Genomic DNA, 71753 nt, shown 5'->3' on the forward strand with positions numbered 1-71753 from the left:
TTTTTGTCTCTCTGTCCCAGCTCTGATGCACCTGTACCGTCTCTGTCTGCTAGATGGTAGCAGAGTGAACAGACAGTGGCTCGGGGCCTTGCCAAATTTCTTCAGCAACCCGAGGTTGAAGTGGTGCTGTTGTGCCTTCTTCACCACGCTGTCTGTGTGGTGGGACCATTTCAGGTCATCAGTGATATGTACACCAAGGAACTTTAAGCTTTTGACCTTCTCCACTGTGCCTGTTGATGTGGATGGGGGCGTGCTCCCTCTTGTGTCCCATGTTGTCCACGATCAACTCCTTTGCGTTTTTTTAGGTTGAGTGAGAGGTTATTTTCCTGGCACCAGTCCGCCAGGGTTATAACCTCCTCCCAGTAGGCTGTCTTATCATTGTTGGTAAACAGGCTGTCATCAGCAAACTTGAAAATCGAGATGGTGTCGTGTGTAGCCACGCATTCATGGGTGAACAGGGAGCACAGGAGAGGGGTGATCATACACCCCTGAGTCACCCCCTTGTTGAGGGTCAGTGTGATGGATGTGTTGTTTCCTACTCTCACCACCTGGGTTTGGCCTTCAGGAAATCTAGGACCCAGTTGCACAGGGAGCAAGCATTCTCACATAGGTATTCCTCTTGTCCAGGTGTGATAGGGCGGTGTGCAGTGCAACAGCGATTGTGTCATCCGTGGATCTGTTGGTAAGGTATGCAAATTGTAGTGGGTCTTTGGTGTTAGGCAAGGTGGAGGTAATATGGTCCTTGACTACCCTCTCAAAGCACTTTATGATGACAGAGGTGAGTGCTACGGGGCGATAGTCATTCAGTTCCAATACCTTAGCTTGCTTGGGTACAGGACCAATGGTAGACATCTTGAAGCAAGTGGGGACAGCAGACTGGGATAGGGAGAGATTGAGTATGTCCGTAAACACCCCAGCCAGCTGGTCTGCACATGCCAAAAGGCCCATTGCAGCTATTTTTATATCATTTCTGGGTAACAATTAAGTACATAACTGTAATAGATTTTCATTAAAATGGACAAAAATAACTTCATAAGCAAAAAAAATAATCTCAAGCAAGTATTTTGTTGAGACTGTCTGGGAGTGGTCTGAGTAAGGAGGGAAAAACGGAAAACAAGTTGTTATTGGTTTAGGTTTGTAACTCTCTTTGTTATTTGTCAATTAACCAATTTACTGCACGGTGATGTCACCATGGAAAGCTGAAACTCCCGCCCATGCAAACCGGCTGATTACAAGGTCCTGTGTAGATTGTATTTCCCTGTATTATCAGGAAATAACACTGATCAATTTTCACACTTTTACGGTGTTAGTTTCATCAGCTGTTGTACAATATATATATATTATGATATGATAAATCTAATAAATATTATAAAAAATATTTTTAAAGAGGCATTAGAAGACAAAAAGGATCCATCAAACGCATTTGGTGTGTCATCACTTGTGGTCATAAAATTGCTTAGATGAAACAAACTTAAACTTGGCCCTTTTTCAATGATAAATTGAATGTCATTGAGAAAACAGAAAGGTGTCAATGTATTTTTTTCCCACAAACATTTCTGAATTGAAAAGTAATCCAATAAGTAATCATCTAGTTTTTCAAAAGTATCTAATGTGATAACAATATTTTTGCTGGTAACGTAACTGATTAGTTAGTAAAAAAAGAAAATATCAGATTACATGTAACTGATACATGTAATCAGTTACTCCCCAACCCAGTCTGCAATTGTAACATTGATAGCTACTGAATGTGTCTTACCTAGTTAAATCCCGTATTTATGGTAAATACTAAAATGTCTCTCGGACCCATTATCCTAGACTACATCATGTATTTGTTCGTCGCCACTTCAAATAGTGCTTGTTTTAGTCTTGCTGTAGGGATTACGCAATGTTCAAGGAATGAATCACTGTAGATAAGACTAAATCAGTGGGTCTGCTGTGCTACTATTGCCCAGATATCTCCATCATATTCCCTCTTTTCAAACAAGACAAGCTTTAACCTTTCACTGACTGTCTACTATCTCAATATTGACCTTCTAATCTATTCAACTGGGGACATAGAACCTTACCTCTCAGGAGAAAAATATGGATTATGAGACCACTTGGATTATTTTAACACATTTTCACATTCATTTCAAAACAATGACATTTGTATTGAAAATACATTTTATTACACTGAGTAATAAATACATACAAAGATGCAAGTGTAACAGAGGTCAGTGTGCTGCTAACAGTTTAGCTTCCTCCACTGTCCGACTGCCCCATACTGGGCTAGAACCAGTGATCCTTCTGCTTCTCAACGCACGTGACCGCCCTCCTTGTAAACGTGCAAACCGATTATTGAGCCATACAAAAAGGTACACCTTGGATGGCTCCATCGGCGACAATTCCAGCTAGCTGTGGAGTGAGTTTACGGCATGTTCTTAACTCCTACATAAGTAAGAGTATTTATCATTAATATCAAAAAAGAAACTCAACATGAATAAACCAACGTATTTGGCACTTTTATGTCCTTCACTTGCTCACCCATGTGTGTTAAAAGGGTCTGGAATTCAGACCAAAGTCTATCAAAAAGAGTTAATCTCCTAGTCTAACCCTGTACAAGCCATGCAATGTCTACAATTAAACAAAGGCCATGGTTGACCTGTACATTTGCATGCAAAAATCACTGTTTGTTATAAATATGAAGACAGGAAACTGTGACCCCAAAATGGGGCATGAAGAAAAACCAAATCCTTCTCATTCTGATTTCTATTCTGGTGTCCCCTCTCCCTCCCTTTCTCAAATCTTAACCTTTCAGAAGCATTTTCTTGACCTTTTTAACCATCCCTTGTTTTTTATTTGTATTCCTATTTTTAGAGGATGTGCCATGCAGCAGTCTTTTACATGGTGAGTGAGAGTGTTGGGTGTTGGTTCTTCTGCAGGAGAGGGTAATATTTCTGTAGCTAGGACCTAGCATTTCTCTCAGTCTCTGCCAAGCACTCCCGCACCAGTCCCCTGGCATGGATGATACCTTTGGGGAAGAGGACACACCAAAATGAACAGTCTGACTGATAATTCTCTAACCAAGTTAGGAAGAGGACTATTGTATAGTCTAGAATATGCAGTTTGTTTCAACACACAATAGAAGTATTGTATTAGTACAGAGGTTTCCACATTACCTCGTTTTAGTCTCTCCATGGCGCTCTTGCTGCCGGCGTAGGTGGGCCGGATCTCCTTCCCCAGCTCCTCGATGATGGCCAGCAGCTCTGAATACTTACTCTGGGGCACCTGGCTGCCACTGGATCCCTGCACACACAGGGACAGGAGAGAAACACTTTACCAAAGGAGATACATATGTAACAATTCATTTCTAATAACATGGCAACTTTATTTCCTGCATTGTAGAAGTAGCAGACGCAATGTTGGTGTCTGTCTGTCGTTCTTTCAGTCTATGAATTCCTGTACCTGTGAGAAGCCCAAGGAGGGTGGTGCGTAAACGTCATTCACCAGCGGCCTGTAGGACTGCAAAGTGGCCAAGTTGGCTGCAGACGGAGACTGGATGTTTCCTTTGATGTTTCCAACTGTTGGGAGACAAATACAAACACATCTAGGGTCAAATATGATATTACAGTTAAGCAGATAGTATAAAACAGGAGGAAAATAAGTTAATACAAATTCTACATATTGCATGTTCACATCGCCAACAATGCTCACAGTTGTTGTGGGCATGTTCTTCCCAATGCAATAAGCGTTGTCAAACACTAGATGTCCTCGAAGGGTCATAAAATAATACTCTAGCAGATCAATCAACAGCTCCGCGAGAGAATATCATGGAGGAAGCGGAAAAGGGCTGACTTAAGAAGCCAAAGTGATACATTTTTGTCACAATGTAACGATACCCTCCAGGACAGAATAGGACACAGAACGGGGATTATTTTTTCGAAACATAAGGAATTTCACACCTCTGCCCTTGTTTAGCCGATGTATATGAGGATGGGGCTTTTTTTACATTAGTAATAATGGCGGATATGAATTAGCCTAGCTCTCAGGATCTGACCCTATATATATAACTGGACAAAAACTACAGTCTTTCTGCAGGTATTCTCCGAAACCCCGATTTTAACACTCGATTTAACGGTTGGATGGTTGGATTTTTACCGATATTTTTCCCTTACCCTGGTTCCCGGAAGTTCCTGGAATGTGCTGGTGGACATTGGGTTTGTAAGACATTCCCAGAGACATAGTAAATTAAAGAAATAAATTTGACCCGAAATTCGGTGAAGCGTCTGTCTCTCACTTTTTGTTTACAGCAACGGCACCCGGCAAATATGGCCGTCACTTTATATTGACACCCACAATGCACATATTCTATCACCACAATAGTCCATTTGGGATAATCTGACCTAAAATGCTTCAAACAGATTTCAGTACATTTTAAAATATTCCTACATTTTATATTTAAAATTACATTAAGTAATAATTCTGATTTTTCCCCCCCTTCCTTTTATTGAAATACACGGTAAATCCTCCTGCTCCACAGAACACATGAGGAACTTTGTTGCCATATCTCTGGACCACGTGGAACTTTAATTTTAGTCGAATTTCAAGCGTAATGGACCATGCAACTATTTCATGAACTTCTTGAACATTTATTAGTTCGTCTCAATTCCATTACTCCGAAATAACAAATAGTCAAAAGTTTAAAACAATATAATTTGCCTATAAAAGCTCCTACAACATGTGATACTAGTGTGTGTAAAGACTAGCCTATATAGACCCAGCCAGTTAAACTGTTCCTCGGATGGTGACTCACGCAACAGTATTGCTTTTGCTCGGCAACACTTATTGGTAGCAGACCACCACAGCAGAACGGAAGAGGATATGAAACAGAAAACTACATTTAAGACAACCCCTCTTTGTCTGGGGAATGCATCCATTGTTCACACTCTCCCCTCCCAGAATGTCCCTCTGCTCTAATTATTAACTGCAGAAATCTCCACTACAAGGCATGTGCACTGGAAGCCCCTCTTCTGCACTTTCTCTGGTCCTTTTGACCAAGCTGTTATTTGGCCCGTGCTGATACGATGTAACTCCTCTCCAATTCGAGATGACGTGGTCAGTCGCTTGACCATTGGTGGACCGGCAGCGGCCACGTTCTATGCCCCAATCATAACGTTCAGCATCATTATCCATAGGAAGTTGTGGGAAAGTACAGACCCCCAAGTGATGGCCTGAGCTCTAAATACAAAAAAAGTAGTGGGGGACATCATTGGCACAGAGTGATGATGCTTTAACAAACATGTCTTAGGCATTTATAATATGCTTCTTTCATTAATAGCTCTAAATCCTGTTATGACTAGAGTACATACAGCACATAATAAAAGTTTAACAATAAGTATACACAAATATCAGGAATAAAAAATAAAAAGTGAAACTGGATTCAAACTTTCTCCTTGGATTTATTGGTCATATGCAAGAGGTAGAAATCTTGCACTCAGTTAAATCATTTAATACAGATTATTTGTACAAATCAGTCCGAAGTGCAACTCGTGCAAGGATGAAACACTGTCCAAGTGTTTAACAAACGACTATTTAAGCAAAAAACATTTATTTCCAGATATGACAATATACACATTGGTATACCAAAAGGAGTATCCTAAACTCAACAGGCTGACCGTCATAACTTCTTACAGCACTCTAAACCAAGAAAAGCTTTTAGAAAGTCTTCAGCCCCCCCCTGTGCATCATGTCTCAAGTGATGGAAAACTGAAATCAGATGTAAAATTACCAGAGGCCAAGCAGTAATGTTGCTGACTGTGGGAGAATGGAGGTTAGGTTCCTGTTCAGAATCAGTGAGGGAACAAGTGCCCAACCCCAAAAACCCAATGCCGCTGACCCCTAGGTACTTCATGGATATCTAAAGGATCAGATAGATATGAGTGAATATGCTAATGAGATCCACCTCACCCGCCAAGGTGCTATCGTTACCACATTGGATACACCTATCCAATCCACACCAGCACATACAGGAGGTAGAAGCAAGTGGTCGGTTTGGAATTCAGCAACAAACTCTTTCTTGAATACTAACTTTTACTGTAGCAGTATTAAACAGCTTGTATCGACAAACAAGATCTATGACCTTCCAAGTACAGTTGTATAATACCACTCCAGGATTGTTATCTGCTGTAGTTTGCCATAGAGTTTGATAGTACAAGATGTTGAATCTGATGCCACAAAAACAACCCGTTCCCGAAAATCTTTTGAATGCAGAGGAATTAATGTAGGAAAATAAAACAGGTATTTTATACCATGCACGGTCACAGTTCTTAATAGTCAAGTTGTAAAAACAACTGCAGATTTACGGGATACACCCATGTTTGATACACTTTTGTTAGTCAATGAAATTACACCCTATTAGCTATATGGTGCACAACGTACAGGTAGTGCGCCATCTAGGGAATAGGGTGGCATTTTATGATTCAGCAACGATGAGAGTAGTTGTCATGCCTGAGACTTGAGTCATGAGAGTAATTACTAAAATGAGGCAAGAAAGCAGTTGGTTTGTGTGTGTAGTCATGCATCTCAGGTAAACAGATTAGAAAATATCAGTTTGCTTGAAAAACCAAAAAAAAAGGGTCACTAAAGCTTAACGAACCCCTGAGCACTGACCTGTCACCAGTAGAAAACAAAAACCTAGATGACGCCCACCCCAGCTTTCAGTACAGAAGGCAGTGGTAGGAACAAGTCACCGACAGAAAGCACAGGGCACGTTTACACAGAGCTTAGAGGGGGAGGAAAGAAAACAGAAAAACAGTCAGGCGTTATAATTATGCCTCTCTTCTCCACTGACATGCGTCCTCTCCCCCCTTTATCACCACAGCCTCTTCTAAATCTTCAGCTCTGAATCTCAGAGGAATAATAGTAGTCAAGCCAACTCCTCGAGCGAGACAGTCTCTTCTTTGGACATAAACCCTGAAATCTTAACACTGCCACCGCGGTTAAGCTACAGGGAGAACCACAACTCAGCGCTCGCAGCACCTCAGGTTCCTCAGGAGGAACGGAGAAGGAGCTAGGGAGAAGGGTGGGGGTGGTGCTGCTGCTGTCGTGCCACAGTGCGGAGGTGGAGATCCAGATAGAAATATGGTCGTATCCCATCAGGTCGGGTCAAGAACCCAGGGCTTAGAGGCAGAGATGGGGTCGGAGCCCATCAGGTCGGACTGGGTGATGAACCCATGCTATGTGTTGTGTACATGGCTGAGGCTCTGAGGGTGCAGCTGCTGCCACTTCTGCTGCTGCTGAACAGCCAGTTGCTGTGACTGGTCAGATGACGACAGGATGTTGGTCAGAGGAGAGACGCAGTTCGCTGGAATGATCAGGCCTGGAAACAAGAGACGGAAAGAGATAGGAAATAACCACATTTGCTAGCGTCCACGTAGTCCAACCTCATTTTAACAACTTAATTTAAAATGTCACTTGTTGGGGAGGAGAGGGAGCAGCTTCTACTTTGCTCCTCCGGTAAAATACATTAAAGGGAACATTTTCAAAAGCGTAAAAGAAAATATTCTGCCCAAAACTCTTCAAAGACTTCCAGCATCAACTTACCCACAATCCTCTGCCCGTCCTCTGTCCTGAGACGGACGATTTGCATCTTGACATTGGTTCCGCTGACTGAGGCCAGGACCCCCTCCACCTTGGTCCACACGCTGAGCACAGAGCCACACAGCACATAGTACGTCCTGCAGCGCAGACCCACCTCACACTGCAGACCCACTGACGCCTTCTTACAGTTACCACGCCTAGAGGGAGGAGACGGGGTTTATAAACACACGCTTCACCTCTTTCCTGACTAGTTCATACAACTATACTAGTAAAGCTTAAGACCGGATAGTGAACTTGACTCCGCCAAACCCACCACTACAAATTCAGTCATAGGAGAAACAGCACCTACCAGTAAGCATGAGCGCAGATCTCAGCTGAAGACTTGTACTGGTCGATCCAGTGCTGTTTGGCATCATCTGACAACACCTTTTTACACTTCTTCTTGATGTCAGCGTAGGCTTCCAGTTTAAGTTGTTTTCCCGTGTTAGGTCTATAGACCAGGAACAGCCTCTTCTTGCTGTTCACTTCCTGCACCAAGATGGCCGTCTTCTTGTTGTTCCTTATCTAGGAATCAGCAAAATACAGCAGTGTTACAACAAGTTTTTTTGTTTTACAATGTTCTTAGATACATTTTATGGCACAAAAGACATACAAACGTAAGCAAGGTTTGAAATGATTGTTTTAGTCAAATATTACACGTTTGGGCTTCTTGCGTCCAATTCGCAGTCTACAATTTGTATTTATTTTTTATAATTCTTACCCCCTTTTTTCTCTCCAATTTCGTGATTACAATCTTGTCTCATTGCTGCAACTCCCCAACATGCTCGCTAAAGGCGAAGGTCAAGTCATGCGTCCTCCGAAACATGACCTGCCAAGCTGCGCTTCTTAACACCGGCTCGCTTAACACAAAAGCCAGCTGCACCAATGTGTTGGAGTAAACACAGTTCATCTGACTACCGATGTCAGCCTGCAGGCGCTCGGCACGCCACAAGGAGTCGCTAGAGCACAATGAGCCAAGTAAAGCCCCCCCCGGCCAAACCCTCGCCTAAACCGGACAATGCTGGGCCAATTGTGCGCCGCCCTATGGGACTCCCGGTCACGGCCGGTTGTGTGGGATCGGACCCCAGGCTGTGGTGATGCCACAACACTGCGATGCAGTGCCTTAGACTGCTGCGACACTCAGGAAGCCCTACAAGTTTCGAATTACGTTCCGGCCACCCGACCAGCAGTTCAATAAAAAGAGAAAAATCTTCCCGTGGCTGAATCTAGTTGATGATCCCCGATGTAGAGTTCGCCAAACTCAGTTGAGAAGACAAGAAAACATCTTGTTGGTCTTTTGGTACCTGTACATAGAAGCCATCGTCTGGTCCACTCTGCTCGGCCCAGGCGTGGGTGGCATCCTCCCAGGACATGCCTCTCTCCACACTCACCTGACAGACAACAGAGACAGTATTTAAAACATGGAAAATGGCTACCAGTCCATTGGAGATGTAAGATAAGAATTCCAGGTTAAACCAGTTTCTGTTGTCGCCTAGTGGGAAAAACAACAGTCGTACCGTGTAGAGCTCCACATGTCCTGAGGTGGAGTAGCCTGGGGTCAGGAACTTCTTGGCTTCCATCTTCTTTACCTTCTCATCCCCAGAACCCAGGTCTACAAGACAAGATAAACACCGTTCTAATCAGTTGTATAATACTGCAGGTTTCATTCCCAGTATAGTCCCTCATTCCCAGTAGTTGTCATTAATCTGATTTAACAGAAAAAAAAAAAAGTTTCTCTCCAGTCTTACCCAGGATGCCCATGTCGTAGCGTCCGTTCTTCTTGGCATTCTGTATGACAGCTGCCAGAGTGTCAGAGAAGTACTGGAACAGAGCGTTCTGCTCCTGCACTGCCATCCCTAGGATACGGTTCAGGAACTTCCCTATGTTGTTGTAGTCTGGGAAGGAGAGAGGAAAAGTGTTATGTACAGCAAGAACCGTACACTCTTAGACTTCCTATTGTAATCTGACAAGGCTTAAAGTTCGAGCCAGTCTCACCTTTGTCCAGAGACAGAATCCCTGATTGGTCCTCCACATTGATCAGACCCACTCCAATCAACCCATGACGGATCTCTGCCAGAGAACAGGATGAAGACAGGATCACGTCAGATGAAAGTAAGACCACAGCCACGCACCAGATAGGTTAACTCAGTTTTTGGGCTGAATCACTCAAGTGTGAATAATAGACACTATGAAAGAATCCCCAGTATCAAGCAGGAGGATGCAATTTCCCCTGGCTCAAAATATGGATGGGCAATTCCACAATAACAGAATGATGCCGAGACTCAGCATCAAGGACTTACCTTCAACAATTTCCACTGAAAAACATACAAAAAGAAATGTACTTTAAGTAGTGTTGTTACGATGCCAACATTTTACTATTGATATGATACCAGGCCAAGTATCACAATACCGAGTAGTATTGCGATCCCCCGGACACCTGTTCATTTCTTCAACATTATGTGAATTTGCCACACAAAAATCCTGTCACTGATAGTGACACTTCTACTCAATACAACACATATTGAATTAACTTCACACTGTATAAAAGAATACTGCAAAGAATCACTGATTTGCTCATATTTGCAAAAGCCTACCTGTGATTTGGCTGGAGGATTATACATAACGATCTGCATGTCCTTGTGGCAATAAGGGGAAAACGCTGCATGAACCCTTCTTTACTCTTCAGTTGACAGACACACTCAGTCTCCCTCTCTCCCACACACACACAGCTCTCGCCCAAATGTCAAAAGTCCCCAAAACAGAATTTAAGGCGCACCAGAAATACACAGAACAAAAATAAAAAACGCAACATGCAACAATTTCCAAGATTTTAGTGAGTTACAGCGCATATTCGGAAAATCAGTCAATTGAAATAACTTTATTAGGCCCTAATCTATGGATTTCACATGACTGGGAATACAGTTATGCATCTGTTGCTCACAGATACATAAAAGTAGTGGCGTGGATCAGAAAAATCAGTCAGTATCTGGTGTGACCACCATTTGCCTCAAGTAACACGACATTTCCTTCACATAGTTGATTAGGGTGTTGATTGTGTCCTATGGAATGTCCCACTTCAATAGCTGTGCCAAGTTGCTGGATATTGGTGGGAACTGGAACATGCAGTCATAGACATTGATCCAGAGCATCCAAAACATGCTCAATGGGTGACATATTTGGTGAGTATGCAGGCCATGGAAGAACTGGGACATTTCCAGCTTCCAGGAATTGTGTTCAGATCCTTTGCGATATGGGGCCGTGCATTATGTGGCAACATGGTGATTACAACGGCACGACAATGGGCCTCAGGATCTCATCATGGTATCTCCGTGCATTCAAATTGCCATCAATAAAATGTAATTGTGTTCATTATCTGTAGCTTATGCCTTGCCCCATGGTGGCAGTGGACCTCTCAGTTCACAACGTTGACGTCAGCAAACCACTCGCCCACACGACGCAGTACATGCTGTCTGCCATCTGACTGGAATAGTTGAAACCGGGACTCATCCTTAAAGAGCACAACATGGAGAAGGTGAGCATTTTCCCTCTGAAGTCGGTTACTACGCCAAACTGCAGTCAGACGAGCACACAGATGAGCTTCCCTGATTTGGTTTGACAGTTTTTGCATAAATTTTATCAGTTGTGCAAACTGACAGTTTCATCATCTGTCTGGGTGGCTGGTCTCAGAAAATCCAGCAGGTGAAGAAGCCAGATGTGGAGCTCCTGGGCTGGTGTGGTTACACGTGGTCTACAGTTGTGAGGCCGGTTGGACGCACTGCCAATTTCTCTAAAACAACGTTGGAAGCAGCTGATGGTAGAGAAAAATTGGCAATAAATGATCTGGCAACAGTTCCGGTGGACATTCCTGCCAATTGTACGTTCCCTCAAAACTGGAGACCTCTGTAGCATTGCGTTGTGTGACAAAACCGCACATTTTAGAGTGGCTTTTTATTGTCCAACACTGGTACACCTGTGTAATGACTATACTGTTTAATCAGCTTCTTGGATAGATTATTTTGGCAAAGGAAAAATCCTCACTAAACAAAATTGGGATCTTTTAATTCAGTTAATGAAAAAACACTTTACATGGTGCATTTATTTTTTTTGGTCAGTATAGTTGAGGCTTACATTAGGCCTATACTAATCCTACCTTTGGTATACATCTCATGACTTGCAGACCCTTTTCCTTTATTCCTGTGCAAATCAAATTTGCCTAGACATATTGTCAAGTTAGCAGGTTGCTTGCTAGCTAGCCAACATGACTGAATTGTATATCAAACCAATAATTAATGACCTGGGATTCGTTAACCTGTTATGGATAGGGGGCAGTATTTTCACGGCCGGATAAAAAAACGTACCCGATTTAATCTGATTATTACTCCTGCCCAGAAACTAGAATATGCATATAATTATTAGCTTTGGATAGAAAACACTCTAAAGTTTCTAAAACTGTTTGAATGGTGTCTGTGAGTATAACAGAACTCATTTGGCAGGCCAAAACCTGAGAAGATTCCAAACTGGAAGCGCCCTCTCTGACCATTTCTTGGCCTTCTTGATCATCTCTAACCAAAACAGGGGATCTCTGCTGTAACGTGACACTTCCTACGGCTCCCATGGGCTCTCAGAAGGCGGCAAAAAGCTGAATGGTGGCTTTGCAGGCCCTGGCTGAAAAACATTAGCGCATTTTGATAGTGGTCGATCAGAGACTGGAGGCGCGTGCACGAGGCGACCCCATGTTTTTATTCTTTCGTCTTTGAACGTAAACAACGACTCCCGGTCGGAATATTATCGCTTTTTTTTTTACGAGAAAAATAGCATAAAAATTGATTTTAAACAGCGGTTGACATGCTTCGAAGTACGGTAATGGAATATTTAGACATTTTTTGTCACGAAACGCGTCGGGCGCGTAACCCTTCGTCTTGAACGCACGAACAAAACGCCGCTATTTGGATATAACTATGGATTATTTTGAACCAAACCAACATTTGTTATTGAAGTAGCAGTCCTGGGAGTGCATTCTGACGAAGAACAGGAAAGGTAATCAAACTTCTCTAATAGTAAATCGGAGTTTGGTGAGGGTCAAACTTGGTGGGTGTCAAAATAGCTAGCCGTGATGGCTGGGCTATCTACTCAGAATATTGCAAAATGTGCTTTCACCGAAAAGCTATTTTAAAATCGGACATAGCGAGTGCATAAAGGAGTTCTGTATCTATAATTCTTAAAATAATTGTTATGTTTTTTGTGAACGTTTATCGTGAGTAATTTAGTAAATTCACCGGAAGTGTTCGGTGGGAATGCTAGTTCTGAACGTCACATGCTAATGTAAAAAGCTGGTTGTTGATATAAATATGAACTTGATTGAACAAAACATGCATGTATTGTATAACATAATGTCCTAGGCGTGTCATCTGATGAAGATCATCAAAGGTTAGTGCTGCATTTAGCTGTGGTTTTGTTTTTTGTGACATATGCTAGCTTGAAAAATGGGTGTCTGATTATTTCTGGCTGGGTACTCTGCTGACATAATCTAATGTTTTTCTTTCGCTGTAAAGCCTTTTTGAAATCGGACAGTGTGGTTAGACAAAGGAGAGTCTTGTCTTTAAAAATGGTGTAAAATAGTCATATGTTTGAAAAATGGAAGTTTTGGGATTTTTGAGGAATTTGTAATTCGCGCCACGCCTATCATTGGATATTGGAGCAGGTGTTCCGCTAGCGGAACGTCTAAATGTAAGAGGTTAAACTGCCCGCGATATAAATGCAGGCGAAATCACGTAGGAAGAACAAAAACGGTAGGTGCGGTAATAATGGGTCATATTTCTTCTACAGACATGCTTGCATGTCTGTCGCGAACCTGTGCTCTATTTTTCCTCTCAGTCACTCAGGCTGCGTGACAGCAAACTTGCAAAGCATACTCAGACTGGCCTATGCGATTGGTTATACCAGGTGATGAAATTATACAAATGTATCAACTTTGATCACTGCGCCCTGCACCAATCTATCAAATGCACATGTATCCCCACCCGCCATCACGGCCAAATTACAGTACCAGTCAAACGTTTGGACACACCTACTCATTCAAGGGTTTCTCCTTATCTTTACTATTTTCTACATTGTAGAATAATAAAGACATCAAAACTTTGAAATAACACATGGAATATGGAAGCGCAAACCAGAAGGGAGGGCATATCGCTGTGGTAGCCATACTGGTTAAGTGTGCCTTGAATTCTAAATCAGTGTCACCAGCATAGCACCTCCCCAGCATCATACCTCCTCCATGCTTCACAGTTGGAAACACACATGCGGAGATCCGTTCACCTTCTCTGGGTCTCACAAAGACATAGCGGTTGGAAACAAAAATCTCAAATTTGGACTTATCAGACCAAAGGCCAGATTTACACTGGTCTAATGTCCATTGCTCGTGTTTCTTAGCCCAAGCAAGTCTTGTTATTGGCATCCTTTAGTAGTGGTTTCTTTGCAGCAATTCGACCATGAAGGTCTCCTCTGAACAGTTGATGTTGAGATGGGTCTTGTTACTTGAACTCTGTGAAACATTTATTTGGGATGCAATCTGAGGTGCAGTTTACTCTAATGAACTTATCCTCTGCAGCAGAGGTAACTCTGGGTCTTCCTTTCTTGTGGCGGTCCTCATGAGAGCCAGTTTCATCATAGTGCTTGATGCTTTTTGCGACTGCACGTGAAGAAAGTTGTTGACATTTCCGGATTGACTGACCTGTCTTAAAGTAATGATGGACTGTCGTTTCTCTTTGCTTATTTGTTCTTGTCATAATATGGACTTGGTATTTTACCAAATAGGGCTATCTTCTGTTTACCACCCATACCTTGTCACAACACAACTGATTGGCTCAAATGCATTAAGGAAAGAAATTCTACCAATTTAACCTTTAACAAGGCAAACCTGTTAACCTGTTAGGGTATAGGGGGCAGTATTTTCACGGCTGGATAAAAAAAATGTACCCGATTTAATCTGGTTACTAATCCTACCCAGTAACTACAATATGCATATACTTATTATATATGGATAGAAAACACCCTAAAGTTTCAAAAACTGTTTGAATGGTGTCTGTGAGTATAACAGAACTCATTTGGCAGGCAAAACCCTGAGACAGATTCTGACAGGAAGTGGATACCTGATGTGTTGAATTGACTTTAAGCCTATACCATTGAAAAACAAAGGGGGTGAGGAATGTTTTGGCACTTCCTATTGCTTCCACAAGATGTCCCCAGCCTTTACAAAGTGTTTTGAGTCTTCTACAGAGCCTTGGAACGGTGATGGCCCATTAGACACCTTGCGCGCGAGTTGATGGTGGGTACTCTCATTCCGAAAAGTTTTAAAAGAGAACCCAATGGTCCGCCTTGAATTTTATTAATGTTCTGGTTAAAAAAGGCCCTAATGATTTATGCGATACAACGTTTGACATGTTTGAACGAACGTAAATATATTTTTTCCGTTCGTGAAGTGAAGTCCGGCTGGCTTAGATCATGTGCTAACAACACGGAGGTTTTTGGACATAAATTATGAGCTTTTTTGAACAAAACTACATTCGTTATGGACCTGGGATTCTTTGGAAGTGACATCTGATGAAGAGAATCAAAGGTAATGGATTATTTACATAGTATTTTCGATTTTAGATCTCTCCAACATGGCGGTTAGTCTGTATCGCAATGCGTATTTTTCTGGGCGCAGTGCTCAGATTATTGCAAAGTGTGATTTCCCAGTAATGTTAATTTTAAATCTGGCAAGTCCATTGCGTTCAAGAGATGTAAATCTATAATTCTTTGAATGACAATATAATATTTTACCAATGTTCTCTAATATTAATTAATTATTTTGTTGTCATGACTTGACTGCCGGTATTGGAGGGAAACGATTTCCTGAACATCAACGCCATAGTAAAACGCTGTTTTTAGATATAAATATGAACTTGATAGACAATGCATGCATTTTTAGTTCTAACATAATGTCCTAGGAGTGTCATCTGATGGAGATTGTAAAAGGTTAGTGCATAATTTTAGCTGATTTTATGGTTTTGGTGACGCCTGTCTTTGAATCGACAATGCATTACACACAGCTATTATCAATGTACTCTCCTAACATAACCTAACTTTATGCTTTCCCCGTAAAACCTTTTTGAAATCGGACAACGTGGTTAGATTAAGAAGATGTTTATCTTTCAAAGGCTGTAAGTTAGTTGTATGTTTGAGAAATTTGAATTTTGACATTTATTTGGTTTCAAATTTGCCGCTCTTGAAATGCACCTGCTGTTGATAGGGTGCGCCACGGGTGGCACGCTAACGTCCCACATAGCCCCAAGAAGTTAGTTACCTGGAATGCATTTCAATTACCTCATGAAGCTGGTTGAGAGAATGCCAAGAGTGTGCAAAGCTGACATCAAGGCAAAGGGTGGCTACTTTGAAGAACCTTAAGTATAAAATAATAAGTTTGTTGAACACTTCTTTGGTTACTACATGATTTCATGTGTTATTTCATAGTTTTGTTGTCTTCACTATTATTCTACAACGTAGAAAATAGTACAAATACAGAAAAAACCTAGAATGAGTAGGTGTGTACTGTATATTTTAAAGACTGATGGAGGAATAGATGCACAAGAAGTGCAGACGAAGAGAAACAGGTGAGTGATGGCTGGTAGGGGATGTGGCTGGCTCATTACACGGGAGATGTGCATGAACTTGAAATACATTATTGGACTGGCGCATACAAGAGACTGGATGCTGTTGCTTAAAATGTATAAATAAAAAAACTGGATTAGATAAACCTTATAACCGGCACTAGCCGGTTCTTTATATCAGTAGGGCTGAAAAATGTGGTAGTATCATGAAACGGTACTACGGTTTTCTAAAATGTTATCATAACGTTTTGGTACCGTGATGTGGCATCTATAGACTAAGGTCTCAATGCAATATTTTCCAGACTAGGTAGCTATTGTCCAATAAACATTCATGTGGGCGTGTTCTGGCAAATAAATGCATATAAAACAGTCAAGGATATTCGTATTGTAACAAAACTTGGTAAACATGTTGCAAACACTGTCAAGACTACATATGCAAGAACATTCATATCGACCAGAGTGGCACTATAATGGGCACATGTTTGTCTCGTGATCTGTGACTCAGAGTGATGAAATTTGGCACACATGCTCAGGGATGAGTCTAGCTAACCCACGCAATCTCGGACAACACTGGCCTGATTTTGACAAACTTGGGTGAATGACCCGTCTTGCCATAGAGATCCTTCAATTACAAAATTATTCTGATTGCCCCATGGCTGCATCATTAGTGGGGGACAGCATTTTTACTATAGCCTTGTTTAACATGGCAATTATTGGGTTTTGTTTGGTATACATTTTAAAGTTAACATCTGAGTCTTAGCATCATTCTGTTACCAAGGAATTGCCCGGACATAAATCCTATGACTGTATTACAAGATCTGTCCAGACACACCTTTGTAGAAATCCCCTTCGAAGTCCGAAGGAGGATTCACTAACGGAGAGTCCAGGTTGACAATAGACTTCATCACGATCTCCAGTGCATTTCTGCCATACTGTGGAGTGGAGCAGAAAGTTAGAAACTGAACCCCACACACACACACACACACACACACACACACACACACACACACACACACACACACACGCTGTGTATCTACTTACTTTGTTGTCGAAGTTGAACCTGCTGAGATCTCTTGTCTCTGTTGCTCTTCTGTCTCCATGCGTGAGGGCACCCTGTGGAATACACAGATCACATATAGCATCAGCAGCCAAACTTCAAGAACTCAAACATGGGGGATAATATCCATATTTTCAACTGGTCAGCTCAATTGAACCACTGACAGGACAGGTTCTTACCAGGCTCTCCAGTCTCTTGGCCACAATGGAGGCAAACCTCTGTTCCCCAGCCAGCTCAGAGATGAGGAACACGTACTCTGGAGCCGTCACCTGGTTAGACCTGTGGGTCCTCCCTGAGAGAGATGGAACGAGATGTCAGACAATGGTAGTATTGCGCAGAACACACATTTCATTATTCTAAAATACCTCATACCTACTATTCCCATTGTAACAGAGTGGAAACCCCCAGAGATATGCCAGGTAAATTAAGTACAATGAGCCACATTATTGAGAGACAAGTAAATCTCACAAGACTAGAGTGAAGACAGATTTGATTTCTATAGCATTTTTCACAAAAGTCTCAGTGCTTGAGATGGTATGGGAGTAATGAAACCACAGCCAGAGAGAAATTTCTCACCAAACTGCTGTATGGCTCTGTCTGCGCTCCAGGGCAGCTCCAGGGTCATGTGGACCCTCCTCCTCTGGTTCTTCACCCGCCGGTCAGCCTGCAGGGAGATACCGGAGCTAGCCGCCTCCGAGATGATGGCTATGTTCTGGAGAGGGAGGAGAACAAGGTTAGGAATGGTTCTGTGCTATGGTTTGTGACCAATATATTCAACTGATGCTATAATTTGTGACTCAAACAAGGAGACCGCGCCACAACCTACATTTCTCCAAGTCATTGTGCTTGTACGCCCCGCCTAAGACAGAATCATGGTGTATTACTTTTCCCTCCTCCCATGTCCTTCTCTCAGGTAGCATAGCATATAGAGAAGTTGGCTCGGGGCTCTACCTCTCATAGTAGTACGGCATCCCTGGAGCAAATTAGGGTTAAGTGCCTTGCCCAAGGGCACAGACAGATTGTTCACCAGTAATTGAAAGGTCAATGGTTAAAAAAACCCCAGAGCAGACAAGGTTAAAAAAATAAAATCTTTCAATGTGCCCTTGAGCAAGGAAAATAACCCTAATTTGCTACAGGGGCACCATACTACTATTGCTGACCCTGTAAAACACCACATTTCACTGCACCTACACAGTGTGTGACAATAAAACATTTGTTTCTCTTATTTATCTCCCAGTCCTCCCTTACCTTCTCTCCGTCCATGAACCTCTGTTTCTCTGTGAGGTTGAGGATCTCCACAGGAACATCCAATTCAGAGCGGGACTCGTAAGAGATGCTGCCGTCGTCGTTACTGACCACCCGACCTTTACGGCCCGTCATCTGGAATACAGCAGAGACAATGAGGGAACAAAACAAAAAGGATAAAAAGAGCCGTAAAGACAGTGAAAAAGGTCCAAATGTTGCTACCTACATTCCGGTTAGCGTTGTGAAGCATAAACAAAATAAACACGGAACGCGTTGACACACCAAATGCTGGGACTCAGATCTTGAGGATATATTATTTGCCTGCCTGTGACCTACTGTTATTCATCACCAGCCCCAAGCGTCAACATTTCTATTTTACACAACATTTACACCAAACATCTTACAAGGTAAGCTTCCATTTGGTCTGTGTTGGAGCTATAGCTACATGGGGGGTATCAAATTAATCCTTACTAGCCTATTGCCAATGTCATCTGATGTAGGACTTAGTCACTCGATGTTGCCATTATTTTTGCGCATCAAAAATATGACGTCGCCTGCTTACGCGCTGTAGGCATCCATTACACAGGGGATTGGCTACTATGGCACCTTGACAGTCTTGTAGCCAATGATAAACTTTCCAGGGATATGCCGTTGACCTGGGTGGGACAAAGCAAGGCCTAGAACCTTTTACACGCAATGCAAACTATTGCTACCTGGCTCAGAGACCAGACGCACCGAGCACGCTACATTGTAAACATATTTCATCTCTTTAGCATACTGGATCCACTTTAAGACTTTTTATAGCTTTGGATTTAGTTTACATAGGCCTATGTAACAAGACATTTTAATGTTAGACTACTTTGGGATGATATATTTTTCATATTAGTTCACTGTTCTAACTTTAATCCTTGTAACTTGAGAGGCCACTTAACTCATGGCCATTTGTGGTTCTCACCTCTGCCTTGGTCTTCAAAGTGTTACTGCTTGCATCGTGTGTGTGTGTGTGTGTGTGTGTGCTTCACACCTATGTGAGTCACTTGGTGTTTTAGTTTAACGTAGTCATTTTGTAAATTTAGTCAACTGTAATTCTGTGTGTCTTACAACAATACATCCCTTTATTGTATTCACCACAGAGTGGAGGATGCAGAGGATCTGGATGACGACGTTTTGGAGCCCCCCCTGCCCAGCAAGCACCCCCGCCGGTCAAGGTCTTCACCCCCACCGCCACGTCAATCACCCTGTCTGATGGTTCTACATCCACTTTTCATAGACCTCTTAAAAGGAAATAGGATGAATGCTGCCACAAGCCCCTAACAGAATCGATTTCCCAAAGACCAAGGTAAACAACATGACAAAGACATCGGAGAGAGGGACCATATGTTGAATCAAGACTAACAAACTGCTTTTTGTGAAATGGAAGGACACTAGGGAAGTAACCATGCTCCCCACACAGCATAAGGCATTCAATAACGACCATGTCTCAAGGAGGGTGAAAATTGCCAATGGGGCACAGGTGAGGACAAATGTCCCTATTCCTGTGAAGGACTACAATACCAGCATGGGGGGGTGTCGACCTATCTGATAGAGGACCTGGTAGTAGCCTACAAGACCAGGAAGTGGGTTAAGACGCTTTTTACCACAAGAGTGTGCAAAGCTATCATGAAGGCAAAGGCTGGCTACTTTGAAGAAACTGAAATATATTTTGATTTGTTTAACACATAATTACATGTGTGTTATTTCATAGTTTTGATGTCTTCACTATTATTCTACAATGTAGAAAATAGGACAAATAAAGAAAAACCCTTGAATGAGTAGGTGTGTCCAAACTTTTGACTGGTACTGTCCATCTGTTTTTTTATATTGTTTTTGTAAACAGTTCATTTGTATGTGAGACCAATACATTGGATGTGCCTAGGCTAAACGTTCAGGCACTGGAGAGTTAAAAAAAAAAAAAAGATTTAAAAAAAAACGCATGATATGCCCCCTGACACGACCAATGTTTTAGAGTTGGTGTTGTTGAAATTACATTTTTATAGTGAACAATAACATTTAGGCACATCCAGTGTGCAATAACAGTGCAGTTACCACATTGACACTTTGGAGAGGTTGAAAGGACACTTGAATGTACCCTGGACACCTCATAACACCACCACGTTTGAATGAGGTTCATACGGTATAAATTGTGTTTTTATACTGAACAAATTAGGGATTGCAAATATGTAATAGCACTGGAATGATATAATTTACAGACATATGCCACTTTGGAGAGGTTTAGGGACACTTGGAAATGTCCCATGACCACACCTGACTTAATAAAACATCTGTCCATTTCTAGTTAGGTTTATCGATCCCATTTGTTTTTCCTGCCATTGTTCACATGTTGTGGAAGCCATCTGATATGTATCCAGCTCTAGTCATCAATAATTCACTTAAAACTTGTCAATGAAAGATGAAATAAGTTATTTTGTGTGTGCTTGATCTTGTGAACTATGTAACTCCCATCTTCTGATCATTTACTCATAAGCTCCCAGATGTCTTCCTTCCATATATACCAAGTTTTTGCATGTCAGAATCATGTAATTACACACGAATAGCAGTTACTTTTGGGTATGTCTATTTAGGCGGAAATCTACATTTTGCCATCACATCTAAGAGGTTAACCCGTTACCTCAGCCACATTGTCCGGTCCTCCCAGCTCGTCTATGAGTTCATCCAGAGTGTTGGGGGGTAGATCCTGAGCCAGCTTTTCCAGCTGGTCCAACAGATCTCTCTTCATCTGCTGAGCATCTTCCACAGCATCCTGACTGGTCATACAGCTGTCATCTGCCTCTACCTTGGCTTATGGAGGGATTAGAGGAAGGTAAATATAAATAAATAAATATATAAGCTAATCTTGACTGGTTATACAACCCTAACTCATGCTTTAGAAAATACATAGATGGCAAAAGGGGATTTGCACAACAGTTCGACACGACACTCACCTATGGCAGGTGCGTTGTTGCTACTAACTCACCTATGGCAGGTGTGCTGGAGGTCTTGACTATGGGGGTGGTGAAAGCAGGCCTGATGGAGCCCAGACCAGAGGCTAACAAGGCACTGTGGATAGAGTCTGGGTCAATGCTCTTCTTTTTCTTCTTTTTCTTCATCTTCTCCTTGCCTTTCTTCACCTCTTTCCTCTTTCCAGACAGCCAGGGGTCTAAAAGAGGAAGAAAGTATAAGACAATGTTCGGTAGTAATCAAACATCTTAAATATCATTATCAATCTCCCTCGCTCACCATCCTCCTCATCCTCGCTGGAATCATCCTTGAAGGGGTTGAAGTCATCATCATCTTCTCCAGAGCTAACCGACTTGAAGCTGTCGTCACTCTCCGCATCATCCTTATCAGACTCCTCCGATTCGCTGTCATCAGAGCTGCTCCCCGACAGACCACCAGACTTTCTCTTCCGCTTCTCAGGTTTCTTTATCTCAGCACCTGCTGGGAGAGAGGGAACATTATAATTGGTAAACAGCCAAAACACTTAGTCTCCCACAATAAGGCCTTTTTAAAGATTCACGTGGAACAGTAAGCCAGAATATTACATAAAACACCTAGGATGAGTCACAGGTTCACACAAAAAGAACACTGGATAGGCGGGCCTCCCGAGTTGCGCAGCGGTCGAAGGCACTGCATCGCAGTGCTAGAGGCGTCACTACAGATCCGGGTTCAGTCCTTGTGACAGCCGGGCACATGTACGCTGACTTCGGTCGCCAGCTGTACAGTGTTTCCTCCGACACATTGGTGTGGTTAGCTTCCGGGTTAAGCGAGCAGTGTGTCAAAAATCAGTGCGGCTTGGCTGGGTCAAGTTTCGGTGGATGCATGGCTCTTGACCTTTGCCTCTCCCGAGTCCGTATGGGACAAGACTAACTACCAATTGGATATCACGAAATGGGGGAGAAAGGGTTAAAAAAAAATACAAAAGAAAAATGTAAAAAGAACACCGGATAGGCAAGTAGAGATGTTGTTGCTGAAGTAACCAACTGAACAAAAGCAAAGATCAAACTCTTCGCTGTCCCATCAGATCCATCACCTGCTAGGGATGGGCATCTTCCCTTTTCAAGACGATTCGATACGCATCTAGATAGATGGCCTCCAATACATTTAGTTTGAAGTGATTCGGTTTGATTAGAGGAAGGAAACTGATTTAATACGGTGCTATACACTAACATTTATTACATAAAAACATGAAATTAAAATCTGCTGCTGATGGAGCTCATGAGCTGTGCCTCTGAGCTGGATTGGTCTGAGCTGACTTCTGTGAGTGTAAATGATGTATGTTGGCATCTGAGCTGAGCCATAAGGGAAACTGGGCATCTACCAACCGACACACACTTTTACACACTTTTGTACTGAAAACACTCCAAATGAGCTTCTCTTCACCCGCGTCAACCATGCAATGCGGGCAGCAAAAGTGATTGCTGTCCTCGTCATGACATTATCAACTATACCCTGTATATCTAAAAATGACTATATACAATGATTGTTAAGCAAAACTTCCAAAACTATTGTTGATGAACTTGAACAATTGAAATTAAGTCTAATGTAAGCCCTGATCAGCATGTAACCTACCTATAGCCAGATGAGAGTTGACTAGGCTACTTTTACTCTGGTAAAACGCATTTTTCAACAGCGCATTTCATAAAAATAACCTAGCAAATTACATTGTTAGTTGAGTGACAACCAAAGCCTTATATTGCACAAGCCATTTTACAAACATTTCAATGCTGAAGGTGACACGCAGATGTGTCAGATCAGGAATAGGCCTACCTCTTGTTGGACAGCGCACAACTGCGCACAATTTGACAAGGCTACTGGGGTTGTTCGGCATGCAAAATGACTTGTTGATCAATGACTGTCGACCTAATTCCAGTGCCTTCAGAAAGTATTCACACCCCTCAACTATTTCCACATTTAGTTTTGTTAGACGGAATTTAAATTAGTTTACATTTAGATTTTGTCGTTACTGGCCTACACAGAAAACCCCATAACGTCAAAGCGGAATCACGTTACTCATAAAAAATGTAAAGCTGAAATGTCTTGAGTCAATAAGTATTCAACCCCTTTATTATGGCAAGTCTAAATAAGTTCAGGAGTAAAAATGTGCTTCACAAGTCACATGGACTCAGTGTCTGCATTAATAGTGTTTAACAGGATTTTTGAATGACCTTCTCTGTACCCTACACATACAATTATCTTTAAGGTCCCTCAGTCGAGCAGTGAATTCAAACAGATTCAACCACAAAGACCAGGGATGTTTTCCAACGCCTCAGAGAAGGGCGCCTATTGGTAGATAAAAAATAAAACAGACATTGGATATCCAGATTTTCAAGCAGTGGTGGCTGAATCATGTTATGGGTATGCTTGTAATCATTAGGGACTGGGGAGCTTTTCCAGGATACATTTTTTTTTACAAAATGGAGCTAAGCACAGGCAAAATCGTAGAGGAAAACCTGGTTCAGTCTGCTTTCCACCAGACACTGGGCGATGATTTCACCTTTCAACAGGACAATAACCTAAAAGTTCCTGAGCGGCCGAGCTACTTAAATCTACAGCAAGACCTGAAAATGATTGTCTAGCTATGATCAACAACCAATTTGACAGAGCTTGAAGAATTTTGAAAGTAATAAAAATGGGCAAATGCGGCACAAACCAGGTGAGGAAAGCTCTTAAACTTACCCAGAAAGACTCACAGCTGTAATAACTGCCAAAGGTGGTTCTACAAAATATTGACTCAAGGGGGTGTGTATACTTACCTAAATTAGATATTTCTGTATTTAATACATCTGCAAAAAATTCTAAAAACATGTTTTCACTTAGTCATTATGGGCTATTGTGAATAGATGGGTAAGAAGGCATTTTGAATTCAGGCTGTAACAAAATGTGGAATAAGTCAAGGGGTATGAATACTTTCTGAAGGCATGGTACAAATTTTGTGAACCCGCGATTCGTAACGTTTGAGTCGATTTTCAGTCCCGCGGACCAATGCACTCATTTCTTAAACATTTGAAACCGGGACCAATGAGTATCGGTGAATCATTACAACCCTACTGCCTGCCCTCCAGTACCTTTCCTCTTCTTGCCCTTTTGCTCTGCGGCGGCCTCGCTGGGCGATGGCGTCTTCTTGGCCGACAGGTCGATGCCCAGCAGACTGAACAGCTTCTGTCTGTCTGGAGCAGGGAAGTGCTTCTCTATCAAGGACTGCAGAACACCTCTGGGAGGGGAGAGGGCAAACACCTTGTTAAAGATAGTACCAGCATACAGCTAGCTAGCATTACAGCTGTACAATACTAGCCCCAATAAGACAAAAGTATCACAATCCATGTTAAATATAATGTCCTAATAGATTCCAAGTTGTTTCTCAATATGTTCTCTTCATACAGGGCATCTGCAGGCTCCATGAAGTTTAACTTGGACTGCAATTTAATAAAATGTTGAAGTCAGCACGCACCACACACACAATAATATCCCACACCAGAAACTAGCTGAGGAGCGGTCAAAGCCGTTCTCATATATTAGTCAGAGTTGAGTATTGATTACTAGTCGCGCAATTTGCTCGCAACATTGAGGCGCCATCAGTCAATACTTGTAAAAATGTAAATTCCAAAAACTCTTTCATGTAGCTCTTTGTCCTGTACAACTGCGCTCCTTCCGTGGGGTGATGACATTTTATTGAACACAACTGACTTTTCCCTCATTTGTGTTGCTCAACTGGAGACGTAGTGGCCTTGACGTACTATGTAATCTGAGATTCAATTGACACAAGCGCATTCGTGCTGAGTGAGCATCACAAATGAGGAAAAGGTCTGTGGTTGTATTCGATAAAAGTTTATTTAAAGTATGAATTTCAGCACCGCAGTTGAGCAAACAGTTACAGGTAAGCGTTTTCAGAATAGATATTTGTATAATTATCGACTGCTGGTGACTTAATGTTGCTGCTAGGAAATCATACAACCAGCTATCAATTCCAGCTATAATGATACCACTGGGGGGGAAAGTCAAACATAACCCCGTTTTACACAGTAAAAATTGGGGTAAGTCTCCATCTGGAGGGCTAGGCCACTGGGTGTGCAGGCTTTTGATCCAGCACCGCTCAAAACACACCGAGTCAGCTTAACAAGGTCATGAGCAGTTGATTTGTAGAATCTGGTGTGTTGGAGTGTGTTTGGAACAAAAGTCGGTACATACACTGTAGCTCTCTTGGCGGTATTACACGATAAGATTATTACATTAGCTTACAACCAAAAAGTAAAAAAAATCAATAATATTCCCTCATTCAGTGAATCAGGTATCAAACAGCTATACTTCAAAAAGGTAGCTAAGTTGGAGGGCTCTAGACTGACCTTTTCCAGTGCAAAGTAAGACATGAAAGAAGTTAGCTATTACATCTAACATGTTCAGGGAATGTATAATGGCACACACAAGCACACATTTGGATAGCTTACTATCATCTTGAAAGCATGCCTCCAGTATTATTTAATGTTTCTTTAACGGAAACACTGCAGTCCTCTCCTTTCGCAGAAAAATACTTCTAAAAGACTAAATCAAATGAATTAATTTAAGACGTTAAGGACCAGCGGACTCCCTGCCTGGGTGAAAACTTACTTTGCGGTGGAAACAAAGTCGTTCAGCTCTCCTCCTCCTTCCTCCAGGGCCTCCAGTGTTCTGGCCTCTCCTGTCGACTGAAGACCAATCACGACACACTACAGAGAGAGACACAGGCCTCTAGTGACACAGTCTGGGTTCACAGAAAAACATACGGGAGAACACCAGTCACCTCCTCTCAAACAAACCACAATACACTAAAACCAATACGCATGTGGCAGTATTCCTAAACTTCTGAAATCTGACGTAAAAAAAATATTTAAAAAAAATTGATTCCTGTAAAGACACAATCCCGTCTTTTTATCTTCTGAAACATCCCACCCACCTTTCCGTTTTTGACCTCCTCCCTGGCAAGCTGCACCACCCTGCGGACCTTGGAAGCGATGCAGAGGTACTTGAAGAACCTCTGGTGGGCCGACCAGAACTGACCCCACATGGACTTCTTCATCCGCTGCTCTGCCTCCATCAGGTTAGCAGCCGCCTGGAACTTCTCCCGCGCAGCCACCCACTGAAAGACAGGGTTAAAAGAGTTTCTGTTTCTGAAAAGACCCCAGGGAAAATGGTTAAGGTTAGGATTAGGTCAAGACTCCTTACCAGGCGTACAGACTTGTTGTACATTTTGATGTAGTGGGTTGTCAAGGGAACCTCCTCAATCTTAAACGTGACACCTGTGAAGCTCAGCTGCCTGGCAATGTACATCCCCCTCAGCTTCATATCCATGGCAACTATCTCCATGGCACCAACACCTCTGAGGAAAAGGGAATGCAAGGGAGGAAAAGGTTTATTTGGAATAGATATTTCTTCAAGGAAAGTCATTTGTGATACGCTAGACACCATATAAATAGATATAGACAAGGGGAGGTATAACAAGACTTCAGCAGAAGTTTTTCTACAAAACAAAGATTGATCTGCATATTCATGTTTTGTATCAGTTTAAGGGTTGAAGACATTCTGCCTCTACAGATTCCATCTGCCAAGAGTCATAACTTCAAGATCCCTTGCTGCCTCCATTCTGTGGCCGTTTTTAAACCACAAATACTCTGCACCACTATGACGAGTTACTAGTGTGTCTGTCTCCCTCACCTGCGTTCCACAGCCTGGATAAAGTTGCTGAACTCTCTGAAAGGTGTCCCCTCTCCCCAGATTCCCAGACGGTTCATGTAGGCCATGTTACGGGGCTCAGACGCACCTGAAAATGTTTTATCAAATAATGATTAAAAAAACCACACACACAGAGATGGAAAACACTCCTGTTCATTTAGGTTATCATATCTTGTACTATATTTCCCACCATCTTCTCCATATAGCACATACAGGAGCTACACAGATGGTTCAGCTAGAATAATGACTCTGCTCATCATTTGAAGCATGAAAACGCCAGCCGCCTCCTCTCTAGGTGGTTAGTATCTTACCAGTGGCGCTAGCGTACACCACCCGTGCCTTGGGCAGTTTGTTCTGCAGCTCCAGGACCGCCAGTCCCGTCTTGGTGGGTTTGGATGACCCGATGGGACAGACATTTTTGGCTTTGTGACACTCGTCATACACAATCTAAAAGGGGCTTGGGTTAAGGAAAGGTGTTATCGTCACTAAACTACTGACACTTCCATCTACCAGTTACTACAACTCCTACTTTACGGGCAGTTACAGATTACATACTCAGTATAAATTTGGACAAGTTGTGTTAAGGGCAATTATGTTTTTTATGATTTGTTTTTACAGTAGTCATCTGTTGGTCAGTGAAAGGATACGACTCCGTCAAAGTCCTCTCCACACCAGTGGAGCAGCTGTTTGAAGCGGGTCTTGTACTTCCCTCCAGACTGGCTCTCTCCGATCAGAGAGGAGTACGTAGCGAAGATCACCCCCTTCTTCACACTGCCATTGTGTTTGGACGAGATCTTACCATACTTAAACTGGGACAGACAAAATAGGATGGGTTTTGAGTGAAGGCGAACAACACCTTTACATGCATGTGAACACGTCCTTTTGGAAGGCAGGTATGAAAAGCATATCCAGTGTGAAGGATCCTCTTCAATTTATTACCATGGAGAAAAAAAATGTGTGGAGAAGTACATCTGCACCCAGCGGGCAACCTCTTACCTTGTTTAGTGAATGGACCTGAATGTTCTTGGCTCCTATGTCTTTCAGATCCCTCTCCGCATCATACTTCAGGTCATTAGAAACACTGAACCTGTGAAGATGGAATAGTGTTTATGAAATTAGTGTGTGTGAATAGGTGTGTGTAATACGTGTGTCTTGTTTCATTGATGGGATGTATCAGGTAACCCTAGTTATAGTTTTACCAGAGTGACCTCTTTCTGCCGAGGAGGTAGTTCTCGTAGATGATCCCAGCGATGGTCCGGCCCTTGCCCACTCCGGCCCCGTCTCCTATCAGATAGGACGCTCGGTCGCCGTTAGGGAGGAATGTCTCATGTTGCTATGGAGACAAGAAACATTTCGGTTTGTGAATGCTCATCTACACTAGTACATAAAGCAGTGCTAAGCTGTAGTAGGGTCTTTATCTGGCCAAGTGAGCAGTGGAGTAAATGTGTAGGCTCTTTACCTGGGCAGCGTATGTGATGGCCTCCAGCTGCAGGGCAGACAGCCAGCCGCGGTCGACAGTCTCCTCTGGTATGGACATTCTGTACCAAACGTTTGGAGGCTTCACACTGGACAGGGAGCTGGTCTCCACCACTGGGTCTGGGTGACGCAACCCGATCCGCACTGGAACCATCAATCAACAAGTCAGCCAACTGACCAATCAAATCTTTGTTTTCCATTAAGCCTTCTGCTCCCTCAAAGCAAACACTCAGTGCGCACCTCTGCATGGGCTCCACCCATCTTTCATCAGTCAATATTATTTGAGTATGATAAATATTAAGCCTCACTCACACTTCAGGATTCAAAGCTCAAAATCAGGTTTGTTTTTAAAATCCATTTTGGAATACTGACTGTCCAAACAGCAAGTGACCAAATCGGATGTGTGCTTGCTCAGACTGTAGTAATTTTTTTGACCTGGCTATGCTAGTTGCCATGGTAATGGTGGGTCTGTGTGCAGAGGCGTAGGCTGATTGGTGGTGCTCATGCTCCCTCAATCCATCAGAAGTTGTTGTATAGCAAGCTAAGGTGACAACGATGGAAGTCTCTGATTTGCGCTGAATCTTTGAAATCATAGTGTAAGAACACTTACAGCCTCAAAGGATAAACAAGATTATTTTTGGCTAGCCGTTTAGTTCCCTAGCACATTCACTAATTTGCTGGTAAACAATTAAGTTAATTAGCCACCACGTATACTTGTCAAACACTCAGAGTAGCTACCAAACAACAAGATATGCGAAATAACAGACTAAAAATCACATGAGGGCAAATCAAATTTGACCATTCAAACAAGTTCCATGGACAGGAATCAGATTTGTCTCCGATTTTAAACCACCTACGAAGGTGGCTTGAAATATCGGATTCCGTGCAATTTTTGGCTGTTCAGGCTACAGGAAAAATATCAGATTCAAAAACGGATATGCCCCCCAAAAAATGTGGTTTGAGTCCCTTCAAATAAGGCTTAACTGCTTCAGTAAACGTGAAAGGAAACTAAATAGTTGTGAGTACTCTGCCAGTAAAGCTTACATTTCATGGGCATGTACTCAGCGTATGTCTCAGCATGACCCAACTCTTCATCCTCCTCTTCCTCAGCCTCCTCCTCCTCCTTCATTCCTGGGAGTTTCTACACAAAGACATAATCACTCGTTACTAAGCTGTCTGAAGCATTTCAGAAACTCAGCAGGCTATTGAATTAAATTCTCAGAAGGCTCTGTTGAATCCTAAAGAAAAGAGTAATTATTAGGGAATCATTGCGTTGTTGTGTTGTTGCCGTTTATCGATAAGGGGGCTTCCACACCAAATTGGTTTGGAGCTTTTTTACTCACCCCCCCAAACTCCGGTGCTTTTTCCACCTTAGTTCGGACTGGTATGAACAATACCCGCAGTCGTGAGCAAACTAAACAGAGCACAGTGGTTCACGCAAAAAGGGTGGTCTTGGTCCAATTCCATTAGTACCATGGTACAGTTCTCTGCAGGTGAGAACGCAGTCCAGACCAAACACAGGAAAAGAACCAGAGAACTATTATTGGTTGTTTGACTGCGAGCATTTGATGAAACGCACGCAATACCATAACTTGATATCTCTGAAACATTCTGTCAGTAGCAGGGCATTTATGAGCGCGTCTGGGGGAGACGGGGGTTTATACCGGGGATATAGGCTACTGAAGGCTACTGAATATAGCCTATTCGTATCGCAGTTATAGCGGCTATTGCGTTGTTTCCTCCCACGTTGTTGGAAGACCAAAGCGAAAGTAATGACGTTTGGGGACGTGCAAGTTAGACTTATTGACAATCATAAACGGATTTAACGTGAGCATTTATCTCCAACAAACAAATGACTTGTATGAACACATGGTTTTGTTAAGGCATTTTAGCTTGTTAGACATTTGGCAATGTGAAACCAACTCAAACAAATGAAAAAAATAAACAAAAAAAAACAATGTAACAAATAATTGAACTCTGATTCGAACTAATGCTCAGAACTGTGTGTGTGAAAACTTCTTGAGACTACTAGAGTGTCTGTCATTAAACAGGGGGAACGGTTTTACTAGGACTGCCACGGCTTTCGCCTTTTTGGTTAAGAGTCAGCGATTGGACGACACCACTCACTAGTGTAGGTGAGAAGCTCCGCACTTTCATGTCGTCGTTCACCCAGAACCGAGCGACATCTTTACTTGACACCTCCTTCTTTATCCCGTTGTTCAGTTCCGCTGTGAGAAGAGGTACAGAAAGAATACAGAAAACATTAGTGGAAGTACAGACACGTCTACTGACCACGTCCATTGGAAACAAAGACTTTCAGACACGTAGGTATGATTCACTTGAACTGCCCTTGCGCAAGGTCACTTCTTGCTTTCAGTTTCGCTTGCTTTCAGTTTCACATACACTATAGAAGTCTAAACCAACCACATACAACTGAAATCAAGTGGTTGAAAGTGCTTTGAAGGTGTGAAAACTGGACCCGTTTATAACAACCCTTTTCGACGCTGTTACACGATAACACTAGAATCAGATGATACCTGATCTTGATCCTGTCCATACCTGGTTTGTGGATCATCTTTGTCGAGACCAGTATAATTTCTGCGAGGATGAAAGCATTGAACACTGATTGAGCATGGACATGTTTGGTACACATGAATGATCCTGTGAGTGAAGTTAATCATCTGTACAGGGAAGGGTTTTGAAATGGCTGTTATATCCTGATCAGCGCTTTCCAAACTTAAAGAGCAACAATTTGACAAAAACTGATACGGATAGGAAAGGCGTGAATGGATTGCACCCTGGGGCTCGAAATAACATGGCCTGAACATGGCCTGAAAATGTCTTCGGCCAATGCGGTAGAACATTCCGAGAGTGCCACTTCTCCCTCCATGGCCATTGCTGAGTAATAAAATGAATGCTTATGAGTAGTGCTGTTTGCATGTGATATAGTTTTAAAACCTATGAAAATGTCCAGTGAAAGCAGATATGCAGTTAGCTGACACTAATATACAGTAAAGACTTAGACACACATTATCCCGAATGCTAATCAGTAAAAACGGCTGAAATTCGCTGCTCCGTTTTGCTTTGTTTAAAGCTGGTCATTTCACAGTGAAATGTCAGAGCGTCTCCCGTATTGTTACGTCGCCTACATTTCAAGGATAAAGTTCCATATGGGCGCTAACATGGCGACTGTTCTAAAACCTGGCCTAACTCTCCATATATATGGCTCTGGCCTCTAACCCAAGATCTGCACCTGTAAATATGAGCAGTGTTTCCCTCCACAGGGTACCTTCTGATCTTAGAAAATGGTACAGAATAGGTGAGAGACAAATGGTAGTGACATCAAGTGTTCATGTTCTCTCAGACACCAAAAGACGAGTGGGAAAAGAAAAGAAACCATTTTGGAGTCATTGGAACCCAGCCAGGGTTCCATGAGTACCGTGACTCACTGGTGCCTGTGGCTGTTGCCGTGGCGACCGGCTGGGCGATGTCTGGCGGTGGCTTGAGCCTCATGAGTTCCACCAGACTACTGCTCTTCATGGTGCTGCCAGTCCTCAACAGGTCCTTCAGCTGAATCTGACACAGAAGGAAATATACATGTTATTACAAGGAAGGCTCTAACTCAAGTTTTCCCTCTTTTGTTGCTATTTTGCAGATGGCAGCATAGGAACTGAAAGGCATCTTAGCCCTCGTGACACCTACTAAAATCAGAGCGTGCACACACACTTGTTCATTTCATATTTTCAGCTGCAGTTTTGTTCCCAATGCCATTCCCAGGGTAAAAGTGTTTCCTCCACTGACCTGCTCTCTGTTGGAAGGAACCACTGTGGAGACAGGGGAGGGGAGAGCAGTGGAGTAGGTAAGTGTGGAAGAGGATCCCCGCAGGGCTGAGGGAGCTGTATGGACCACCTTAGTGACTGTGATGGTGTGTCTGGCCGTGCCTCCAGTTGAGGGCTTGGTCACAACAATTGTTCCCAGTGATGGCAACTGATTCAGTTGATTTAAGACAAATGTGGTGGTTGAGGGCTGAGGCTTGTGCTGGTGGACCAGTGAGGAGGGACAAGGAGGAGAGGTTGAGATGTTACCACACAGAAATTATACTGCAGTACAACACGCTAGATATTCCAATTCATTATACAACTGGGTAAAGTAGTTTAACACAAGGCATATGTTTTTTACGAAATGTGTAGACGTAGCACAAATATTCTGTGTCCTTTTTAAGTGGAGACAAACAGGAGAAAACATTTTCAAACGGTTGATTGACTAGGTTTCTTGGTAAAAGCACACTGTAACCCATATTTTGTTGAACAGAGTTCCTACCCTGATTGAGACTGCAGGTGTGGGTGGAGCCATTGCCTCCATCCCTGAGCCAACACCCAGGGCACTGATGGAGATGGACTGGAGGAGAAACAAAACTCACATCAGCACCAGAGAACACTACACATCTGAAGCAGCAGCACCGAGGCTGACTGTTTTTTTTTTTTTTGCACAAGGAGCATGTGTGTGCCTAAGTTGAAAAATGAAGGCGCACCAAGAAATATATTTGAGATTACAGGCCATTTTTTTTGTAGTAATGGTGCAAGTGTGACAGTCATGAATCAGCACTCAGTGTATTCTCCATGGCACTCAGGGGCTGCGGTACAGTGAGGTAATCATTGCAAAAATGATCTGGCCGATTTATTTTCTAGGTGCTCCTAACTTAAAATTCCAGGTGGCACAGCAAACTATTTAGGCGCATACACAAGTAAAACGGTCGCACTGTAGAGCCCTGCCCAGGCTGTCCTTTAGTTATGTATTTATGCAGATCAGAGGAGAGAATGCCACTACTGAGATACTGGGAGGTCACTAAACTACTGAGAACTATATTAGTTAAATCCTTTTCCATTCATTAAACTCAAATGATGCAGAAGTGCTAGAAGCCACATTGGACTATTGGGAAGATGCCTCCCTGTGTTTCACTTACCTGTGGGGTGGGAGAGGGAAGAGCAGCATCCTGAGGGTCAAAGTCAAACAGGTCGTTAGGGCAGATTCCGCTCTCGCTCAGGGCTGCCAAGAGCAAATCCTGTCCAGGATCCATCATCTGCAAAACAAATTGGTAAGTGACATCAGCAGGAGCCGAATAGGAAAACAGACAATTGTTGGCAACATGTCACAATCCACTGTTAGTGATCTAACCAAAATTGTGTGTCTGTAGTTAACTGTATTTTTCAACACTACTTGGTCTGTTATGTCATACAGACAGTGGGCTGTCTGACAGCTTTTATTTCACAGTAAGCTGTCTAACAGACCCTGTGATAGAGCACACAATTTCACACCAACAAATACAAGCATAAGAGCTCAAAGATAATAAAAAATTACACTATAAAAAAAAAAATAGTTATGAGTTTTGAATCAACTGCTTTCATGTAAAATAAGTAGCAACAGATATTTTTCAAACATACATTAGAACTGTAAAACCTAATGCACAGCACCATGTGGCAGACATGTGACCACTGAGTGACTGTTTACCTTGGTAATCTAACAGTTCATCCAACCATCAGACCAGATATCTTCACTCAGCTGTGCACTAATAAAGTATGATGTTGGTTGCTGCTGCTGCTAGTAATTAAAAAAAAAATGAGCAGATGACGGCAACAGAATGTTGACTGGCATGTGGCACTGGCCAGGAAGCGTCAAGGATGTTTAGAAATGTTCGACAGTGGGTCCCAACTCTTAAAACAAATCGGTCAAGGTAGACTGCAAGAATATTCAGCAGTTACACACTTAAATAAAAGGTGTACATCCAGGTGTGTGATATTGAGAACTTGTCTGGTTACAATGTGACCCGGACCCTGGCACGTGTTTGCACTTGACGTGCTCCCTACTCCGTAGTCTCAATTTCCTGGAGTGACGTCGTTCGCAAGACTAGCTAACAGTAGCTAGCTAATGTCAAATCTAACATGTTTTATAGATGCTTGCTAGTTAGATCAGGCTAAGACATTTAAAAGATTCGTGTGGCTTGTACACATACATAGCTAGGAAACCACACACCCTCTAAAGTCAATAGCACTGCAGTATATTAGCTAGCTAACGTTAGCTACTTGAAACTCACCTGAGTTGTCCACTGATTTGATAAATCAAGTTATTAACTATGGAATCAATGAACATCGATATTCAACTGTTATTTGTGAGAAAAAAACAACCTTTCTATGCACGCGACAGCGGCGTAAACAAGTCCCATTCACCTTGGCATTTAAGCTAGTTAGCTTGCTGGATAACTTAACTATGTAGCTATGCCATTAGCTACTACATTATAACGTTACTGCAACTAACCCCTACTGCCCGTTATGAATTTGACTGCACTAGGAAAATAATGTACTAAAAGACAGCCCAAATAACACATTAGCTAACTAGCATTATTACCCATAGTAAGGTAATTATATCTACAGTAATAGTTAATGTTACAAAAGGTATTTAGCTAACGTTACTGTAGTTAGCTTTAAGTTATCTGGCTAGTTAGCTAATAGCGTACTAAGCCGTGTTGGTGTTATGCTCTGTCACGCCGTTAGCTAACAGCTAACGTTAAACGTTGCCGCGTTAGTTGCAATGGGAAGAGGACAATAAAATACAATTTCACGAAAACAACATGTCACAGCCTCACTATAAACACTTCACCGTGATCCTGGGGAAATCACCAACCATTTACAAATATTTGTGCCAGGCAACAACACTCACTTGGCAGTCAACGGGTGTTCAGTTTATCGCGGCGATTACAGGGGCTGTTACCCTCTTCGCTCCGCTGTTTTCTAACCACCTTTCGCCATCTTTACCAAACGACCAGAGTCGCGTATTGGTCACGTGACGTTTAGCCCGAGAGCTGGAATTTTCAGGCGCGAATTCCTAGCACTCCGTCGATAAAAAATGATATCCAAGTGGTCGCAGGGCGTCCGTTGACGATCAGCAATCGATAAAGAAAAGAATGTTGGCATTTCAAGCATAATTTTAAACCTTACAGATTCCAGAAACAGAGCGCTAAACCCTCGTCACGTGACCGCGTGAAGTCTTTGAAGGAAGTGACGTCCAGTCGACGTTTCCTTATTATGCAAAATATGTCATTGGGAACCCCCATTTTGGTAAGGTCAGGGTAAAACATTTGCTACGTTATTGGAGGTCTGTGTGTCATGATTTCAAATCATGACGGCGTTAAGGTCTAAATCCTTTGTGCTGCATGTTTATATATTGCATAAATCAATCAATCAATAGTAACCCAGTCTAGATCATAGAGACCCAAAAAGCAAGCAGCAGCACAGAGGCAAGGAAAATCTCCCTGGAAAGTAGAAACCTTGAGAAGGACCACTCAGATGGTGTCCTCTCCGGCTGCATTACTCCATGCTCTTAATAGCGTCAATAATAAACATAAAATATATATGATATATAATAAAATAACATTTTACACAACTATTCAATGTTATACCGTGCAGTGTCAAAAATATTGTAAAAACATTACAGAGAAACTATGAGGAAGACATACATTTTTGCAAAATCATGAGGTCTCGATAAAAAGGCAGTATGAAAAGTTTGACAAAATATAAAACAGCCACAAACAAAACATGACACACCAATACCAAAGTACAGAGAGAGAGTTTAGACTGTTTTTCAATGTGTTGTTTACTTAGATTCTGTAAAATACTAATTTTCACAAGGTAATTCTTTAATGAGGATGATGATAATGATTCATGTTGATTAACTCCCCAAAACAATGTTAGACAGCGCCGCCTGCTGGCTCTCCCTTAGAACTACCGTCCCTTTAAATGTTACATGGCTCCCTCCCTTGAATGAGTTACATTAAAACATGGCGGAGGGGAGGAACTGTGGAAACTGCCTGGGCTGAAGAATTTGAAAGGAAAACATACAAAAGTGACCTTTGTGGAGACGGAGGAGAGTGTACGAAGGCAGAGGAGAGGTGGGATGACTGTTGTATGACGCTGGGGACATACGTGGAGACACGGCTTCTGGATATTGTTTTACTGCAACAGAAGAGTGGACCCGAAGCCTTTTTCGCATAAATACAAAAAACAAAACAATACAGAAATGAACGGGGTAAGTTGGCTGTAACAATTCGTCAAATGTGTACTTTGTTATTTTACAAAAAATAGGTTACATTAATTTAGGACAATGGATGGGAGTATACTGTTATTTCTATGCTAGTTAGGTATTTGTTTAACGTTACTTGATCAATGTCCAACATTGTTGCATGATGTTAGCTAGCATGGTTAGCTAGCTAGCTAACTATACGTTATTCTCCCTACTCCAGCTAGCTACTCCTATCGGCTGAATAAGCGAACGGTCGAAATAAAAAGTTAGTCGCTTTTAGTGGGCGAGGCATTTGTAACTCAAATATACAGCCACGTTTGCATGTTCTCGAAAACAACATGTTTGTCACAAATAATGTGATGAGTGAAGCGATTGAGCTAACAACTAGGAGGCCCGTATGTTGTGCGGGTGTGTTTTGTCATAGTTAGCCAAATTATGTTGCTGGCTGGCGTCACTGCTAGTGTATTGACACAGGTCTCCTCTTTTTCATAAGATCAGGTCAGGTGACTGCCAGACATTACTCAACAGTTGTTATGGTCGAATGTCCTCGACATTTCCTTGTGGAAAATGAATTTCAACGTTATGTTATTTACATTGTTGACGTCTCCACACACACACAGCAACAACAAATGATTGATGGTTTCCACCTCTTCCTTTGACAGGACATGGTACTAAACAGCCACTCCATCACCCTCCTGGGCCACAGCAAGTCCAAATCACCTGTCCATGATGAGATGACCATCAAACTCATTCAGGAGGGAAAGTATGCTGGATGCTGCTCCATACAGAATGAAACACCAAGGCAAGGGGATGGTATGTAGTGTATAGTAGCCTATTCATTGAACTACTACAGTGCATGTCCTGTTCTTTCTATTTGGCTCCTCTTTCCTGCAAGTCTACACATTTTGCCATCGGGTGGAGAGAAATGTTTGCAGTTTTTAATATGATATCTGAGTGAGAGTGACTAACAAAATCAATGGGGCCCTGTAGGTGGTAACTTGACCATGATTAGTCATTGCATGCTGCCAGTTGCCCATACCTGGCCTAGATCAATGTGTATAGACATTATATGGCTTAGTGAATACTGAGTAAAATGTGTGTTTTACTTGAAACCTAAAACATGGCTGCATGATGAGGTTGGCTTCATCATGGTCCATCCCCTCACTCCTCATTCAAAAATAATATATTCTCATCACATCTAAGGAGGAGCTGTTGGTTTAGTCTGTGGCATCTCAATAGTCTAAAGTTACTTCTTGTTTTCTCCGTTTTTGATAGCCCATTTTACATGAAATGTACAAAAGCAATCTGAACGAGATGAAGCCATTGACATGAACGCTGTTATATCCTCATCTGACTTCCTCTTTGCTTGCCCCACCCAGCAGCCAGGAGACTGAACTCTGAGGCGACATGCGTCCTGAAGCTGGCAGACATGGAAGAGAGCCACAGCCAGTGGCCCTGCAGGACAGATGAGAACCAGCACCAGTCCTCCCAGCAGCTTCTCCACTTCTCCCCAGTCTCCTGCCTCCGTTCCCCAGCTGATGTCTCCTCCCCTCCTGCCCCCAGTAACAACATCACCCACACCCTACTCGCCAACAACACCGCTGCTCACCTCGCCAACCAGAGGAGGGATATCCGACGCAAGGCCAAAGGGAAGAAGTCAGCACTAAGAATGTAAGCTCTCTCTGGATGTCACACAAAATCACATTTTGTCGGGTGTTTTCATAGTTAAAAAACACTTGTCACAATAGCTTGGGACTGTCAAATGCATGCACTAAACTGGAGCATGTGAATAATTATGTAAAAAGGGTGTATTATAATTGGGATTGGTGAACTGCAGAGTTTGCGTCTCCCATGTGCACATATTAGGAGTGAACTGAACTTGAGGTTGCTTTTTGTGAGAATTGTTATTTCAATCAAAATACCACTCATTACAGAGTAAGCGATACAGCTTCATATGACGGCAATTTTTTTCCCTTTTGTTTCATCACAAAACCAGAGAGCAACCTCTGTCTGAAGTCCACAAAGCATATTGCATGTAACAAACAGTTACATGGTCAAGCAAGTTATTGTTTCCGACATTTTCGGACCACTAAACAGCTATTGATTTAGAACCAAGGAGAGTTACCGCAAGTCGCAAAGAAAACCGGAGCCGCCTCCACTATTCCAGCACCATTTCAACATCAAATCACCTATGCTTAGTCCAGTACAGTGACAACTAAAAGATAGCAAAAACAATTTAGGCTAATCAATGTAAAATGTTATATGATGTGGCTGTCCGTGCTTGTGATTTCTGTGTGCGTGCACGTTCGTGCAAGTAGAAAAAAACATGTTGACTCACTCCAATGCCATCCTCTTTCATGTTGACGAAACGGTCTGTCACTCTGTCATACATTACACAATTACATTTTTTGTTGTCGAATGTAACCTGGCTAAAATGCTTGCTCGCTAGCCTAACTTCCTTCCGTGGGCAACGTTAGCTAGTTAACATTAGCCTTCTACATCTAGCTACATATTGAACTTCTATCCTCTCAGGCCAGGGGTAGGGCTGTGGCGGTCACGAAATTTCATCAGCCGGTGATTGTCAAGCAAATCACTGTCGGTCTCACGGTAATTGACAGTTAATTAACATAAACGCAACATTAGCATCTTCTGGCTTCCACACATAGTCTACAAGCCATTTTAAACGTCTAATAAATCCATGTAATATGTCCTACACATCACAATAAACATTATTTACTTTAGACAGGTCCGAAGAAACATTTTCTTCATATCATGCATTATTTATGTATTATGTATTATTTGTTTATTTCAGAAGAAAATAATAGCATACTCTTGAGTTGCCCTGCTCTGGCTATGCCAAATGGCTGTGGGCTACACTAGTTGATTTAGCAGACAAGATTTGCATAAAATTCCATGGCATTATTTTATAATATGAATCAAACAAAGCTGAATTAAATATTTTCTCCAAAGGATTTGAGGGAGTGCGCACATGCGGCTATTATGTGAGCAGTTAACAAATAAATAGTTACTCATATATGGTTAGTTTTGAGTTATTAATGTAACTTTAGTTGTTTTACAGAAGTTGGGCTATATGTTTTGATGTTTAATACATTGTAAGGCTGCATGATGAGACTCTAATGATGATTTGAAAGTCTCTTGAAAGGCTTGAGCTCTGCTTGTTTTTTGCACAGGCTGTACACACCATCAGTCCCTCATTCTCAATTTGACAAGCACTTGATAATGAATTTCACGGTGGCATACCCCTTTTGTGGCCATAATGCACCCTAAAAAAAATCCATGCCTTTTGCGGCCCGGAGTGCTGCGTTGTGCCCTTCTCCTTGAGTGTGCAGCGCAATCCGAAGCGCCTCTTACTCACATGGCTCTCCATCACGTGATCGGGTCTTTCTCACAGGCTACAAGTCAGACACGTCGGGGACGCAACTATGTGCGTCCTTATCCAATTCCGAGGTGCATATTGAAGATATTGGAAGAACTGTCCACATTTACTTTTCGTCAGCCAACAAAATGAGTAGGCTTAACAAACAGCAAAAGCACTAGCCTATGTCAATCTACTATCCCCCATAGTACAAAAGTCAACCTATTCTGTGTGAGAAATAAATATTCCAAACATAGTCTGGGACAGTTGTGGGATGCTACAGATCCCAAATGAATACACCTTTTTTTACGCAATATGGCTGACGCAACAGATCAGAATGTTTAGCTTAAAATGTTGATAAACTATTAGGCTCGTTCTTCCATTATAAGCCCAGCAATGTGCCCATGGTAGTAGGCTATAAGCGCGAATGTTCCGTTAGCGGGACACACCATTATCAAAAGTTACCGCAAATACAATTATGCATTTTAATTATTTTATTATAAAGGTGAATATTATCTTCCCCAAACTTGAAACTAATGCACTGCTTATATATATATATATATGCCAGTTATATATGCCAGTTGGCACCCCTTGTAAAGCGGATTAATGTACTTCATTTTAAGAAGTTATTTGTCCACTTTAGTTGTGATACAAACCTTATTAAAACATATAGGCCTATGGGCTAGGCTACCTGATGTGTGTTTCTATGATTCAAAAAAGGCATTGTTTCTTATGCTGGGCATGATTCACAAGTGATAATATGTAATTCACAAGTGATAGGCTCATATTGTCACCCATCAGACAATTCTTGATTTAATCTTGTCTAAATAATATGTGTGACATTTGTTTGATTTAAAATGGACCATTATCATGCACCTGTATCGAAACAAGGGAAGTGGGAAAGAATACATGTAATCTATGCACTTAAATAGCGAATGGAGGACGCTTTTCCCCATGGTTTATTTTCATACCAGCCAGGTAGGCTATACTCCTGTTGCTTAATATTAGTGAAGTTGAGAAAAAAATATAGTAGGCCTAGCCTATATAAAGCTGATGGGATCCTTGTCTTTTTGTTAGTGGCAATCACTCTGTTTTCTCCCGCAATTGCATAGTATATAGAAATGTTGCGCAACATGAGCTCATGGGCTCTCATGAAGTGTTTGATTAGATTTTCAAATACATTTGCATTGTCAGAGTGATTAGCAAGACAATGGAGTGCTGAGTACCAGGCAGTTAGCAAGTTTGGTAGACTGTTAATGTCCTGTGACTAAACAGTTATGTGGGATTTGACTGCCTTCATGGCCTCTGGTGTGGCAGTAATACGGTCACCGCAACAGCCCTAGCCAGGGGAACAAGATATGAGTTAATGGTTGGATCAGAATCGCCATTATTATCATTGGCCAGTATGGAGAATCAAGTAGAGCCACAAGTCCAAATCGCTATCTCCATCCACAGCTAATTTAGGAAAGGGACAATTTTTGCTAGTTAGCGACCAGAGGACAACAACACAACGAGTTTCTGTAAGTGACGTATGCTGTCAGTGTGATTTGATAGGAGTGACGCCAAATCCAAAGTGGCTTCACTTGATACTTATTTTTATGTCTTTTTTTCTTTTTTGTTTGCTCGCTCAGTTTAGCTCAGCACTGATTGGCTATTATTATATACTTTAAAATCTTTTTTTATGAAGGGATGTCATGCTCGCTGGCTTCCTTTGCATTCAACGCTACGGGCGGCAACAATGTCATACTCTTTTTGACCAGAAAGCATCAGATGGCCTGAACAGACAGAGCGGTGCTGTTTCGCTCGCTCGGATGCTTTCTCTGGTGAGAGGCATTCAGCCTCTTGTGAATTGAAGGAAAATATGAAACACAAAATATTTTATTTGATCTTTTTTGGGGGGGGGGGGGGGAGCCTGGCTTCCCTTGGCATCCATGAATACATGGCACTGTTGGCAACAGTTGGAGATTTGCTGAAGGAGAAACAGGGTAGCATTCAGATACCGATGGACTAGAGGCCTTACTGTCTAAAACGGGTGACAAACGCATTTTGCCCCAGGGGCCACATCCGGTCTTCAACGAGGCCCGGAGGGTTGCTCGGAAGATGTATTATATTTCCTCACTGTCAAAATGTGCAAAAAATTGTCCTCTATCCATCGTTTAAAAAAAAAAATATTATAATAATTCTATGCTCCCTGGCTGTCTAGCTTTCATTTGTGATTTATTAGCGAGCTGGATAGTCAAAAAACGGTATGAATGTAGGTCCATTATCAGTTCTACACAGATTTGGTTTTAGGAATCTCTCACACACACAAGTATGTGGACACTCCTTCAGATTAGTGGATTCGGCTCTTTCAGCCACACCCGTTGCTGACAGGTGTATAAAATTGAGCACACAGCCATGCAATCTCCATAAACCTTGGTAGTAGAATGTTTTACTGAAGAGCTCAGTGACTTTCAACGTGGCACTGTCATAGGATGCCACCTTTCCAACAAGTCAGTTGGTCAAATCTTTGCCCCGCTAGAGCTGCCTCGGTCAACTGTTCTACTATTGTGAAGTGGAAATGTCTAGGAGCAACAACTGCTCAGTCACAAAGTGGTAGGCCACACAAGCTCACAGAGCAGGACTGTCGAGTGCTGAAGGGCGTAGCGCATAAAAATCATCTGTTTTTCATGGTCGGGCTAGGCTAGGTTCCAGCGAAGGGAAATCTAAATACTACAGCATGCAATGACATTCTAGGCGAGTCTGTGCTTCCAACTTTGTGGCAACAGTTTGTGGAAGGCCCTTTCCTGTTTCAGCATGACAATGCCCCTGTGCACAAAGCCAGTTCCATACAGAAATGGTTTGTCAAGATTGGTGTCCACATGTGTTTGTTTGTTTATTTATTCATTTATTTATTTATTAGAGGTGACCCTGTTTGGTCAACCAACAACCTAAGATTTATTTATTTTTTGTGAAGCAGTCACATTTTGTTAGGTTACAGCCTTATTCTAAAATATTTTTAAATTGTTTTTTCCCCCCCCTTTTTTTTAAAATAAATATATATATATATATATATATACATAAGTATGTTGACCCTTTACTCAGTACTTTGTTGAAGCACCTTTGTCAGTGATTACAGCCTCGAGTCTTCTTGGGTATGACGCTACAACCTTGCCACACCTGTATTTTGGGAGTTTCTCTCATTCCTCTCTGCAGATCCTCTCAAGCTCTGTCAGGTTGGATGGGGAGTGTTGCTGTACAGCTATTTTCAGGTCTCTCCAAAGATGTTCGATCCAGGCCCTGGCTGGGCCATCTAAAGGACATTCAGAGACTTGTCCCGAAGCCACTCCTGCATTGTCTTGGCTGTGTGCTTAGGGTCGTTGTCCTGTTGGAAGGTGAATCTTCGCACCAGTCTGAGGTCCTGAGCGCTTTGGAGCAGGTTTCCATCAAGGATCTCTCTGAACTTTGCTCCGTTCATCTTTGAAAAACATCTCCATAGCATGATTCTGCCACCACCATGCTTCACTGTAGGGATGGTGTCAGGTTTCCTCCATACGTGACGCTTCGCATTCTGGCCAAAGAGTTCAATCTTGGTTTCATCAGACCAGAGAATCTTGTTTGTCATAGTCTGAGAGTGTTTAGGTGCCTTTTGGCAAACTCCAAGCGGGCTGTCATGTGCATTTTTACTGAGGAGTGGCTTCCGTCTGGCCACTCTACCATAAAGGCCTGATTGGTGGAGTGCTGCAGAGATTGTAGATTGTTATCCTTCTGGAAGGTTCTCCCATCTCCACAGAGGAACTCTGGAGCTCTGTCAGAGTGACCATCGGGTTCTTGGTCACCTCCCTAACCAAGACCCTTCTCTCCCGATTGCTCAATTTGGTTGGGCAGCCAAACTGTTCTTGTGGACCTCAATGCTGCAGAAATGTTTTGGTACCCTTCCCCAGATCTGTGCCTCAATACAATTCTGTCTCTGAGCTATACGGACAATTCTTTCGACCTCATGGCTTGTTTTTTGCTCTGACTTGCACTGTCAACTGTGGGACCTGATATAGACAGATGTGTGCCTTTTCCAAATCATGTCCAATCAATTGAATTTACCACAGGTGGACTCCGTTCAAGTTGTAGAAACATGTCAAGGATGATCAATGGAAACAGGATGCACCTGATCTCAATTTCGAGTCTCATAGCAAAGAGTCTGAATACTTACGTAAACATTTCTAAAAACCTGTTTTTTGCTTTGTCATTATTGTGTAGATCACCGAGGATGTTTGTAAAAAATGTTTATTCCTTTTTTAGAATAAGGCTATAACATAACAAAATGTGGAAATAGTCAAGGGGTCTGAATACACTGAGATATTTATGGCACACGAGACACCGGTCTGATTCACGCCTTTATCAGTGGACTTATCCATCGTGGATGCAGCGGGGATGGCACACCAGTAGTACATTTTCTGTTACTTCCCATCATTTGTAATATACAATGTTTGGTTATGTTAATGCATTCAATATATTATGATTAGTCTTACCGTTCTCATTGTCGGAGTTTGGAACGCACAACCTAGGCTACACTTATGAGGAACAAGTTTTGGTTTATTTCATTCCGTTTACGAGTTGTCAATTCATTCAATGTATTTTATTTGTAGCGCTCCGTTAAATGGTGAGTAAGGACGCACACCGGATTATGCATAGCAGTAGGCCTAGGATGCCTGGCCTGCGTGCAAATGTAGGCCTATAAATGTGCCCATTTGGGGATCTGGTTAGTATTTATGATTCTTAACTCGCCACCAATGTGGAGCTTATCAAAGTAATTTTATCTTCACCTCAAACAGCAAGTAAAAAGTATTTTTTCTTCTACATCCATTGAAAATGATTAGTTCCTCAACGTAGCATTTTTTTTTTAAAGTTTTCAACTCTCTTTTGATAACCACTCGGTGTGAAAAGGGAAAAAATGTCATAAAATAAGCTTACCTGATTTATTTCTCATCCCTTGCGCAGATAGTCTACAGGTATGTCTGTCTGGAGCTCACTGGCGCGGGAAACTTTAGGGCCCAGAATATTTTATACAATGTTGCAGGTTTGCTAGCACGAGCTTCAGAACGGACCCAAGTTAATAAACTCAGCAAAAAAAGAAACGTCCTGTCACTGTCAACTGCGTTTATTTTCAGCAAACTTAACATGTGTAAATATTTGTATGAACATAAGCTTCAACAACTGAGACATAAACTGAACAAGTTCCACAGACATGTGACAAACAGAAATTGAATAATGTGTCCCTGAACAAAGGGGTAGATCAAAAGTAACAATCAGTATTGGGTGTGGCCACCAGCTGCATTAAGTACTGCAGTGCATCTCCTCATGGACTGCACCAGATTTGCCAGTTCTTGCTGTGAGATGTTACCCCACTCTTCCACCAAGGCACCTGCAAGTTCCCAGACATTTCTGGGGGGGAATGGCCCTAGCCCTCACCCTCCGATCCAACAGGTCCCAGACGTGCTCAATGGGATTGAGATCCGGGCTCTTTGCTGGCCATGGCAGAACACGGACATTCCTGTCTCGCAGGAAATCATGCACAGAACTAGCACTATGGCTGGTGGCATTGTCATGTCAGGATGAGCCTCAAGCAAGCATACCACACGAGGGAGGAGGATGTCTTCCCTGTAAAGCACAGCGTTGAGATTGCCTGCAATGACAACAAGCTCAGTCCGATGATGCTGTGACACTCCACCCCAGACCATGACGGACCCTCCACCAACAAATCGATCCCGTTCCAGAGTACAGGCCTCGGTGTAACGCTCATTCCTTTGACGATAAACGTGAATCCGACCATCACCCCCGGTGAGACAAAACCGCGGCTCGTCAGTGAAGAGCACTTGTTGCCAGTCCTGTCTGGTCCAGCGACGGCGGGTTTGTGCCATTAGGCGACGTTGTTGCCGGTGATGTCTGGTGAGGACCTGCCTTACACAGGCCTACAAGCCCTCAGTCCAGCCTCTCTCAGCCTATTGCGGACAGTCTGAGCACTGGTGTAGGGATTGTGCGTTCCTGGTATAACTCGTGCAGTTGTTGTTGCCATCCTGTACCTGTCCCACAGGTGTGATGTTCAGATGTACTGATCCTGTGCAGGTGTTGTTACACGTGGTCTACCACTGCGAGGACGAACAGCTGTCCGTCCTGTCTCCCTGTAGCTCTGTCTTGGGTGTCTCACAGTACGGACATTGCAATTTATTACCCTGGCCACATCTGCAGTCCTCATGCCTCCTTGCAGCATGCCTAAGGCACGGTTACACAGATGAGCAGGGACCCAGTGCATCTGTCTTTTGGTGTTTTTCAGAGTCAGTAGAAAGGCCTCTTTAGTGTCCTAAGTTTTCATAACTGTGACCTTAAATGCCTACAGTCTGTAAGCTGTTCGTGTCTTAACGACCGTTCCACAGGTGCATGTTATTTAATTGATTTGATTGTTTATGGTTCATTGAACAATCATGGGGAAACAGTGTTTAAACCCTTTACAATGAAGATCTGTGACGTTAATTTGTAAAAATCCAAATCTCTTTGAAAGACAGGGTCCTGAAAAAGGGCTGTTTTTTTTTTGTTTTTTTTTGCTGAGTTTAGTTAATACAATGTTTTAAAGTTCCTTCAAGACAGGCTGTGTTTTGCCAATGCGATTTATAGGATATTTATTTTGATCATGTTATTTTCTACCTACAGGCTGCAGTGGTTTTTATTTGTTGGCTTTATGTAGGTTGTTTTTACATAGATGGCAATACAAGTTACTTTTAGAATTTTGATTTTGAAATATGACTTTGTTCCACAAATGTCCATATGAAAATCATATCTGGCACGCAGATTGGTAGAAATAGTAAGATAAATTGGCACTCCAAATGGAAAAGGTTGCCGACCCCTGGTGTAGTCTATTACCTACCGGCAACTTCAGGAGTGTAACAGCCGACTCTGCCCAGGCCAGCAGCAGCGGGGAGGAAGAGGGTCAGGAACATTTATTTTTTATTTTTCTCCTCCTGGTTAAGCGGTCTTGGTTTCTGGATCCATCTCAAGTCATTTGTGTGCTTAAAGCATCAAACAAGCTCAGTAGTGTGTGTGTATGTATGTATGTATGTGTGTGTATATATATATATATATATATTTGATGTACCACAAAGGGCTGCAATGTCTGTTTCTGTTGAATACCTGGTGCTTGTTTTTTCACTTTAATAAGAACATGGCTCATATGTGCCCATATATGTAAAAAATGGTTTGTTAATGCTTGTTCATACATTTCCTTAACAGAGCAGAGAGCAGGAATTCCCAAAACCGCAAAGTGACAGACTACTATCCCATAAGGAGAAGCTCCAGGAAAAGCAAAGCAGAGTTGAAGGTGAGAGCAAAGTGCATTTATTACCTTGTAATATTAAAGCATTGACCACTTCCATGCTGTTATATATCAAAGATTTAGTGGTGTACTGTGCAGATTATTGAGAGATAAACAGATCTAGTGTGAAATGAGGGCCATGTGTGGAATGGGTGCAACTCAATATTAGGAAGGTGTTCCTAATGTTCGGTTTACCCAGTGTATATCCCCTGTCTGATTCCCAGTTCATCCAGTAGATCAGGGTTTCCCAAACTCGGTCCTGGGACCCCCCCCCCCCCCCCTCCCTGGGTGCACGTTTTGGTTTTTGCCCTAGCGCTACACAAGCTGGTTCAAATAACCAACTCATCAAGCTTTGATTGTTTGATTCAGCTGTGTAGTGCTAGGGCAAAAGCCAAAATGTGCACCTGGGGGGGGGGACCCTGCACTAGATGGAGCCACTTGAAACCAGTTGCGTCTGGTTTGGGTAGTGAGTGACTGTGCCAAAATTGCTGAATGTTTTTTGTTTGTAATAAGGCTGGACCAAATCTGAACCAATCATAGAGGTCTGTTTCACAAGTTTGGCCAGTACTGTAGAGCAGGGGTTCCCAAACCTTTTCACTCGGGGGGCCTGCTTCCTGCATTATCCCATGCACGCGCCATGTATATTTCTATGGGCTCAAGCACTGTTCATAACAAACTGTTCACAGTTTTAAAGCTTATTTCCTGCAATTCTGTAAATTTTCCATGTCTGTCTATTAATGTGATATTTGAGTGACAAATTACAACAATATCTATGGGCTAAATTTAATTGTATTTTTTAAAATAATAAAAACATTAGCTGACATGGGCTAGTTGATATGGACATTTCTGACAAGTTCTAATATAGAGCTGGGACGATAAACCAGAAATGACAGACACTGACATTGCCTTCCTCTTACCGAAGCATTTTGCTTACGTTAGTGATTTTGCTACACAACGTTCCTGTAGATTTGTTCTAAAACCATTATTTGGTCAACATTAATGGCCTATGCCTTATGTTGATTCCTGCTATGGAAGTGTCTGCCTGTCGGCTGCTAACTCAATCCCTTTCCCCACTGCACTCGGAGGAGGGAGCGACGTGTTCTGAGAAGCACCGTTGCTTAAAATACTATTGCGGCAAAAAGACTTTTCGCTTAAATGCACAAATTCTCTTAAGAGCCCAAAATAATACAATCATGCATTTCCTGTGTGTGTGTGTGTGTGTGTGTGTGTGTGTGTGTGTGTGTGTGTATAAAAAAAATACGCACAGGAAATGCATCTTTTTTTTATACACACACACACAGGAAATACATGACTGTATTTTGATGTGTAACCTATCGAAATACAATCAGATTTATTTTGGGCTCTTAAGAGAATTTGTGCATATTGGCATTTAAGCTATATTATTTACCACTTGAGGAAGTGGGAACTCAAAACACTTAGCTAGATTGCTAACTCTGAATATGATATTGTTGATAGATAGCCAGTAAATGTAATCTAACGTCCTACAAAAACGGTCCAGTGCTAGGCCACTAGATGTAAACCTATTAAGTGAAAATGGCACGCTCCACTCGGCTCCGCAGGCACTTCAAAACCATACTACATAGCCTACTCCAGTTGTAAAGTGGTGACATGAACTCAATATTAAGTGGTGAGAAATGCATTATATACACTCACAGTAAGCTGTGACTCTCTGTGTAACTAGAACAGTAGTTGCTTTGAAAACTGTCTTTTCGCCGAAATAGTATTTTAAGCAACGGTGCTTCTCAGAACGCATCGCTCCCTCCGAGTGCAGTGGGGAGAAGGATTGAGTCAGCAGCCGACAGGCAGACACTTCCATAGCAGGAATCAACATAAGGCATGTCCATATTTTATTATTTCATATCAATAGAAAAAGGGGAAATAACTGTTTACCCAATGTGGACCTGACAGTGTTCATTGTTTTGGGCTTTGGAATTTCCCATTAAAAAGCTCATGCATTATGAAATGACATTAAAATGATTTATCATAGGCTACTATCTGTCTTACTTGGTACTGGAAATAATTGTCTAGAGCCCCGCCACTAATGTAAAGTAGTTTTGTCATTTGTTGTTATTGAGCAAAATATTTACATTTATCACTGACTTTTTGTCCATATCCCCCAGCTCTAGCACCTCCCCGGAACAAAATATTTATTGGAAGTTATCGATTTATCATTGCACATTTATTTTTCTTCAATTTATGGATGTTTGTTCATATGGCCCAGCTCTAGTACAGTAAAGTAGTTCAGTGTTCAGAAAAGTAGAGTACAGTGCACCCGAGTACATTATACTGTACTGAACTATACTCTAATTGACTGAACTGTACTTAGCTCTACTATGTTGTACTTTGTTGTCCAAACTTGTGAAACATGGACATCTATGATTGGTTCAGATTTGGTTTGGACCAACCAAAATTGGTGGTGTTTGGTGATTATGCATTTCTGTGTAGTACAGATCAGGGACCTATGATGAAATTATGTTACCAGGTGTAAATCCACTTCACTTAATGCAGTTAAATAACCAAAATGTATGTATTTCAAAGTTGCGGCGTCATGTCATAGCTGACACCCCATTATTTCTGTAGACATCTTTGAATCTTAATTTGGAGCAGATATTTAATTGTTTTAAACTGAGGGAGAGATGACCTAAATTCTCTTACCAAACTTTGCATCTGCACAGTTCTTCTAGTAAATGTGTTTTTGTAAATTGTTAAAAGTAGTCCTTGTGCATAGTTGTATGATTTTGTTCAACTTTTTAAATCAATGGCTTAAGTTTGGCCATACATTTTAAGTGAAAAATTGGTGGAATTGCCCCAATACAGTATGGGGAGCACAGAGATACTGTTAACTGGTTCTCTGGCTGACTGCTATTGCCTGAGCAGAGATTAGATTAGATGACTTTAAGGAATGAAAAATGATGGTCATCAAATAAATACTAAGTCATATACATGGCTGAAATATTGTATTTCATATCAATAGAAAAGGGGGAAATAACTGTTTACCCAATGTGGACCTGACAGTGTTCATTATTTTTGGCTTTGGAATTTCCATTTAAAAAAACTCAAATCGTTTTAATGTCATTTCATAATGCATTTAAGGTTTTCAAAAATATTATCGAACGGAAATCAAAAACGGTGTTTTTTTTTTTTTATATGACCGAAACTGAACCAACCTCCAAGCACTAATCGCTCAGCACTAGTAACTTTGCAGTGTAACTTTTTTTATTTAGAAAGGACAAGGGTTCATAACATGTGAGATTAGCTATAATACCATTAGCAACTGTGAATAAGGACTTGTGTTCCTTCAAATATGTGGAGCCAAATTTTAAATTTCTTATTACATGTCCTCTATGCTTGGATTCTCTTACAGTGTGAACAAAAGAAACACATCGATGATCTGATCATAAATGGGATCGAGGAAGGAATGGAGGTACACACATTGATCACAGCGCTTAGCCAATCTGACTGGGAGGCCCTGTATTTGAAAACCTTGTTGCTATGTTCATACTGACATATCATGAAATGCATCTCGCACAGTTTTCAGAGGAAAATAGTGTGTGATACTAAGTTCATTTTATTATTTCAATAGACTATATTGTATTCCATGAGTGAAAATACAGTGCATTTGGAAAGTATTCAGACCCCTTCATCTTTTCCGAATGTTTATGTTACAACCTTATTCTAAAATTGATTAAATCATTGTTTTGCCTCAATCTACACATAATGACAAAGCGAAAAGTGTTTTTGTATTAAATAAATTGCAGATGTATTAAAAAGTATTCAGACCCTTTGCTATGAGATTCTAAATTGAGCTCAAGTGCATCCTGTTTCCATTGATCATCCTTGTTGTTTCTACAACTTGATTTACCACAGTCCACCTGTGGTAAATTCAATTGATTGGACATGATTAGGAAAGGCACAAACCTGTCTCTAAGGTCCCACAGTTGACAGTGCATGTCAGAGCAAAAGCCAAGCCATGAGGTCGAAGGAATTGTCCATAGAGCTCCGAGACAAGATTGTGTCGGCACAGATCTGAGGAAGGGTACCAGAAAATGTCTGCAATCGGGGGAGAAGGGCCTTGGTCAGGGAGGTGATCAAGCACTTGATGGGCACTCTGACAGAGCTCAAGAGTTCCTCTGTGGAGATGGGAGAACCTTCCAGAAGGACAACCATCTCTGCAGCACCCCACCAATCAGGCCTTTTATAGTAGAGTGGCCAGATGGAAGCCACTCCTTAGTAAAAGGCACATGACAGCCCGCTTGGAGTTTGCCAAAAGGCACTTAAAGAACTCGCAGACCATGAGAAACAAGATTCTCTGGTCTGACGAAACCAAGATTGAGCTTTTTGGCCTGAATGCCAAACGTCACGTCTGGAGGAAAGCTGGCACCATCCCTACGGTGAAGCGTGGTGGCAGCATCATGCTGTGGGGAGGTTTTTCAGTGGCAGGAACTAGGAGACTAGTCAGGATTGAGGGAAAGATCAACGGAACAAAGTACAAAGAGATCCTTGATGAAAACCTGCTCCAGGGCGCTCAGGACCTCAGACTGGGGCGACGGTTCACCTTCCAGCAAGACAACGACCCTAAGCACACAGCAAAGACAATGCAGGAGTGGTCTCACTGTCCTTGAGTTGCCCAGCCAGAGCTTAGACTTGAACCCGATCGAAACATCTCTGGTGAGACCTGAAAATAGCTGTGCGGCGACACTCCCCATCCAACCTGACAGAGCTTAAGAGGATCTGCAGAGAAGAATGGGAGAAACTCCCCAAATACAGTTGTGCCAAGCTTGTAGCATCATACCCAAGAAGACTCTAGGCTGTAATTGCTGCTGAAGGTGCTTCAACAAAGTACTGAGCCAAGGGTATGAATACCAATGTAAATTTAAAAACCTGTTTTTGCTTCGTCATTATGGGCTATTGGGTGTAGATTGAGGGGGGGGGGAAACAATTAAATCCATTTTAGAATACGTCTAACGTAACAAAATATGGAAAGTTAAGGGGTATGAATACTTTCTGATCGCGCTGTATATTTATTCCCCAAATGGTACAGGTGCAGCATATAGAGGGGAAGGGTCGAGGAGTGTTTGCCACCCAGTGTTTCGATAAGGGCCAGTATGTAGTGGAGTACCATGGTGACCTGCTGCAGATCACTGACGCCAAAACGAGGGAGGCCGAGTACGCTCTTAACCCTGCCACTGGCTGCTACATGTACTACTTTCAGTATCTCTGCAAAACATACTGGTATGTCAAACCACTATCACTTTTACGTGTGTGGCATCTCTGGTATAGCCGCAAAACTATTTCAGCGTTCTCACTGTTGGCTGCTCACTAATGCAGTATTTGTTTAAGTTTCATGATGTAATAACTTTTCAACCATAAAACTGTTAGATTAACCTAATATCAGTGGGGGGGGTTTTTTGTGGTTTTTTTTCTCTCAACTGCTTCTTCCTCTAGTGTGGACGCCACGAAAGAAACGGGTCGCATGGGCCGTCTGATCAACCACAGTAAGAACGGCAACTGTCAAACCAAACTCCATGACATCAACGGGATGCCTCACCTCATCCTGGTGGCATCGCGAGACGTCGATGAGGGCGAGGAGCTGCTCTACGACTATGGCGACCGCAGCAAAGCTTCCATCGCAGCCCACCCCTGGCTCAAACATTGATGGAGACATGATCCAGCTCAAAGAAAAGGGAAAATGCTAACAACACCTTGGTTTCTTAATAGATCGTTTTTTAAATGTAAAAATTGCCTTAGCAACAGAATGTGTCATCACATCATTTCTTTTTTTTCTGAAAGGGAGGGGGTAGTTTGTACTTAGTGGGGAGGGAGTTTTTGAGGAGGGTGGGTTAGGTTACAGTGACTTAAACACACATTTAGATTGAGGTACACCTTCTAAATGTCTGGCGACATCAATACTTTTAATATATTTATCAGTCTATAGGAAACATGCTAGTTTTTTCCAGCACATTTCTTTTTGTATATTTTGTATTACCGGTAGACCAGTGCTTCCACGGCATGCAGGTTGTAGTTCAGTGTTCTGCATTTTTATACAAAGTTTTTCTTAATTGGTTGTATGGTAGTTAGTTGCTAAGCAATAATTATATTTATGGTACCAGAACCCTTTCTGGTTGATGCAGAAAGCAGAACTATTAGATGCAAACTTATGAGCCGTCTTTAAAAGGTTCCAAAAACTGGAATAGGATTCCAACCATTGAAACTCACACTTTATTTGAAATGTCAACTTTATGCTATGTTATGTAGAGTTGTTTTATGAACTTGAACAAATCTGTACCTCTAACACACAAAGCTGTCAATGTCCACAAACAAATGCTCCATGAGGAAGTATTTAAATATGTATGCTGGGGTGGAGGCATCATTGAATAAACAGGTTTTATGCAAATTATACCCCGGCTTGCTTTTGTCATGACTTCGGACTCTTCTCTTTGCATTTAAAACACCTTGCTGATCACAAAGCTGAATTTGAGGAAAATGGGTTGATGATTTGTATAACTACTGTTCAGAGGGCATCAGATCCCCTCTAATATTTAATATGTTGATTGCATGAGGTTGGCTTAGTGTCCCTGTGGCTCAGTTGGTAGAGCATGGTGTTTGCAATGGTGTTTGCAACGCCAGGGTTGTGAGTTCGATTCCCACGGGGGGGCAGTATGAGAAAAAAAAATGTATGAAATGAAATGAATTGAAATGTATGCATTCACTACTGTAAGTCGCTCTGGATAAGAGCGTCTGCTAAATGACTAAAATGTAAATGTAAAAATGTGACCCATTTTTGTTGGTTGTTTTGTCATAGTTGTGCCTAAGGGGGCATATTTGGTAGGGAATGTTTTCCCCCTGTGAGCTGAGAATGTCGGGTTCTTGTCCAGTTCTGGCCCTCTCTCACAGCTCAAGGACCTATCACTGTCCCTCTCTCTGTATAGCGCTCCTCCCTCTCTCCTCCTTCTCTCTCCCACCGTGGAGAGACTCTGGGTTGAGGTTTGTGATAATGTAATCTACAGTACTACTGCCAAGGGATGAGCTGTAGGTGTATCTACAGTAAGAGTCCCCTCGAAGCCTTGCAAGAGTTGTGAGGAGGAATGGGCCAAATTTCACCCAACTTATTGTGGGAAGCTTGTGGAAGGATATGTGAAACGTTTGACCCAAGTTTAACAATTTAAAGGCAATGCTACCAAACACTAATTGAGCGTATGTAAACTTCTGACCCACTGGAAATGTGATGAAAGAAATAAAAGCTGAAATAAATCATTCTCTACTATTATTCTGACATTTCACATTCTTAAAATAAAGTGGTGATCCTAACTGACCTAACACAGGGAATTTTTACAAGGATTACATGTCAGGAATTGTGAAAAACTGAGTTCAAATGTATTTGTCTAAGGTGTATGTAAACTTCCGACTTCAACTGTACCTATCCAAAATGAAGATGTATGGATAAGCCACTTCTCAAATCTTTTCGGCTCTATAACAAAGAACAAACAGCTAAAACACATACATGATTAACTACAAATATTAGAATCAGCTATTACATTTACATCATTTAGCAGACGCTCTTATCCAGAGCAACTTACAGTAGTGAATGCATACATTTCATACATTTCTTTTTTTTTTTTTTTCTGTGCTGGCCCCCCGTGGGAATCGAACCCACAACCCTGGTGTTGCAAACACCATGCTCTACCAACTGAGCTACAGGGAAGTCTATTGACGATTACAAGAACCCACTAGATTCTCCAATTACGTTCAATGAACTACAGGACAAAATACAAACTCTCCAACCCAAAAAGGCCTGTGGTGTTGATGGTATGCTAAATGAAAACATACAGACCACAAATTCCAATGAGAGAGAGATGCAGCTTGAGCCCCATCCTCTTCAACATATATATCAATGAATTGGCGAGGGCACTAGAACAGTCTGCATCACCTGACCTCACCCTACTGGACTCGGAAATCAAATGTCTACTGTTTGCAGATGATCTGGTGCTTCTGTCCCCAACCAAGGAGGACCAACAGCAGCACCTAGCACTCTTCTACACAGATTCTGTCAGACTTGGGCCCTGACAGTGAATCTCAGTAAGACAATAAATTATGGTGTTCCAAAAAAGGTCCAGTAGCCAGGACACCAAATAAAATGATATCTAGACACCGTTGCCCTAGAGCACACAAAGAACTATACCTACCTCGGCCTAAACATCAACACCACAGGTAACTTCCACAAGGCTGTGAATGATCTAAGAGACATGGCAAGAAGGGCCTTCTATGCCGTCAAAAGGAACATAAAACTCAACATCCCAATTAGGATCTGGCTAAAAGTACTTCAATCGGTTATAGAACACATTGCCCTCTATGGCTGTGAGGTATGGGTTCCACTCACCAACCAAGAATTCACAAAATGGGAAAAACACCCAGTTGAGACTCGGCATGCAGAATTCTGCAAAATAATACTTAGTGTACAACGCAAAACCTCAAACAATGCATGCAGAGCAGACTTAAGACTATACCCACTAGTTATCAAAGTCCAGAAAAAAGCTGTTAAATTCTACAACCAAATAAAATCACATTTATTTATATAGCCCTTCTTACATCAGCTGATATATCAAAGTGCTGTACAGAAACCCAGCCTAAAACCCCAAACAGCAAGCAATGCAGGTGTAGAAGCACGGTGGCTAGGAAAAACTCCCTAGAAAGGCCAAAACCTAGTAAGAAACCTAGAGAGGAACCAGGCTATCAGGGGTGGCCAGTCCTCTTCTGGCTGTGCTGGGTGGAGATTATAACAGAACATGGCCACGATGTTTAAATGTTCATAAATGACCAGCATGGTCAAATAATAGTAATCACAGTGAACAGGTCAGGGTTCCATAGCCACAGGCAGAACAGTTGAAACTGGAGCAGCAGCATGGCCAGGTGGACTGGGGACAACAAGGAGTCATCATACCATTTACATTTTAGTCATTTAGCAGACGCTCTTATCCAGAGCGACTTACAGTAGTGAATGCATACATTTCATACAATTTCATTTTTTTTTTTTTTCTGTGCTGGCCCCCCGTGGGAATCGAACCCACAACCCTGGTGTTGCAAACACCATGCTCTACCAACTGAGCTACAGGGAAGGCTACCAGGTAGTCCTGAGGCATGGTCCTTGGGCTCAGGTCCTCTGAGAGAGAGAAAGAAAGAAAGAAAGAGAGAATTAGAGAGAGTTTACTTAAATTCACACAGGACACCAGATAAGACAGAAGAAATACTCCAGATATAACAGACTGACCCTAGCCCCCCAACACATAAACTACTGCAGCATAAATACTGGAGGCTGAGACAGGAAGGGTCAGGAGACACTGTGGCTCCATCTGATGATACACCCGGACAGGGCCAAACAGGCAGGATATAACCCTACCCACTTTGCCAAAGCATAGCCCCAACACCACTAGAGGGATATCTTCAACCACCAACTTACCATCCTGAGACAAGGCCGAGTATAGCCCAAAGATCTCCGCCACAGCACAACCCAAGGGGGGGCATCAGAACACGTCAGTGACTCAACCCACTCAAGTGACACACCCCTCCTAGGGATGGCATGGAAGAGCACCCGTAAGCCAGTGACTCAGCCCCTGTAATAGGGTTAGAGGCAGAGAATCCCAGTGGAGAGAGGGGAACCGGCCAGGCAGAGACAGAAAGGGCGGTTCGTTGCTCCAGTGCCTTTCCGTTCACCTTCACACTCCTGGGCCAGACTACACTCAATCATAGGACCTACTGAAAAGATGAGTTTTCAATAAAGACTTAAGGGTTGAGACCGAGTCTGCGTCTCTCACATGGGTAGGCAGACCATTCCATAAAAATTGAGCTGTATAGGAGAAAGCCCTGCCTCCAGCTGTTTGCTTAGAAATTCTAGGGACAATTAGGAGGCCTGCATCGACAACCACCTAAAAGTAAGCGATGCCTACACATTCCACCATACAGCCCTCACATACAGAGAGATGCTGGTTCAGGGGCTCTGTTAACTAACACAAACAGACCCCAGAGAGCCCCAGGACAGCAACACAATTAGACCAAACCAAATTATGTGAAAGCAAAAGAAAACTATTTGACACACTAGAAATAATCAACCAATAAATAGAGAAAATTTGAATGCCATCTGTCCCTAAACAGAGAGTAGACAGTGGCAGAATACCTGACCACTGTGACTTACCCAAAATTAAGAAAATCCTTGACAATGTACAGACTCAGTGAGCATAACCTTGCTGTAGAGAGAGGCCGCCATAAGCAGACCTGGCTCTCGAGAGAAGACAGGATATGTGCCCACTGCCCACAAAATGAGGTGGAATCTGAGCTGCACTTCCTAACCTCCTGCCAAATGTATGACCACATTAGAGATGCATATTTCCCACAGATCACACAGACCCACAAAGAATTAGAAAATTGCTAAAACACTGTACATAGCTGATAATATAACATTTGAAATGTATTTATCTGTTTTAAACCATTTTTGAGTCCAATATTTACGGTTAAATTCTAATATTGTTGTTGTTGATGTTGATTTGACGAGAGAGAGGGATGACAGGAGAAAAGTACAGAGAAAGAAGATGAGACTTAATGGACCCCCAATGGTCCTTCTGACATCTCTGGACTCTATCTTTGGAATCTAAAAGGATCACAGGTTGAGCAAGTGATAAAAAAAAAGGTTTGACTAGATTGGTCTTTGCCATCACACCAAATTCTCCACTGCACCCTTCTGCTTGCCTGGCAAAAAGGGTCTGAATTTGGCAAGTGTCAATGGGGCGTTCCCTGAAAATGGGACGTTTCCTGACAACGCCCCTTCTTTCTTCTCATTTTAGTCCCGCAAAGTACCCCGTAGAGTAGGTGGCGCAAATACATCTTATTAATTGTAGTCTGCCAATAAAACTCAAAGAAGAAAAAAAACGCCATATCTGTTTCAGAGCCTTTGAAAGTCTTTGTGCTAAGCACATACACTACCTGACTCCAGGAAAAAAAACAGATCTAGTGCTCTGACATAATCAGAGGTAAAGTTTGGTTAGATAATTGATAAGATGCGCTATGTCTTACTTGTATTTCGCATAATCATTCAGTATTGCAGAAGTTCTCAGAGTATATAACAGATCTGAAAACGTACTGAATAGAGCCCCACAATGGTGGTGTCATAATACCCATGAAACCTAGCGGTCAAACAGGGAAATTGTTCCAATTGTTTTTCCCATAGGGGATATTAGAAACACTTAAAATAAGGCCTGTCTTTCATGTAGGCTTACCCTGGAGTGAGGTTTTGATAACCATGTAAATCTCTCTCGGACAAAGTGACTTTTATCAATATATTTGGCTCCACTCACTCTCAGATTTGAAAATGCTAATTAGCATCGAAGTAGACCAAAACTACAAATCCCTGCAAGCTCCTGCACGTCATCTCTAGCTGACACCTAACAGGTATTGTGTCAATTTAAAACTTGCAAAAGACAGTTCACAGAATTGTCCATTTAAAGAAATGTTGCCAATTTATTAATTACTATGTTTAGCTAACATTAGATAGTTAATCCAGAGATTCTTACAGTTGCCTCAAGTCTCGTCCAGATCATCATGGCATTTGTAGTTATTTATGATAGCCACATTAGCAGCTAATTAGCATTTCATTTTGGGGGGGTAAATACAGGCAAATTATATTGATAAGTCACCTTGTCCAAGAGAGATTTACACTGTTATCAAAACATCACGCCAGGGTAAGCCTAAACGAAACACAGCCCTTATTTTAAGTGTTTCTAAAATCCCCTATGGGAAAAATGAATGGTGGAAAAACTACTGGGACCATTTCCCTGTTTGACCGCTAGATTTTCTGGGTATTATGACTCAAACTGTGGTACTATAAAGCCAGGCTAGCTTCTGGCTTGCTTTGCATTTAAGCCTGTGAGACAAAATGGTGGCTGCAATGATTTCTATTTTTATCATACATGTTTTTAGCTCCTAATGGTTTTATTGCACAAATTAAGGCTCACATTATTTGTATTTTCCGGTGTACATATGAGACACGCCAATTATTATATGTATTTTAACAAGTTATATTATATGACGTTTGTATTTGACTGTCGAATGCTAACCGCTAACTAGCTCAGCACTAGCCTGCCCAATTCGCCCTAACTACTTGTAGCTCCTGTGGTAGCTAGTCTATGGGTTTTTGTTACATGAATATGTATACCTCTTCTATAATTTGTTTTACTAGTAGCCTGTATGAAGAGAGAATTGAATGCATTGTTGTAGCCTATGTACTACAAGGCTGTTATTTTAGTGGTTTGTTACACCACCACCACTGGCATGGAAATGGTTATATTTGTCTGACAAATTTGCTCCCACCAATATGAAATCTAATGTTGTTCATTATTCTGCTTTACTTATCAACCCAGAAATGGATCGGGGGAAGCGGCTGTCTTCTAACCTGCACAGTTTCAACACAAGATTTAAATAATATTACACACAAAATATTTAATTCAATTGATATTAAATAAATCTCTATTAGGTTCAATGTTATTAAACTGAAGCGAAAAGACTTACATTCATTAAACTGGTGCTTATTTTTGTCTCCCGCAGGTTATGCGGGGACTGGGATAACGGGCACCTAAAGGGATTCTACTCGGACAACCCCCATCCAGGATTCTGCAGCCCGTTTTTGCATGACTGTGGACGGGTTCTTTGATTTACAATCTCTCTATCTCACCCACACTATCATAATACCAATGGATATGTAGTACAGTATACGAATGGGTGTAATAGATGAAAACCAATGTAGGGATGTGGACTACTACTTGACAACTATCGACCCATATCAAAATTGTCTGTACCGTCTTAGGTACTGGAGTCCTTAGTTAGTAGGAAGCTGAAGGCCTACCTCCAAGAAAACAACATCTTAAATGGAATGCAATCAGGTTTTAGGTCTGGCCCCAGCATTGTTTCAGCAACATTGAAGGTTTTAAATGACATCCACTGTGCTCTTGACAAGAAGTTACTTTGTATGTCTGTCTTTATTGATTTGTCGAAGGCATTTGACACCGGGAACCATGCTGTGTTAGTGCAAAGGTTAAAATGTTGTGGAATTTTCTGGTCATGCTCTAGATTGGTTTATAAATTACCTATCAAATCGTACACAATGTGTAATGGCGGATTGTTGTAAATCTGAGTCCAAAGAGTTGTGCTCAGGTGTTCCGCAAGGTTCTATTTTGGGCCCACTGTTGTTCAATTTGTATATCAACAACATTGGGGATCATATTGAAATAGCGGATGTTCATTTTTATGCAGATGATACTATTCTTTATTCAAGTGGTAGTAGTTTATCTTTAGCTTTTGAAAATACCCAAAGAGCATTTTAACATCATACAATAGAATCTGTATGATTTAAAGCTGGTTCTGAATTCAGGTAAAACAAAATGCATGATCTTTTCAAATGCCAGGCATGTTACTAATCATGTCATTGCTATATTGGCTAGACATACTATAGAGCAAGTCAAAGTGTACAGATATTTGGGTGTGTGGGTTGATGACAAGCTGAGTTTCACTGTGCATGTGGAGAGCTTGATAAAGAAGCTCAAGCTGAGAATAGGTTTTTATTACCGGCATAAGGCTTGTTTTTCTCTGGAGGCCAGGAAGGAGCTGGTACGATGTACATTACTGGTGGTTTTACATTTTATTGATGTTATATATATGCAGGCCTCAACCACTACCCTGAGAGCACTTGATTCAGTATATAATGCGGCCCTCAGATTCAGTCAGAGCAGGAAACTCATTGCTTTTCCTGCTCTTCCAAGACCATGCCTCACTACAGCAGGTCCAGGATAGGCAGGCTGAGCCGATACTCATCTTGCAGGATCTCAACGACTACAACCGGTGGTTCTCAGGCCAGCCCAGATCTCTCGTGGATCGACTGCGGGATGTCCCCACGCTGCTGTGCCACGCCTTCAGGGAGATGTTCTCCATGGGGGGCCAACTTCTGGATGTCCTGTACCCATATTTGTGTCTGGTCTACCTGGCCTATCCGCTGGACTTCATGCTTAAGGCCCTGTTCGGCCTGCTAGGCTTCTTTGACGACTGCTTTGTCATCTTGCTTCTCTTCATTATGTACCACAAAGTGGTGACTCAGACGGGCAGGTTGACAGCCTCTGGACAGGAGTATGAAATAAATCCCATACCTCTTTATATCATGTCAGGTCAAAGACACTGTGACGGTCAGTTCGCTATCTATTACTTTGGACTTCCATGGGGCCCTGATAAAAGTCCCTTGTACTATGGGGCGGCAGGTAGCCTAGTGGTTAGAGCATTGGACTAGTAACTGAAAGGTTGCAAGATTGAATCCCCAAGCTGACAAGGTCAAAATCTGTCATTCTACCCCTGAACAAGGCAGTTGACCCACTGTTCCTAGGCTGCCATTGAAAATAAGTATTTGTTCTTAACTGACTTGCCTAGTTAAATAAAGGATAAAAATAAATTAAATAGTGTGGGCTATGGCTAGACCTGGAAAAGGTGCAGATAAAAATTGTTAAGGGGGGGAGGAAATATCAACAAAAATCTATAGTTATTCTGTTAAGGGCACTGGAGGAATATACAAATAAATGTACATTTCGTTTCCCCGACACGAGCAAAGTTTGGATTATACAGAAGTTGGATTCTAAATTCAAAATACATATTGTGGCAGACCAGGGGGTTTGGTCAAGACGTTTACACAGATCAGACACGGACAGAGTTGGATTAGCTCGGTTTCAAGGATGTTAATTTAAATAACAAACAAAAATAAAAGAATAGGTCTCCTCCAGGATATCGTCTTCTGGCCTCCGGGTCTTGCTGTATCCTGTGGGGAACAAAACCGAGCTCCCTCCGTTATCCCTGGGACTGAGCACAACTTAACAGGAGTAACCTCTCTTCACCCAGTCCCTTCCCAGTGTGCTGCCCTTCTGGCAACTTTATGGGACTCGTCCAGTTGGTGAGCAATCAGCCCCTTGATAACTCACCAACCACAATCAGCCCCAATTAGTCCTGGCCGGAGAGCCCGTCGAGACCTGGCACGTCCAGCAGAGGGAGCCATCGCCTCGTGAAGTAGACTCCATCTGTCACCAGGCCTCGACGAGTCTCCTCTGGTGTCTGACCTGCTGTATGCCACAATATTTATCGGATTACATATCCAAGCACACGCACAGCGGTTTAAAAAAATGAAAAAACAATAATAATAATGGTGAAGGTGCATTACTGTAAGATAAAATAATTATGATATCACGTCATTGTTTTTAGCACTACCCACAGAGTTCTTTAAACTACGGCACGCAACATGGTTTAATGTGCCAGTAAATCAGAACAATCTACTTTTTGGTTTTTCCAAATTGCCGCTGTCTTGGAGCTAGATTTGGGCTCATGTATACTGTGCTAATACCGATACAAAAAAAAGAGTAATGGAGAGTATGTATGTATTGCCACCACCTACTATACGGGGTGGTAAAAAATACCCAGAGAAACAAATTATGTTTTGGGTGAGCAAATTCATATTAATTACCAAAAAAAAGAACACTAACCGACTTCACACTACTACCTTGAATTTCAAACAAAAACAACAAACTGTACTATGCTCTCCACGGGCTCGGGAACCTGGGAGGTGGAGCCTCTTTTTATTTTATTTTATTTATTTATTTATTTTACCTTTATTTAACCAGGTAGGCTAGTTGAGAACAAGTTCTCATTTACAATTGCGACCTGGCCAAGATAAAGCAAAGCAGTTCAACAACACAGAGTTACACATGGAGTAAAACAAACATACAGTCAATAATACAGTAGAAAAATAAGTCTATATACAATGCGAGCAAATGAGGTGCGATAAGGGAGGTAAAGGCAAAAAATGGCTATGGTGGCAAAGTAAATACAATATAGCAAGTAAAACACTGGAATGGTAGATTTGTAGTGAAAGAAAGTGCAAAGTAGAAATATAAATAATGAGGTGCAAAGGAGCAAAATAAATAAATAAATGCAGTAGGGGAAGGGGTAGTTGTTTGGGCTAAATTATAGATGGGCTATGTACAGGTGCAGTGATCTGTGAGCTGCTCTGACAGCTGGTGCTTAAAGCTAGTGAGGGAGATAAGTGTTTCCAGTTTCAGAGATTTTTGTAGTTCGTTCCAGTCATTGGCAGCAGAGAACTGGAAGGAGAGACGGCCAAAGGAGGAATTGGCTTTGGGGGTGACCAGTAAGATATACCTGCTGGAGCGCGTGCAACAGGTGGGTGCTGCTATGGTGACCAGTGAGCTGAGATAAAGGGGGACTTTACCTAGCAGGGTCTTGTAAATGACCTGGAGCCAGTGGGTTTGGCGACGAGTAGGAAGCGAGGGCCAGCCAACGAGAGCGTACAGGTCGCAGTGGTGGATAGTATATGGGGCTTTGGTGACAAAACGGATGGCACTGTGACTGCATCCAGTTTATTGAGTAGGGTATTGGAGGCTATTTTGTAAATGAAATGGCCGAAGTCGAGGATCGGTAGGATGGTCAGTTTTACGAGGGTATGTTTGGCAGCATGAGTGAAGGATGCTTTGTTACGAAATAGGAAGCCAATTCTAGATTTAACTTTGGATTGGAGATGTTTTATGTGAGTCTGGAAGGAGAGCTTACAGTCTAACCAGACACCTAGGTATTTGTAGTTGTCCACATATTCTAAGTAAGAACCGTCCAGAGTAGTGATGCTGGACGAGCAGGCAGGTACGGGCAGCGATTGGTTGAAGAGCATGCATTTAGTTTTTCTAGTATTTAAGAGCAGTTGGAGGCCACGGAAGGAGATTGTATGGCATTGAAGCTCATCTGGAGGGTTGTTGACAGTGTCCAAAGAAGGGCCAGAAGTATACAGAATGGTGTCGTCTGCGTAGAGGTGGATCAGAGACTCACCAGCAGCAAGAGCGACATCATTGATGTATACAGAGAAAAGAGTTGGCCCAAGAATTGAACCCTGTGGCACCCCCATAGAGACTATCAGAGGCCCGGACAACAGGCCATCCGATTTGACACATTGAACTCTATCAGAGAAGTAGTTGGTGAACCAGGCGAGGCAATCATTTGAGAAACCAAGGCTATTGAGTCTGCCGATGAGGATGTGGTGATTGACAGAGTCGAAAGCCTTGGCCAGGTCAATGAATACGGCAGCACAGTATTGTTTCTTATCGATGGCGGTTACGATATCGTTTAGGACCTTGAGCGTGGTTGAGGTGCACCCATGACCAGCTCTGAAACCAGATTGCATAGCGGAGAAGGTGCGGTGGGATTCGAAATGGTCGGTAATCTGTTTGTTGACTTGGCTTTCGAAGACCTTAGAAAGGCAGGGTAGGATAGATATATGTCTGTAGCAGTTTGGGTCAAGAGTGTCCCCTCCTTTGAAGAGGGGGATGACAGCAGCTGCTTTCCAGATTTTGCAGCTCTTTCAGAACATCAGCTGACTGGATTTGGGAGAAGGAGAAATGGGGAAGGCTTGGGCGAGTAGCTGTGGGGGGTGCAGTGCTGTTGACCGCGGTAGGGGTAGCCAGGTGGAAAGCATGGCCAGCAGTAGAAAAATGCTTATTGAAATTCTCAATTATAGTGGATTTATCGGAGGTGACAGAGTTTCCTATCCTCAGTGCAGTGGGTAGCTGGGAGGAGGTGTTCTTATTCTCCATGGACTTTACAGTGTCCCAGAACTTTTTTGAGTTTGTGTTGCAGGAAGCAAATTTCTGCTTGAAAAAGCTAGCCTTGGCTTTTCTAACTGCCTGTGTATATTGGTTTCTAACTTCCCTGAAAAGTTGAATATCACGGGGACTGTTCGATGCTAATGCAGAACGCCACATGATGTTTTTGTTTTGGTTAAGGGCAGTCAGGTCTGGAGAGAACCAAGAGCTATATCTGTTCCTGGTTCTAAATTTCTTGAATGGGGCATGCTTATTTAAGATGGTGAGGAAGGCATTTAAAAAAAATAACCAGGCATCCTCTACTGACGGGATGAGACAATATCCTTCCAGGATACACAGGCCAGGTCGATTAGAAAGGCTTGCTGGCTGAAATGTTTCAGGGAGCGTTTGACAGTGATGAGTGGAGGTCGTTTGACCGGTGACCCATTACGGATGCAGGCAATGAGGCAGTGATCGCTGAGATCTTGGTTGAAAACAGCAGAGGTGTATTTAGAGGGCAAGTTGGTTAGGATGATATCTATGAGGGTGCCCGTGTTTAAGGCTTTGGGGTCGTACCTGGTAGGTTCATTGATAATTTGTGTGAGATTGAGGGCATCAAGCTTAGATTGTAGGATGGCTGGGGTGTTTAGCATGTCCCAGTTTAGGTCACCTAGCAGCACGAGCTCTGAAGATAGATGGGGGGCAATCAGTTCACATATGGTGTCCAGTGCACAGCTGGGGGCAGAGGGTGGTCTATAGCAGGCGGCAACGGTGATAGACTTGTTTTTAGAGAGATGGATTTTTAAAAGTAGAAGTTCAAATTGTTTGGGTACAGACATGGATAGTAGGACAGAACTCTGCAGGCTATCTCTGCAGTAGATTGCAACACCGCCCCCTTTGGCCGTTCTATCTTGTCTGAAAATGTTGTAGTTAGGGATGAAGATTTCAGAGTTTTTGGTGGACTTCCTAAGCCAGGATTCAGACACGGCTAGGACATCCAGGTTGGCAGAGTGTGCTAAAGCAGTGAATAAAACAAACTTAGGGGGAAGGCTTCTAATGTTAACATGCATGAAACCAAGGCTATTACGGTTACAGAAGTCATCAAAAGAGAGCGCCTGGGGAATAGGAGTGGAGCTCGGCACTGCAGGGCCTGGATTCACCTCTACATCACCAGAGGAACAGAGGAGGAGTAGGGTAAGGGTACGGCTAAAAGCTATGAGAATTGGTCGTCTATGACGCCCAGAATAGGAAAAAGGAGCAGGTTTCTGGGGGCGATAAAATAGCTTCACGGTATAATGTACAGACAGGTACATTATACAAGGTATGGTAGGATGTGAATACAGTGGAGGTAAACCTAGGCATTGAGTGATGATGAGAGAGATATTGTCTCTAGAAACATCATTGAAACCATGATGTCATAGCATGTGTGGGTGGTGGAACTGAAAGTTTGGATAAGGTATAATGAGCAGGGCTAGAGGCTCTAGAGTGAAATAAGCCAATTAACACTAACCAGAAAAGCAATGGACAAGGCATATTGACATTAAGGAGAGGCATGCTTCATAAGGGTCCCGTGGGATTCAGACAGCTAGCTGGGCCATAGGTAGCAAGCTGGCAGAAGATGGAGGGAGGTCTGTTTTTAGCCACCTCGTGCGTTTCTGTCTGTAGATTAGTGGGGTTCCGTGTGGTTGGGGGGACCAGTCCAATTGGCAAAATAGTTATACACTGCTCAAAAAAATAAAGGGAACACTTAAACAACACAATGTAACTCCAAGTCAATCACACTTCTGTGAAATCAAACTGTCCACTTAGGAAGCAACACTGATTGACAATACATTTCACATGCTGTTGTGCAAATGGAATAGACAACAGGTGGAAATTATAGGCAATTAGCAAGACACCCCCAATAAAGGAGTGGCTCTGCAGGTGGGGACCACAGACCACTTCTCAGTTCCAATGCTTCCTGGCTGATGTTTTGGTCACTTTTGAATGCTGGCGGTGCTTTCACTCTAGTGGTAGCATGAGACAGAGTCTACAACCCACACAAGTGGCTCAGGTAGTGCAGCTCATCCAGGATGGCACATCAATGCGAGCTGTGGCAAGAAGGTTTGCTGTGTCTGTCAGCGTAGTGTCCAGAGCATGGAGGCGCTACCAGGAGACAGGCCAGTACATCAGGAGATGTGGAGGAGGCCGTAGGAGGCCAACAACCCAGCAGCAGGACCGCTACCTCCGCCTTTGTGCAAGGAGGAGCAGCAGGAGCACTGCCAGAGCCCTGCAAAATGACCTCCAGCAGGCCACAAATGTGCATGTGTCTGCTCAAACGGTCAGAAACAGACTCCATGATGGTGGTATGAGGGCCCGACGTCCACAGGTGGGGGTTGTGCTTACAGCCCAACACCGTGCAGGACGTTTGGCATTTGCCAGAGAACACCAAGATTGGCAAATTCGCCACTGGCGCCCTGTGCTCTTCACAGATGAAAGCAGGTTCACACTGAGCACGTGACAGACGTGACAGAGTCTGGAGACGCCGTGGAGAATGTTCTGCTGCCTGCAACATCCTCCAGCATGACCGGTTTGGCGGTGGGTCAGTCATGGTGTGGGGTGGCATTTCTTTGGGGGGCCGCACAGCCCTCCATGTGCTCGCAACAGAGGTAGCCTGACTGCCATTAGGTACTGAGATGAGATCCTCAGACCCCTTGTGAGACCATATGCTGGTGCGGTTGGCCCTGGGTTCCTCCTAATGCAAGACAATGCTAGACCTCATGTGGCTGGAGTGTGTCAGCAGTTCCTGCAAGAGGAAGGCATTGATGCTATGGACTGGCCTGCCCATTCCCCAGACCTGAATCCAATTGAGCACATCTGGGACATCATGTCTCGCTCCATCCACCAATGCCACGTTGCACCACAGACTGTCCAGGAGTTGGCGGATGCTTTAGTCCAGGTCTGGGAGGAGATCCCTCAGGAGACCATCCGCCACCTCATCAGGAGCATGCCCAGGCATTGTAGGGAGGTCATACAGGCACGTGGAGGCCACACACACTACTGAGCCTCATTTTGACTTGTTTTAAGGACATTACATCAAAGTTGGATCAGCCTGTAGTGTGGTTTTCCACTTTAATTTTGAGTGTGACTCCAAATGCAGACCTCCATGGGTTGATAAATTGGATTTCCATTGATAATTTTTATGTGATTCTGTTGTCAGCACATTCAACTATGTAAAGAAAGAAGTATTTAATAAGATTATTTCATTCATTCAGATCTAGGATGTGTTATTTTAGTGTTCCCTTTATTTTTTTGAGCAGTATAGTTATAGTGGCCCAAGAAAATTGTCCGATAGACCTATTCAGATAGCAGCCGATAAGACAGCTAACGATTAGCGGGCCGCAGATGGGTGTTCAGGTTACGTCGCGACGGAGGGGCCAGTTGGATAACTCCCTCGGGCAAATAACGTCGGTGGTCCAGTCGTGAAGGCCCGATGGGGCTCCGCATCGGCAGTAAAACGGGTCCGGATAGGTGATTGTTGCCCAGGAGTGGCTGATGGAACTCTTCAGCTGGCTAGCTCCGGAATAATTGATGTTAGCTCCGGGACCGACGTTAGCCAATAGTCACTCGGATAGCAGCTAGCTAGCTGCAAAATCCAGGTGTAAATGTCCAGAGCCTGCGGTAGAAATCTGGGGATATGGAGAGAAAATAGGTCCGGTATGCTCTGGTCTGAATCGCGCTGTACAAAACTGCCGATAGCTTTTCGAGCTAAGGGATAGCTGATGACCGCCAACAATGGCTAGCTGAACTCCAACGTTAGCCAGTGAACTGGCCAACCTCTGGCTAAGCTCTGGCTAGCTTCTGTTGTGGATTTCAGATTTGAGGTAAATAATACTCTTCATTCAGTACTCCCTGTAAAATGTTGGCTGTAAAGTCCTGGAGATCCACAATGATGTTGAAGGGGTTAAACCAAGGCCTCATACCTTTTAAAGGGTTAATAAATTGGGTTATGATAAACTGTAAGGTCTCCTCTTTAGGAGACCTCTGTGTGTGTGTTAACACCTGTTTTGAGTGTTCAGACACTATCAGAAGGCGAAAACGCCTACGCTCATACACTTCCTTTCCGGGCCCCACCGTGGCTATCTGAGGTTCTGAGAATACGACTGGTTTTCTTAGAACACAAGGCTGCCGCAGGCCTGATGAAAACAGCCTACTGTCAGAAGATGCTTAGAATCATTAACCTTATACCCTATATTTGTGATGAAAGCTCAAGTTTCAGTTAAACCCACTTCTGAGCTTTTAATTGCTGACAAGATGGTTGCTGCTGTCAGGGGGAGGTAAAATTTATTGAAATGTTGTTGCCAAGGAAAGTCACGCAAGGAGGACTGGGGAGGCTATATGAGTTACAGGATGTCTTAGACACGTTGCAGAACCTGGGGAGAGCTATCATATCCTGTACTTTGTATCAACTTCTGCCTACAATTGTATTACTTAAGGAGAATTGTAATACTTAAACAAAGAGTCTGCGTTTCCTTGCCATGACTAATGTATGTTTGATAATTATATAGACCTGATCATCTGTTTGATTTTTTATTAGTTTGACTAGTGGAATTTATCACTTGTGCTATAAACGCAACAAAGTCCACCTTCTTCACTATTAATGGGTCAGGATCCTTCTCCTGCATGGCATCCACTACCATCTCCTCTCTACTCACTCCTTCTGCTCTTTTCACTGCCTCCACATACAGCGCATTCAGAAAGTATGCAGACCCCTTGACTTTTTCCACATTTTGTTACGTTACAGCCTTTTTCTAAAATGGATTAAAAACATTTTTCCTGATCAATCTAAACACAATACCCAATACTGACAAAGTGAGATTTAAAAAAAAAATTGTATTAAAAATAGAAAACAGAAATACCTTATTTACATAAGTATTCAGACCCTTTGCTATGAGACTTGAAATTGAGAGCTTGCCACCCGGCCAAACAGGGCAATCGGGGGAGAAGGGCCTTGCTCAGGGAGGTGACCAAGAACCCGATTGTCACTCTGACAGCGCTCCAGAGTTCCTCTGTGGAGATGGGAGAACCTTCCGGAAGGACAACCATCTCTGCAGCACTCCACCAATCAGGCCTTTGTGGTAGAGTGGCCAGACGGAAGACATTACTCAGTAAAAGGCACATGACAGCCCACTTGGAGTTTTCCAAAAGGAACCTAAAGGACTCTCTGGTCTGATGAAACCAAGATTGACCTCTTTAGTCTGAATACCAATTGTCACATCTGGAGGAAACCTGGCACCTTCCCTACGGTGAAGCATGGTGGTGTCAGCATCATGCTGTGGGGGATGTTTTTCAGCAGCAGGGACTGGGAGACTGGTCAGGATCGAGGCAAAGTTGAATGGACCAAAGTCCCGAGAGAGCCTTGAAAACGTGCTCCAGAGCGCTCAGGACCTCAGACTGGGGCGAAGGTTCACCTTCCAACAGGACAACAACCATAAGCACGCTGCCAAGACAACGCAGGAGTGGCTTCAGGACAAGTCTCTGAATGTCCTTGAGTGGCCCAGCCAGAGCCCAGACTTGAACCTGATCGAGCATATCTGGAGAGACCTGAAAAAAGGAAGTACCCGTGCTAAGACCTGTTCAATGCTGGTCTGACCAATCGGAATCCATTCTTCAAGATTGTATTGATCCCGCGAACTGGGATATGTTCCTGGTAGCCTCTGAGAATAATCACTGCATTTAACCATGGCAAGTTAACTGGGAATATGACCGAATACAAACAGTGTAGTTATTCCCTCCGTAAGGCAATCAAACAGGCAAAACGTCAGTACAGAGACAAAGTGGAGTAGCAATTCAACGGCTCAGACACGATACGTATGTGGAAGGGTCTACAGACAATCACGGACTACAAAGGGAAAACCAGTCACGTCGTGGACCCCCACGTCTTGCTTCCGGACAAGCTAAATACCTTCTTCGTCCACTTTGAGTAAAACACAGGGCCACCGACGCAACCCGCTACCAAGGACTGTGGGCTCTCCTCCATGGCCAACGTGAGTAAGACATTAAAGCGTGTTAACCCTCGCAAGGCTGCCAGCCCAGACAGCATCCCTAGCCACATCCTCAGAGCATGCGCAGACCAGCTGACTGGAGTGTTTACGGACATATTAAATCTCTCCCTATCCCAGTCTGCTGTCCCCAATTGCTTCCACCATTGTTCCTGTACCCAAGAAAGCAAAGGTAACTGAACTAAATGACTATCGCCCCATAGCACTCACTTCTGTCAAATCAAATCAAATCAAATTTATTTATATAGCCCTTCGTACATCAGCTGAAATCTCAAAGTGCTGTAGAGAAACCCAGCCTAAAACCCCAAACAGCAAGCAATGCATGTGAAAGAAGCACGGTGGCTGGGAAAAACTCCCTAGGAAAAACTCCTGAGAAAGGCCAAAAACCTAGGAAGAAACCTAGAGAGGAACCAGGCTATGAGGGGTGGCCAGTCCTCTTCTGGCTGTGCCGGGTGGATATTATAACA

The 71753-nt window shown here is 42.7% G+C and overlaps 3 protein-coding genes across 8 annotated transcripts; 1 reads left to right on the forward strand and 2 right to left on the reverse strand.

Moving 5' to 3' along the window:
* Positions 1-2145: 2145 nt before the first annotated feature.
* LOC115159248 (cyclin-dependent kinase 2-associated protein 1) lies at positions 2146-4313 on the reverse strand. The gene is made up of 4 exons (XM_029708780.1): positions 4155-4313; positions 3445-3560; positions 3159-3285; positions 2146-3010 (listed from the first exon to the last, which is right to left on the reverse strand). The coding sequence occupies exons 1-4, from the start codon at positions 4219-4221 to the stop codon at positions 2943-2945; spliced, it is 378 nt and encodes a 125-aa protein (XP_029564640.1). The 5' UTR covers positions 4222-4313; the 3' UTR covers positions 2146-2942.
* A 1105-nt stretch (positions 4314-5418) lies between these two features.
* Positions 5419-35819, reverse strand: sbno1 (strawberry notch homolog 1 (Drosophila)). Of its 5 annotated transcripts, none has more exons than XM_029708783.1 (33): positions 35500-35819; positions 34294-34380; positions 33749-33865; positions 33106-33183; positions 32587-32823; positions 32235-32361; positions 30913-31013; positions 29830-29926; positions 28769-28929; positions 28509-28642; positions 28306-28396; positions 27957-28118; positions 27621-27756; positions 27292-27397; positions 26803-26956; positions 26534-26716; positions 26209-26306; positions 24672-24817; positions 21844-22044; positions 21581-21763; positions 21236-21405; positions 18571-18702; positions 17899-18034; positions 17502-17614; positions 17307-17378; positions 17098-17197; positions 9613-9687; positions 9366-9512; positions 9135-9229; positions 8922-9008; positions 7928-8142; positions 7582-7775; positions 5419-7357 (listed from the first exon to the last, which is right to left on the reverse strand). In XM_029708783.1, the coding sequence occupies exons 3-33, from the start codon at positions 33863-33865 to the stop codon at positions 7215-7217; spliced, it is 4191 nt and encodes a 1396-aa protein (XP_029564643.1). In that variant the 5' UTR covers positions 34294-34380; positions 35500-35819; the 3' UTR covers positions 5419-7214. The 5 variants fall into 5 exon arrangements, with proteins under 5 accessions (XP_029564643.1, XP_029564642.1, XP_029564644.1 ...); XM_029708782.1 differs by having other exon boundaries at positions 34294-34383; XM_029708784.1 differs by lacking the exon at positions 34294-34380 and having other exon boundaries at positions 21844-22041.
* Positions 35820-36553: 734 nt separating this feature from the next.
* On the forward strand, positions 36554-53991 carry LOC115159250 (N-lysine methyltransferase KMT5A-A). Of its 2 annotated transcripts, none has more exons than XM_029708787.1 (7): positions 36554-36864; positions 37521-37671; positions 38238-38529; positions 47492-47579; positions 50959-51018; positions 52636-52826; positions 53040-53991. In XM_029708787.1, exons 1-7 carry the CDS (start codon positions 36856-36858, stop codon positions 53248-53250), a joined length of 1002 nt encoding a protein of 333 aa, XP_029564647.1. In that variant the 5' UTR covers positions 36554-36855; the 3' UTR covers positions 53251-53991. The 2 variants fall into 2 exon arrangements, with proteins under 2 accessions (XP_029564647.1, XP_029564648.1); XM_029708788.1 differs by having other exon boundaries at positions 38241-38529.
* The last annotated feature ends 17762 nt before the right edge of the window (positions 53992-71753 follow it).

The sequence above is a fragment of the Salmo trutta genome, chromosome 23 (genome assembly GCF_901001165.1).
Source record: "Salmo trutta chromosome 23, fSalTru1.1, whole genome shotgun sequence".
Classification (NCBI taxonomy): Eukaryota; Metazoa; Chordata; class Actinopteri; order Salmoniformes; family Salmonidae; genus Salmo; species Salmo trutta.

What these genes read in the sequence shown, in the direction of transcription:
- LOC115159248 (XM_029708780.1), bottom strand. Translation starts at nt 4,221, where the DNA reads ATGTCTCTGGGAATGTCTTACAAACCCAATGTCCACCAGCACATTCCA. An exon ending in AGGAACTTCCGGGAACCAGG is followed by an intron (nt 3,561 to 4,154) that starts GTAAGGGAAAAA and finishes GTCTCCCAACAG; the next exon opens with TTGGAAACATCAAAGGAAAC. An exon ending in CATGGAGAGACTAAAACGAG is followed by an intron (nt 3,011 to 3,158) that starts GTAATGTGGAAA and finishes TCTTCCCCAAAG; the next exon opens with GTATCATCCATGCCAGGGGA.
- sbno1 (XM_029708781.1), bottom strand. Translation starts at nt 33,865, where the DNA reads ATGATGGATCCTGGACAGGATTTGCTCTTGGCAGCCCTGAGCGAGAGC. An exon ending in CAGCGAGGATGAGGAGGATG is followed by an intron (nt 21,764 to 21,843) that starts GTGAGCGAGGGA and finishes TTCCTCTTTTAG; the next exon opens with ACCCCTGGCTGTCTGGAAAG. An exon ending in GACATGTGGAGCTCTACACG is followed by an intron (nt 9,009 to 9,134) that starts GTACGACTGTTG and finishes GTTGTCTGTCAG; the next exon opens with GTGAGTGTGGAGAGAGGCAT.
- LOC115159250 (XM_029708787.1), top strand. An exon ending in AACACCAAGGCAAGGGGATG is followed by an intron (nt 37,672 to 38,237) that starts GTATGTAGTGTA and finishes TGCCCCACCCAG; the next exon opens with CAGCCAGGAGACTGAACTCT. An exon ending in GGATCGAGGAAGGAATGGAG is followed by an intron (nt 51,019 to 52,635) that starts GTACACACATTG and finishes CAAATGGTACAG; the next exon opens with GTGCAGCATATAGAGGGGAA.